Here is a 72,089-nt window from a genome sequence, read left to right on the forward strand (position 1 = left end):
TTTCCTATAACTTTGGGCTTGGACTTATTCCATGTTTTTGTAAGCAGTCAGTGACATTACTTGCTATCTTGCCAACTATGGCAATTTATTGCTCTAAAGGCTTCAGATCGCTCAAAGACGACAGTATCTTGATTAGTCTACGTGTGACACTTCAGCCGAATTTCAGTACTTTTTTTGTAGTATCATTTGCATCATTATTCCGTTTTATTATTTAGTGTGTAGTCAAATGTGATACTGCAAATCTTTGTCTTTTTGTTTTTGAAAAGGTTTTTGAAAAGACTGGGGCTTCAGCAGATCTGCTACCAGCTCTACCAATAGATTCTAGCAATAGATTTCACGGTATTGAAGTTATATAGACTGTACTCTATTGAAATAGAAAACACTGCTATTATTAATATTTAACAATAATTTTTACATTATTCTAGTATAAAATTATTTTAATATTTGAATATACACTAAAATCTTATCAAAATACTCTAGACAATTGCAGCCCATTGACTGCTATAAAAAATTTAGCATTTTTTTTAACTAATTTAATTTGTTTAAAAAATTGGTCTGACCCATGATAATTATTTAAAAATATTCCTGTAATTTAAAGTTAAAAAGCTTTTTATACAAGACTCCTATCTGATTTTTAAAATTAATTCCTATAATCAAATCCTCTTGTCAATGACTGTTTGATTTATGCAGGCAGAATAACTTCATTTAAGTATTAACTGAGTTTTCTCAGCATGCTAAAAATATCATGGGTCCTCTTGAAGTCAATTTTCAAAGTACTTTACCTCTCATGAAGGTAAGATTACTCCCTTACTTTTTGGATGATAAAAATAAATTAAATTTATTTGAGAAGGAGATTCTCTTTGTTATTATGGAAGATATTATAGAACCATTTTATACTTTTAAATGGATTCTACCCTCTTCATTTTCCCATCTCATTAGAAAAGCATAACAGCAGGAATAATACTGTTGAAGCATTTGGCATTTGTCTTGCAAACAATAGCAGGTGTTTAATTATGCATTTTAAAAAGACCATTGAAACTTTCCCAGCATAGGTGAATGGGTCACATCATTCGAAAGATGCTGTTAGAGAAACCTGCATATATTGGGGTTTTTTCCTGACTTACTGTATTATACTTATTGAAGAAAGCAAAGAAGGAAAATGAAAATATGAAGTCAACTATTTAAAAACTAAAAGCAAATAATTGAAAATATTTTCTTTCTGCAAAATGTTCAACAGGAAAATTTGTTATTCATAGAATTCTGAATTTTTCATTAGAAGTCATCTGATTGGAATAGAACTATATAAATGTAAATGAAATAGTTATTTTTAGATGAAATAGACCTTTCCTAGACAAAATGTAATGTACTAACCATAGAGAAACTTTCAGGAAGGCACAGAAGCAGTTGGTTTGGCTCAGAAGCAGCATAGAGTAGACATTAAGGAATTATTAAATGCAGATTTCATAAACTATCATAGTAACCTCAGCAAATGCAAAATATAATATTACCTTACACAGTCACCCATATTAGTGAAAAAGAAGACTATGAAATACCAAAAGTAACTATGCAATTTTGAATACGACATGGTAAAGACATTGTCTTTTCAAATGGAATAGAAACATCTTTAAGCCTTTGAGTACGCTGCCTGCATGTGTTGAAGTTTAATGCTGTGTCACATCTCAAGTGGTGCATCTCACAGCTAACTAGGTAAGTAATCTGACTATGCAACATACTTTTCCTCTCCAGAGACTTCAGATGAAAGATTGGAATCTTTTTGATGTTTGATGGCTGAAAGTGCATTTATAATATTGTTATATATGAGGTAGGTGCACATTCAGCAGAATCATGTTAGTACACTGATCATGCTTTCTTTTACCTGACATGTCAGGTAAAGAAAAAAGTTATGTTTCTTATTTGGAGAAACCCTTGTTCTGCCTTGGGTTTGGTCCTTAAAGTTAGAACTTAAGAATTTAAAAACCACATACACAGTGTCAAGTTCTATTTTCATAGAGTGGAGAAAACATTCATAATATCTGAAGTTCTCATTGAAAAAACAATAGCCTAGAGGAAGGCTTCATAACTGTGTGAGTGCTACTGGATTTTCAGTTATTGTAGGGGCGAGTCTCAAGCTGTAGTTTCAGGAAGCAGAGAAGTCTACAGGAAATTCAAAGCAGTGGGAACCAAGTAAAGGGATATCAATTTTTTTTCCCACAGGCTAACAGCAGGTAGCAAGCATCAGAATCAAAAGACAGAAAAAAAAACCACTACAACCTGAGAGGAAAAGACATTTTGCATAGCTAAGCGATACGATAATAGAGTATAGTTAATCTTTGCCTTTGATTGAATTCAATTTTAGTTTCTATTGTACTTTTAGCACCCAGACACTTTAAAGTTCAGGTAGAATTCAAATAAAATTATACTAAAGCATATATAAATCTGATTTAGTTCATTCATATGCTTGCATTTATGGTATTTGAAATTAAATATTGAGAAAAACTATGAACAAAGTAGGAAAAAAATAGAAATACAAATTATCTTATGAGGTACTTGTGAAAAGCTTATTTTTGGGTACTGCTTCTCTGGGTAAGATCATAAGAGTTATCTAACCAAAATCCACTACGTAATCTTAACTGGAAATTGCTTCTAGGTAATTTGAGGTATAACAATTTTACCACAGACTTGAAAAAAAAATCAAAATGAAGAATGAATGCTCCACAGATAGTACAATCTCCACTGGTTTTTTCATAGTTTTTCAGAATTAAACAATATTTCTGAGTAATATTATGTGCAGTATTTGGCAAGCATCTATTTGAAACTACTTCTGCTACAGAATTCATATAATTAAATGCACATTCATGGTTCACATAGGAAATATTAGTCAACAAGAGACATTAAAAAGCAATGTAACAAGTACTAATTATGGTTGCTCTGAAAACTATATTTGCATCACATCATAATAGATTTCTTCAAAGATTTTTTCCTCTCTTATTTAGAATTTATTCTCAAACTTCAGTTGGGAGTTTCTCCTAGTGCTGTGGATTTTTTTACCTCTTTTTGAATGATTTCCTTCAAAATTTTTTCCCTCCCTTGTGGTACAGCTTGCTACTTTCTAGATAGTTGCTTTCTTGATATATTTTCCTGTATTTGCAGATTCATCTACAGATTGAGTGTATTTCTGCTAAAGATGAATGGAGGATACTTTTATTAGCCTTTTGAGGTTATCTAAAGAGTATTCTGATGCAAAATGACAAAACTGCTTCTCCATTGGTTCAATTTTGTAAAAATCAGCCCAAATTTATTATAAATATGAACACCAGATACTGGATTAGCAAGTCAAGTATCAAAATTAAGCTATTAAAAATATTTTGAAGTATTTTCGAAACTGAGAAGTCCTGAAAAATTCTCCCCCAACTAACTGAAATCAGAAGAACTCTAACCAAGAATTCTGTATGAAATTGTGTTGATAGTCTCACTCACTAGAAGGAAGCATCAAAAGAATGGTTATATTTAAAATACTGAATATTTAACTGAGATTTTCTAACCCCAAAATCATATTCCTATTTATTGAGGCTACAACTAATGGCATGTGGAAAGAATTCATTTATGCACACAGAAAAGTCTGAATGAAAATCTATTAATCTTCTTATGGAATCACCTGCTTTGAAACAAATGAAAAGGTTAAATGGGAAAGACAGTGGTAATATCCTTGTTCCCCAAAAGACAGTTTTTTATGTTGCTGGTTTACATAACAACAACAACACATGCAACTTCTTTAAGACAGGAGGCTACTTTCTAGCAGCTGAATTTTTCAAGGCATTTTGTTTATGGGAGTATGAATACTTACGTAAAGTTCAGCACATGACGCTAAGAATTAGAACTATATTTTTTTCTTTGAATTCATGGTTGTGAATGTACCTCATTTCCTGTGTGTTGAGTTATGAAAAACAATGTTTATTGTTGTATTGTCAAAATGTCACTATTGGAAAATTAGCTTCACTGTATATGTAGACCCAAAAATTTACTGTAAGCCTAAATAAATTTTTTACAGTCTAGTAAAATACACATTTTTTATTATTGCAGCTTCAACAATATTTATGATCCAAATAAATAAATACTGGGTTGTTTAAATTGATAAAGACATTACCAAGTAACTTCTGTGCTGTAAGACTTCACAAAGATGTGGTCAGAGCTCTAAGTGGATAAGGAGTTGTTTTCAAGAACTGAGTTGAATAAAACTCAGCCACAGTTAACCCCATGAGAACTTTCTCTGGCGAAGGAATAGCTTTAATAATGCTTGCTCATAGTAAAAAAGAAGTTATCCGTGGTAGTACACAGAGTGCTGTTCTAAGGGAGAGATACTGTTTGCTACACTGGTTTTATCTCTACTATGGACAAACTATGAAGCTACAAAGAGTAACACAATAAAGATACTTAAAACTAAAACTGGTTTAGGTTGTGACAGACTTAATTTTCCTTGCAGTAGCTTGTATGGTAGTGTGTTTTGGATTTGTGACCAAAACAGAGCTGATAACACAGAGATGTTTTACCTGTTGCTGAGCAGTGTTTGCACAGAGCCATGGAGTTTCCTGTTTGTAAACCCACTCCTCCCAGGAGGTAGGCTGAGGGTGCACAAGGATTTGGAAGAGGACACAGCTGGGACAGCTGATCCCAACTCAACAGAAGGGTGTCCCACACCATATGATGTCATGCTCAGCATATAAAGCTGGGGGAAGGAGGAGAAATGGGACACATTCAGAATTATGGCATTTGTCTTCCTAAGGCACTGTTATATGGGATGGAGCCCTGATTTCATGGAGATGATTGAATACCTGCCTGCCTGCAGGAAGAGTTGAATTAATTCCTTGTTTTGTTTTACTTACATGTGTGGATTTTGCTTTACCTGTTAAGCTGTTTCAACTCATGAGATTTTTGACTTTCACCATTAAGATTCTCTTCCCCATTCTGCCCGGGAAGGGCATAAACAGGCAGCTGGGTGAGGCTGAGGTGTCAGCTGGGGTTAAACTATGCGGTTGACTATGAAAGTTTGGAGAAAGATCTTGTCATACTGAGTCATAAGTAAAAACATACAATATGAAAGTTAATTTTGAACTGCCAAGGAAATTATAAGGCGTCAGGTTTAAAAGAAATTAAACCTAATCCTTTTCACAAAGGCAACTTCCTCAGGCTTTTTGATAACTAATATTATAAAGAGGAGAGATGTAGTCATAGCTGCAGAATGGAGTGGTGTATTCTCACTGGTTCAGAAAGGCTTGTCTAGGGCAAAACTGTTGTACATGAACTTGTACTTAGTTTAATTTCTGGCAGCCAAATCCTGGCAAGTATTTCTTCATGGGAAGCCCTTTAACTGTTGTTTTGTGGTTTTTTTTTTCTTCTAATCAGTGCTACAAGCACCTATAGGCATCCTGTAAATGCTTTTGCTCTGAGAAAAAGAAAGGATGTGATTTCTTTCATATATACATCCAGTTTGTGAAGGAAAGCTTTGATTCTGGAAGCATAAGTTAGAGTTTTACTGCTTGACTTAGATAAAAGTTAGTTATTATATTAGACAGAGACTGCCAACCAAAGAGACTTCATCTTGAAGAAGGAATTCATGCAGATGAAAGAGTGACCAATGAACAGGTGGAATCTGGTCTTAAAACTTCCCATGAATGGCAAGGGTGGGAGTGTGGCACAGGTCATGTCTTTTTCCATTTTATGGCTTTGCATGTTTTATCTGGTATATATTCAAATTTGTTAATTTTGTTTTATAATCATCCATACACAGATCTGAATAAAAAAGTTGCACACAAGAACTTACCTACTGTTCAGAGCAAGAATTTTCCTTACTGTTGCAAACCCCAATATTTATACTTAAGTGCCACACATCACAGAGAAGCATATTTCTTAATACCATGTGATATTAGGTAAAATATCCTTTAGAAATATATCTCTAATAAGTAACCTTTTTTTTATGGAACATTCCTGCATCAGTGACAAATCAACAAAATACCCAGATTGCCTCCTTTTTTTTGGCTCAAAAAAAGTTGAAGTCATAGTAGGAAATATTCATATATGTTAATAATAACAACAATGATAGCAATCATAAATTCCTCTGAAAGCAAACCATGGCCTATGTAAATAATTTCCTATGGAGCAGCTATTATTGATACTGAAAGCAGATAATTCCTCTTCTCGATGCAACAGAACTGTAAAAATTTTATCAGCCTTGACTTATGAGGACCAACAGTGCACCCTAAATAGTAAAAAAGAGAACATATTTCTCTCTTCGTTTTACTATCCAAATCTGCAGACAGTTAGTATCTGTGAACATTTCATTTTGTTTAAAAAGCATAATATAATTTCCTCTCTGAACATTCAAACATCTCACAAGTCTTCTATTATTAATGACATGAAGATATTAAGACTATTGTAATGCTGGTGAACTTTCTTTAAGATAGAATGTCAAAAATGGCAGATTTTCTAATTTCTTCTCTGAAAAGTGGTGACTGACTCTCTTCAAATTACCCTGGGGTTTTTTTTCAATCTACTGAGAAGCTGAATTTCAAGGCATTTTCTTTTTTTAGTTCACTTTTTGCACTTGGACCCTAACATACTGTAACATATTTCTTTGCTTTTTTTTCTTTCTTTTACTTTAATTAATTTTAATAGAAAGGTAAATCAGTTGAAAAAAAAAAAAGAAAAAAGAAATAAAAATAATTCAGTAAGTACAAAACCATGTTCCTACTTTTACATAAAATCTATGCTATTACATCAGCCTGATTAAAGCATTCCTAGGTAACTCATATTTCATTTGTGTCACACTGTACTGGATGCTTGCTTTCTTATATTAATGGCCTATAGCTCTACCATCTCCCTTTATGAGCTTCTCAGCCTCTAAAAATACTCCTTTCATGGGTAGCCTGCATTACTCTCAGAGAAATCTATAAAAAAATACTTTTTCAATTGCATCATTTATCTACTGCTGTAAATTTACACAGTGCTTTCAAGGGAGACATACTCTTCCATCTTAGTTTCTAGAGGCAAGGGTTTGGTCTGCTCTTAGAAGATTTTATTTCTATAACTGTGTCGGAAAGTGCAATCTTTTTTTAACCATTACAACTGCAGTAGTAAAAATCCTTGCATGGTAACATTTATCCTAGTGAAGCCATACTTGAAAAAATATTTGTCTAAGCACACAAACTTGAACCCTTGGATGCCTATCTGTTAGCTAAATGGATGAACTAGGTGTCCATATACTTCATATGACCGTACTTATGTAGCAATACATTTTGCACTGACCAGTGGCCCTAAATGTCAGGGAATTTTCTGTTAAAGCTATACCTCTGGAAAGATATAAGATAAAGCATCTCAAAACAGAAATCTAAGATCATGAAGGCCAAATAGGAGAGGAAAATGTGCACTGCAAAATAAAAGAAAAAAGTTATAGGAAACCTCTGTTAGGTTATCAGTCTTCTGTGACACATTTCCATTCCCTTTTTCAACATACTCTTTCCAGTGCACTGAAAGTTGGTATTCCTTTGTCCCCCACCTCCATTTCCTCACTATACTTCAGATACTTTATCTGGTCTCCTGCTTATTCAGCTGTGGTTGCCTTATTCTGAAAACTCCTGAATGCTCAGTCACCATCATCTCCTTTTCATAACACTGGCTCTAAGATGCACACTAAAATATATCAAGATTGTGCTGAAACTCAACACTGTAAAAGCAGCATTTGAGTTGTTTGTCTACTTGCATTTATGACTAAAATGACTGGCCATTTACCTGCATCTCTACTGTTTGACATGTGTAGATTACTATCTTTTCCACTACCATTTGTGGACAGACTGCTGTCGTCATGGGAACTGGTAGAAACAAGTGTCAGTAAAGTGGATCAGGAGAGCAGTACCTGCCCTTTAGCCTTGTCTGAGTGTGCAGTACCACTGATTTCACAGCATGGACATGGCAGGCTCTGTAAACTGGCTGCATCCTCACTTCCACAGCTGTATAGGATTTGATCAGGAACATGGTAACTTTGACATCCTTATGACAGCCACTGTATCGACAAAAGTACATTGCAACAAATGGATATCTGTAGCAATTCAACTCCTTCTCTAGAGTGAAAGAAAGTTGGTGGAACATTATGCCTTTGAAAAATATACTTCTCCCTCAACATCTCTCCAAGTATAAATAGTAAAAAATCAAATTTTACCACATGTGCTAAATGATTGATTATTCAGATTATTGTCTTAATCTCTTATGTTTAAATATCCAAGAGAAGAACCACTTCTCCATTCAAATTTTGTGGGAAACCAACAATAATAAATTGCTTTCAACAGTTGGATAAGAATAAATTGTTATTTGTTATTCTGTGTTATCTGGTATTCAAACCACTACAAGTACTATGCCAATATGTAGCATTATTCATCATATATGCATTTGTTCTACCTCCTCTGAGAAAAGAAATGCAGTTGCCACATCTTAAATTTAAAAGTTTTATTTTATGAAAGATGTTATTTTGCACACAGACGTGCTCCAGGAGGCATATTATATTTTTCTTAATATATTTTTAAATAGGAGCTTAGACTCACTTGTAGAAGGATCTGGGCAAACTGTTCATGGTGTATGATACACTTGGCATATATAATCTTTTCCTTTTGTCTGCAAATTAGCTCTGAGCAGCACTTGATTTATTTCCATATTCAGAATTGCTCAACTATAGCTTGACTCACTGCCTGCTCCTGAATTATTCTCATAAAATCTGCATCATTTTCCTTTGCGTTTGATGTAATACCTACCCAGAGCAGATGGAATTGTTACTTTTCCCTTAGTGACTAACCACAGCCAATTTTAAAAAAACCAAAAAACAAAAAACAAAAACAAAACAAACAAACAAACAAACAAACAAAAAACAAAACAAAACAAAAAACCCAACAATAACAAAAAAAAACCCACAACCAAAAAGAAGTTTTATCTATATAAGGAAGAAGAGATTTAGATTCACCAGAACCACAGAATCACAGGATGGTTGAGGTTGGAAGAGATGTCTGGAGGTCATCTGGTCTAGTCCCTTTGTTCTTGCAGGACCCCCTAGAGCCATTTGCAAGGTTGCAAAATTCTTGTGAGTGGTAATTTTTTAGTTCATAGTCTAAGTTCAAACAATTTTTCTTTTCCCTTAGTAATAATTATTTGCAGTAGGGCTTTATGAATGAAAATGCTGACAAAATTGCTATCTTTTTTTCTCCTCTTATTCTATGCTTAAATTTTCTTTGCTTTATACTAACTAGTTAAAATTTTTTTATTACCCAAAAGTATATAATAGCAGAAAGGAAAAATGTATTTTATTTATTATTATATAAATTCAACTTACAAAATTTCCATTGTTATTTAATAAATGAATTTTGTATTTCTTTTTATATTCCCCAGTTGAGGTACTTAAAGATCAGAACACCATATTTTTTAAACAACATAAAAAACCCCCACTCTTTATTTCATGGGTGTTAGATTCAAAATTAAATAAATTCAAACCTTAAGTAAATATTTCTTCAATAAGCTTTGAGACTATTGATAAACTTTCTGTTATATGAAAAATAAACTCCAAGCTCTCAGTAAGAAAAATGGATTTATTTTCAATTTAAAAAATTCAAAAGACATATATTCAATAATTTCCTGAATTATATTGTAACAATCTGGTTATTATAAACTATTTTTATATGATTGTTTTCTCTATCTAAAGGGTTTTAATTAGATGGACATTTAACAGATACAGTATCCCAATAGGAAGTGTTGTCAATTGTACTGCAGAATCAAGAACAAGTCTCTTGGACAAAAAATTGCTGAATGTAGTTACACAGCTAAATAAAATAATATGTCCTATAGCTACACCATTACAACCTCTGGACTCGTAACTCTTCATTAATCATAGGAGGTTTTAACTTTTTATCTTACGTGGGTTGCTGCTGCTTCCTTTTTCTCCATGTTTAATGGAGAGATATAAGTAAACTGACATAAATTTTTTTCTTCAGATCTCAAAAATAGTATAATTTACAGGGGGGAAAAATAATTAATAATATCACACAGTTCTGCATTAATGAATGATACTTTCAAAATGTTAAGAAAAAAAAGAAGACAGAAGCTTTTTATTTTTTTTTAATGCTAATCTTTTCCAAGCCCTGAAAACATTCCATGCCTTAAATATTCAAGCAGTGAAGTTAAGATAGTTCTCAATCAAATAATCTTATGGTATTTTGGAGCCAAAAAAGTACAGTTCTTTGGAAGTGATGGGTTAGAAAGTCAGTTTGATTGATCTGGTAAGATTTCTGGGTATATTTTTAAATTAATAAAAATGCAATGTCTCTGACTTACTGTATATTTGCAATGAAGTTTTTCTGTAGCAGCAGCTGTCTTTGTGCCATTTACTCTGCTTTAATGGGCCTTCTTTTCATGTAGCTGACAGGTTGAGAAATGGAGGGTTTGTTTCTGCTGTTTTCTGTTTCTTCTTTCATCTGTGGTTTATATAATTCTGAAAGAAATAACATAGTATTTATATTGCTTCTATAATGATAAGAAGACATTCATTCATACTTTCCAAGTTTCGCAAGGGTGCCCATTACAGAAAAATCAAAGACGGTGGAAAAGGTCAGTCTCTCAAAATGTAAATGCAGGAGCAAACCTCATGCTGTTAGCCATCAGTCATATTGATTTCAAAAATTTGGTTCAGTTGCTGTTTTGTGCTTTAATAAATTTGACTTTGATGGACAGTTCAAATTGATTTAATGTAGTTATTCACCGCACACAGAAAACAGGCAGAAAACGAGCATGTTTATTTGCTCGTGATATAGCCGGTTTTTTATAGGAGCTGGTGCAATCATGCTGCCAACTCCAACTCTTCTGCTTGTTGCATTGGCAGCCAAAAAAAGATTGATAAGACACATATGGCTTCATCTTGCAAACATTACCAGCATAATCTCTAAGTCTGTAAGGTGGAAAAACTAATTAATTTCATGCGGTATTCCTTAATAAACAAAGCTTGCTAAGTGAGTACAAGCATGTCGAAAGAGAAATTGGGTATAAAGGGGAAACTCTCAAATGGAAAACACTAGGACAAAAACCCACTTATCCTCTATTAGAGTGCAATAAAATAGAGTAAAATATATAATTAATATCTCAACTTTTCACCCATACCCTTGGTAGTTCTCAGTTTTGTCCTTCCACCAAGTCATCATTCAGAAGATATACAAAACATATAAAATTTCTTTAGCATAGCCTTCTTATATCAGCCACAGTTTTGTCTGCATCTGCTTTGGTAAAAGAAACACTACATAGCTACCTGTTGTTAATTTTCCTTACAATCTACAGCACTTCTCTGAAATCCAAAATACTAAATTGGTCCTGAAAAATATGCTACCATCAACATTAGAAATGTTTAAGAATTTGGTTGTGAGAATTCAATAATTTTGAAGTGTATTTATTTTCTTCATTCTTTTGTCAGTTTATAGTTCTGTAAAATTAACATAAGAGGATTTTCCCACTTTGTGAGGTACAGGTGTCTAAATACCTTAACTTTAGTCTTTGACAATTTGTTTCAGTTAAGGTTAAGGACTTCTGAACTAGATACTTGGTTTTCAGTAAGTCACTCAGAGGCTCCTTTTATGGATAAGGACAGAAGCATGAGCTCTGACAGCACAATTAATCTGATTTATGTTAAACACTAACCATAAGATAAGATGGCTCTCAGGCACTTCCAAAATATAAGGTAGCCCATTTTCACCAGAGTTACCTTCCAGGGTGGCTTAATTCCCTGATCGGAAACTTTTAAATTGGACCAGACTGGTCCAATTGGTGATTGAAACAGAACCCTAAAAGGTTCTACAAAGGGATAAATATTCTGTGCCTTATGATACACATTTCTAACACCCAATATCAATACTTTTTGCTAGAAAACTGCACAGCTGTGCTCTTCATCTCTCTCAGTAGTCACTGGGGAGTCACAATAGTGTTGAAAAATTTTAATGCAACTAATATCTAGATTATAATCTAAACCTTTCGTCCCACACTCTCCATAAAACCTACTATGTAACTCAGGTATATCTATCATAAACTCAATCAACACAAATCAAAGTATGTGATAATTCTGGTTCATCAGCTTTTCTCAGCTCTTAAGCATAAACATATGACTGCTAATGCAATTCTATTATCATTAATGTTATTATATATAGGTAAAACATAAATGGAAAATAAAATTATAGTACTTTATTGTAGAATTTTGAAAGGTTTAATAAAGAAAAAAATACATTCAATATCCCATGATAGGAATGATGGAAAAATTGTATTTCCCTGGTTTAGACACATTAGGTTTCAGACATGTGTTTCCTCTTTTTCCTCTGAGTAGTCCATGATTCTAAACTTGCTGCTTGCAAGACTCTTATAAGGAGAGGTCTCCTAACATCTCGCTGTCTTCTTCCAATGAGGAGTAGCAATCTGTTCAGTGACTGTAGTGGAAAGAGATCCTTGCTGAAAAACAAATGACTACAAGGGAAATACACAACAGGAGGAAGCACTTAAAGAGTTCATTCTGCAAGAAAGTTCAGGTGAGAAATAGCATCTTGTCCTGCATTATTCATCCTAATTTTGGCATATTTTCTGGTGACAGAACTTGTTTTCAATATTACCTTTCATTCGAAAGTGGGAAAAAAAAAAAAAAAAGATGATAATTTCAGGGTAATTTAAATTCATTTGACATATTTTTTTACTCGGCATGATTTAATCCTTGTGATCAGCTCAGCATTACGCAGCCACCTATTCACTTTTCCCTGGTGGAATAGGGAAGAGAATTAGAAAAGTAAAAGTGCAAAAACTTAGGGCTTAAGACAAAGGTAGGTTAATAGGTAAACCAAAAGCTGCCAAATAAAGCATAACAAGGAATTAATTCACGCACAGACAGATGTTCAGCCATCTTCAGGAAAGCAGGGTTCTATTACACACAGCAGTTACGTAGCAAAACAAATGTTCCAAGTGTTTATCTCACCTTCCTATGCTTTTCCCAGTTTTAATGATGAATACAATGTTGTATGGTGTGGGAAATCCATTTGGTTAGTTGGGGTAAACTGTTCCTGTTGTGTGTGTGCCCACAGGGGGCAACATAAGAGGCAGGGCAGCATAAGAGGCAAGAAAGAATCATAGAATAGTTTGGGTTGGAAGGCACCCTAAAGATCACCTGGTTTCAACTCTGCTATCATGGGCAGGAACACCTTCCTCTGGACCAGGTTGCTCAGAGCTCCATCCACCTTGCCTTTGAACATTTCCAGGGATAGGGCATCCACAGCTTCTCTGGGCAATGTATTCCAGTGCCTCACGATCCTCACAGTAAAGAATTTCTTCCTAATCTCCAATCTAAATCTCTTTCAGTTTGAAGCCATTACCCCTCGTCCTATCACCACATACCCTTGTAAAAACTCGATCTTCAGCTTTCTTGTAGATCTTCTTTAGGTATTGTTAAAAGGTCTCCCTGGAGCCTTCTCTTCCCCAGGCTGAAAGACCTTGACACTACGCAAGAACTGTCCCGTAATAGCTAAATCATCCCGATATTATCAACAATGTTTTCATCACAAATCCAAAACAGCAACATCCTGGCTTCTATGAAGAAATTGAATTCTTCCCAGCAAAAACCAGTAAATTAGTTGTTGAGGGTTTTTTTTCTTTGATAAATTAGGTATTCTGATAAAATGGCACATGTACAGGTGTCTTAGATGTCACAGCACTATGTTAAGGAGTAGGAAATATACTTCTAGTAGTCAGAATATTCCCTTAAAAAACCCAACAAAATAAAACAAAGCAAAAAAATTTGAAAAATCCAATGCCTCTTTCCCCCTCACTCCCCAAAAGAAAAGGGGGGAAAATGCTATTTTCATTCCCAGTCATAGAGACCTACTGCAGGTACTTATGAATTTCTGGTATTTTATTGATTTCAACATGCTTTGGATAGTTTCCCTGCAATTAATTCTTGAAGCAATCTTCTAAAACTAAATAACAGTCTTTTGCATATCAAATCAATAGAATTATTCTCTTAAAGGTAAAAAGGAAGAAAAGATCATAACAGAAGTCCTGAAAATAGAGGGCTAAACACTGACACTTTCGTTCATGATAAGATGATGTTTTCCCCTCTTATTCCAATAACTTCTCTGTAGTTTTCAAAGCAAATAATGATGGAATGAACATAATGATGGAATGAACATAATGATGGAATGGAAATACCACTGTCATGTTAGCCCTACTGAAAAATATAGCTAGAGACACAAATGCCATAATTTTATCAATGGCATAATGGAATGCATCTATTTAGCTAGCCCCTAAGGGGAAAAAAAAACACCAAAAGCAAAAATTAATTATCTAGCATTCTATGCAAAGTGCTAGGCACTCACATACACATGGTTTGGTTTGATCATTCTTTCATGAGCCAGTCAAGTGCAAACTTTTTTTTTTTTAATTTGTGTCCAACTTCTAGCAGAAAATAAAAAGGCTTTGTCAAGTATTGTCCTGATTCAGCTACAACCGGTAGCTTTGATCCTTTTGGTTCCCCTTCGCACACTCACTTTAAGTGGAAGACAGTTTTTATTGTTTTATGGTAAAAACTATATTGATAAAAAAAAATAACATATGATTGTGTAGTAAAAAGAAGAATTCCCTGACAGTGCCTAAATCAAATCTAGTCAAAGTGTTCTGGCAGTAATTACAACAACATGAAAGCGGAAGTATTTTTTTAACAACAAGAAGCCAAAAGAAATATAGCTACAAATAATACAGAATTGCTACAGAAGTAATTTGTTGCCATGAAATACACTTTCATATGTTCAGTATCTATTGCAAAACCTAACTGCCTTACTCCATCAAATTTATCAATGTTGCAAACACATTTTACTATCAGGGAAGGGTGTATTTTTAAGACAAGTGTAGCCAGTCTACTTAACATGACTAGTTTAGGAAGAGACAAATTCAGACAAATTCAGCTTTGGAAATGTATTCTTCCTCTTCCTATCAAGAGAATGCAATTAACCAGGTATCTATAAGGTAGAAGAGTCTCTATTTGATCAGATAAATCTCTGGCTCTTTTTGAAGGTCACTAGTGCAAGACATGTTCCATATAGGAACAAGCGGAAATTGATATCAAAGAAGGATTTTGACTTGAAAACAGTACTTAATTAAATTTTAAAAAATCACACTTTCTTATTTTTTTAGAGTGATTCATACAAAATCTGATCTTTAAACTTGAAGGGAGAAGACTTAGTTGTGTCCTGGAATAAAGATGAAAACCACTCTTTCATGGCAGAGTTAATTCAGCATAAAGTAAACAAGTGACAGCATTAAACAGATAGATATCTGTAGCTAACCAGAGACAGAGAGAGGATCAAACTACAAAACTGTCTTTGTTTTGCTGGCATAAAGTGGTAAATTTAACCATAGAATGAATATACTACAACATACAGAGTCAAACTTCCATATTATTAGAATTACACTAGGCAGTAGTGAAACTGCGTCTGCAAATCTATGGCTATTTTTATTCCCACATATTCCAGAGAATCTGAAACTGCTACAGAGAAATCCAATAAAAGTAGTTAGGGAAAAAAAAAACAGAAAAAGAAACCCAAACGAACTTCATTTTTCATCTTAGAGAAGTGATAGTGAAGAGGTAATATGATATATATCATCTGAAATACCATGAATGGGCAAAAATAAATTAAGTTAAATTAAAATTTGGGCAGATGTGGAAGATTCATTCAAGATTGAGGAACAAATGGAAAAATATCTAGCAGGTGACAAATTTAAGTTTGCAATTAATCTTTTAATCTTCAGATTAGTAAATTTCTTTAACAATGCTTCATAGAGGCGAAGTAAAGCCAGAAAGCTGGAGTTTAAAATAAGTTTACAACAGGAATTTAATATTTTTTTTCTCTTCTAAAATATAAAATACTGAACATAGTATGAGAATTATTTATTTATTAGGTAAATAAATTGAATATTTAATAGACTCTCTAAGATTCCCTTATGAAAGCTCAGTTATTTTCTGTTGGCTTGCATTGGTAGTTGCACCCTAATTTTCTTTTTAAGTCAGCTCTAGTGATAAAAATTGTAGTTACAGAGTGGGACACCACAAGTGGTACAGAAGGTATGATCACATATGTACTTAGAAGACAGAGTAAGCCAATTCTTTGAGCGTATGGGTAATGGTTTTACAAAACTAATTTGAATATGTATGCTGATCTAGTATTCCAGAGGTTTAAAGCAGCTCTTATATAGAGCATTACCTTTAAGCTTAATATGGGTGCCTCCAATTTTATTAAATTAAATATTACTTTATTAGTTTTTCAAATCCTTCAACTATCTAGTTAATTTTGGGTCTGCTTTCATCTAATAGTAACTTAGCTTTCAATGTCTAAAACTTGTCCAATTACATTCATATATACACAAGTTCACATTCATCATTATCAGATTAAGAGCTTGCTCACATCCTATAACCTAAAAGCTTTTTTTCAGAATTGTCTAGCAGCTTCTAGTAAAGAATATTTTTTCCAGCAAGTAATATTTTTTCCTCTTAGTGCCATAAAAATTAGGCAACATTCTAGAGGTACTAGGATCCTCAGTTTCCCTTTATACTCCATGTAAGAATTTGTGAGTCATTTATTCTAATAGTTTAGACAGAATATTTGGTTGAGTCATTCCACTGAGATCATGAGAATTGTTTACAAAAGAAGAGACTATTCAGCTTACCTAATGATGGCAAAACCCTGAAGCCTATGGGAACTGAATTTTATAAAATAAGTGACACATCACTCAATTTTTATTTGGTGGAAAGCATGAGGTAGAACATCACGAGAAGTATGCAAAGGTTTTTCTTGAGTCATCAGTTTTGTGATTTCAAATGAACTGATATAAAGAACTAAACTAGCATATAAAAAATTATGTGCATTATAAGTAATACACATATTATTTTTGCTATTTCTTATTTCAGTTAATAAACCAGAAGTAAATTATCAATAGTTCATAAACGAAAAGTGCTTTTTGTCTCAGATCATGCCCACATTGCTCAGTGCAGCTCTGGTGAAAGTTATGTCGGTGGAAAGTGAAGAGCAGTGGGTATGTAGACATTTTACATGCAGAGCGAGTAGCTAAAGGTAAGCCAGGCAGCTAATCAAACATCTTTAAAGCCTGCATTTTATCTGATCGAGTCAACATTCATAGAAAAGAGTTTGGCAGGTGAAAATTAGGGAGAATAGCTAGCTGTCCAAAGAAAATTGCTTTTTCAATTCTCTGTAAATTGTTGTGCTCTAGAACAGTATTAGAAACAGACATTCAAGCTGAATATAAAAGAGGTTTGTGTGTTTAAAAAAGGGCAAGAAATGAGTGGAAAAAAAGAAGAGTCTTCACATACTCTTATTGTATACTACTGAATCTCAAGAAAACCACTACAGAAATAAGATATATAATATACATGATTATACCAATTTTTCAAGTGTGAGTAGTACAAAATGTAGGTCTTTTCTTTAAAATAAATGTCCTCTCGTTACACATTACCATATGCCTACTCGTACCCTTATTTGTGCAATCCAGGTAGTTAAGTGTTCATTGACAACTTTTACTGCAAAAAGAAATTTCTATAAAATTTGTAAGAAAATACATACCTGTCCAAATTATTATACCTTGTCTTCAGCTGTATAAAGCCCTAAAGATTCAGTTAGTAAATGGAGATGTAAGGGTATCAACTGGCTATCTAACTTCATCATATACGCAGACTGAGAATACTCTCAGGTAAGGACTTAAGACATTGTTTTTTTCTTTTCTTAGTTCTGGAATACCAGATAAATGTTAAAGACAAAATAAGGAATTGAACTAACATGAAAGTGCTATGCCATAACTGTAATCAATCAGTAGTTCAGAAGTCAGTGATGTACCTAACTGTGAATTTGGCAGTCTTTTTGAATTTCCAGCTGAAATGACTGTTTACCTATTTACAGCTTGGCAGTTCTGGGGAGAATTTCTGTTGGGAAAGAAAGTCATTCCAATTACTCTTTCATCTACCAAATCCCTTTAGAAACTCTTAAAGAGGTCTGGCTATACATTTGGCTGCATCAAAATTGAAATGAAAGACAAGAAAGAGAAGAAAATTTTAAGTGATTGGCTCCTATGAATAAAACATATATCAGGTCCGTACACTGACATAAATAAATAAATTTGCACCAATCTTGTTGAAGATGGTCATCTGATTAATAAAAAAGAAGAAAAGTGGAGGCATTCAGTGGGTTTTTTTGCTGGACTCTTTAATTTTACTAATAGACTTTGAGCTTCCCTGTTCCCTGATTTGGAATCATGAGCATGGGAACAGTGTGTATTTCCTTTTGTGGACACTGAAATTGTAAAGGAGTGGTTGTATCAACTGAATGTTCATGAGTCCATGGGGCCTGATGAGATTCATCACGGAGTACCTAAGGAGCTAGCGAGTGCTACAGTAGAACCCCTCTTGATCATCTACCAGAGGTCCTGGGAGTCTGGGGAGGTCCCTGCTGACTGGAACACAGTCAGCATTACTCCAATACACAAAAAAGGCATCAGGGAAGACCCAAGGAATGACAGACCTGTTAGCCTAACCACAGTTTCTGGAAAAATTATGGGAACAGATTACACTGGGTGCTATTGAAAGGTATTAAAAGAATAATGCAATCATCAGGCACAATCAATGTAGCTTCCAGAGGGAAAGTCCTGTTTAAATAATTTGATATTCTTCTGTGTTAGATTCACCCATCTCTTGGACAGAGGGAATGCAGTGGGTGTAGTTTTTCTGGATTTTAGTAAGGTTTTTGATACTGATCTTCATAGCATCCTTCTGGAGAAGTTGTCCAACTGTAGGATGAGTGGTTTCACAGTGCACTGAGTGAAGAACTGGCTGAAGGGCGGGGCTCCAAGCGTTGTAGTGAATGGGGCTACATCTGTCTGGTGACTTACCATCACTGGTGTTCCTCAGTATTCAATTATACAGCCAGTTCTGTTCAATGTATTCATCAATGCTCTGGATGCAGCAGTTGAACTCAAAATTAGCAAATTTGCTCCTGATACCAAATTGGGAGGTGCTGTGATTGTTGAGAGACAAGAGGCCTTGTAGAGGGATCCAGATAGATAGGATGGAGCAAAGTTTAATGGGATTAAATTTAACAAATTGAAAAACTTGATTCTGTACCTAGAACAGAGTAATACCAGGTACAAATGTGGAGATGAATGACTGGAGAGCAGCCCTGCAGAAAGGGATCTGGGATTGCTGGTCAGCAGCAGGCTCAGTAGGAGCCAGCCCAGTGTCCAGGCAGCTGAGAGGGCAAATCACATCCTGGGGTGCACCAAACACAACATCACCAGCTACTCAAAATTGGTGATTATCTCATCGTATTCAGTGTTGGTGCTGTCTCACCTCGAGTACTGTGGGCAGTTCTGGGCCCTACAATTTAAGAAATATGTAAAGGTCCTTGAAAGTTGGTTAAAAGGACTGGCAGGTGCCATGGTTTGCTCAGAAAGAATGAGACTTGCACACTTCTGACATCCAGGTGAAAAGGCTTTATTGAACTACTCATACAAAATGGCTCCCACCTTATATATGGTAAGGGAAGAACCCTCTGGAAGAAGGGTGGAGTTAGGGAGGAGCATGTAAATTAATGGGATGGTAAAACCATATAGGGAAAAGTGCTACACTGCAGCTAAAACCAACCAATAGGAGGGCAGGGTTCAGGACCATGAGGGATGAGGGAAAGTACTGGAAAAATGGGGTACAATAATGAGGGGAACATTACAATAAATAAAGAAAACACAACATTAAACCCAAAACGCATTCTAAAACAGTCCATAAAAGTCCATGTTTGCTTCCAAAGTGTATCCTTTCTTGGGAGGTTATGCTTTCTTCATTTTCCACCTCCAACAGGCAGAAATGTTTTATGAGAAGTGGTTGAGGATTCTGGGTTTGTCTAATTTGCAGAATAGGAGGCTGAGGGCTGAGCTCTACAGCTTCCTGAGGAGAGGAAGTAGAGAGGGAGCTACTGATCACTTCCGCCCAGAATCCAGTGACAGGACAAGTCAGTGGTTCAAAGTCGCACCAGGGAAGATTTAGACAGGACATTAGGAACCATTTCTTTATAGAAAGGAAGGTCAAAACCTGGAACAGGCTTCCTAGGAAGGTTGATGCCCCAAGACTGTCAGTGTTTGAGAAGTTTTTGGACAATGGCCTTAAGAAAATGCTTTAAGTTTTGATCAGCCTTGAATTGGTCATACTGTTGGACTACAGGATCACTATATGACCACTTCCAACTGAAATATTCTATTCTATTTTGTTGTATTGTAGTCTATGCTAAATAGATAGATAAATAAATAAATACATTAAATTAATTTGTTGTGAAACATGTTATGTGCAGTAATGACAGAAACAGTGATTATTTGGATTGTTACAGGTGTATCTTTTGGATAATTTTGTCAAATGCAAACTGCTTTGAATTACATAAATAAAATTTCTACAATACAGATCACAAAGAAACAGACAAGGAAGGTGTTTAGTGGAGGTTTTTCTCACTCAATATAGAATCAAATCATTTTGGATTACACAAAAGACTAGTTATTGTTCATGCTCAATATATTAATGACCACAATAATTTTCATAAGTTGCAATTAAAGTATTGTCCCTCATCCCTTTCACTTATAACAAGGCATACCTTCCCAAAAAAATATTTTCAGTGATAAAATTTTCCTTTGATTTTTACTCAAGCATTTATTTTTTGGGGAATTTTTTTGTTGGGTTTGTTTTTTTTTCACAGGTTGTAAGTGTCACTGGCTTCTGACTTCATCTAGTCCTTCTCCATTTTTATTTTTCTGATAATTTTTACAGAGTTCTTTGTTTCTTTGATGATGTCATTAAACTACCTTTGAGTTTGAATTCTATTTGGATAAATGGTGCATTGAAAAGGCTTCTCTAGCATGGAGGCTGCTAGAGAAGATTTCTTTTGTTCTTATCTGTTTTTTGTCTTACTGAGAAGAACTACTCATGATCTGTATATTTTTCTTCTTTAAGGGCTATATCTCTTTCCACTATCTGAAAATAGAAGCTGATGCACTCTAGGATTCTCGACCAATAGCTCTGGGAGTGAATCAAAATAGTGCTGTCTCAAGAGAAACATCCTTCATTCATAGCAGAATTTAGTGTGTCATGATAAGAAAACTGGGGTCTAAAGGAGATTTAGGACCAGTATTGAATATGTATTGAGAGTAGTACTGTTTAGTGTCTTGAGTGCACCTTCTACAGATTTGCAGATGACAGGAAGCTGAACAGCGCCCTTGACATACCAGAAGGAAGGAATGCCATCCAGGGGGACCTGGACAAGCTTGAGAAATGGGCTCATGAGAACCTTATGATTGTCAACAAGTCCGTGTACAAGGTTCTGCACCTGGGTTCAGGCAATCCCAGACAGGAGTACACACTGGGAGAAGAACTCATGGAGAGCAACCCTGCCAAGAAGGACTTAGGAGTTCTGAAGAACAAAAAGCTCAACATGAGGCACAGAAGATCAACCACATTGTGAGCTACATCAAAAGCAGTGTGGTCAGCAGATTAAGGGAGGTGATTCTTTCCATTTACTCTGACCTTGTCAGATTTCACCGGGAGTATTGTGTCCAGCTCCAGGGATCTCAACACAAGAAAGACATTGAACTGTTAGAGGGGGTCCAGAAGAGGGCTATGTATATGACTGGAGAGCTGAAGCACCTTCGCTATGAAGACATTCTGAGAGATCTGGGAATGTTCAGCATGGAGAAAAGAAGGTGAGAAGACCTTATTGTGTTCTTTCAGTATATAAAGAGGCTTTATAAAAAGGAGGAAGACTGACTTTTTTTACATGGGCAGATGGTGATAGGGCCAGGGGTCATAGCTTTAAAGTGAAAGACGACAGGTTTAGATAGATATTAGGAAGAAATTCTTTGCTGTGAGGATGATGAGGCACTGGAGCAGGTTGCTCAGAGACTGTGGATGTCCTGTTCCTAGGAGTGTTCAAGACCAGGTTGGATGGGAGTTTGAGCAACCTGGTCTAGCTAAATGTGTCCCTGCCCATGGCAGGGGGGTTAGAATCAGATGATCTTTAAAGTCCCTTCCAACACAAGACATCCTATGATTCTATGGCTATTCTCCTTTCACTATATCCTGCTAATAAGATGGGATGTGAAAGGTTTATTTCTGGAACACAGTGTTCCTTTGCATGGAGGCAAGAGGAGACAGGATTTTTGAGCAGTTCTGCATGTCTTGATCTGAATCTAAATTTTAAAATTAATTTAATCTTCAGTTATTTTCTCTTATACTCACTTACGGACTTCTATGAGGTTTGGTTTGATTTGGTTTGGGTTTTTTCTCTTTGTTTGTTTGTGACACTTTGATGCCTACTTACTTTGCTTTACATCCTATATATTAACACACATTAACCTTCTGCAGTCTTTTTTGTCTGTATTGTAATTTCCTCTTTTCACAGTGGATTTTTTTTTTTTTACTCTGTTGGTTTTCAGCAAAAAGGAAATTTAAAAGCCATTTTTCCTTGTTTTTCTCTGCCTGTCTGTTACCAATTTCAGTATCTTATAGCCAATATATATAAAAAAAAGGCATGTCTGCACATATACAAACCAGATCAAATATCTTACTGAAGCACTTAGTTGAATACCAGCTAACTGGAAAAGTTGCTCAACTGGAGTACAGTGTGGGAAAAATAAATAATGAATGTATGCATTTTATTTTTTCATGAAAACTCAGTACAGCTCAGCACATGTATTAGAGTCCCTGCACCTTCTGTACCTCAGAGACAAAGACTGTCAAAGGACTTCCTACTTAATCCCATAAATTCACAATCATCTTGTGAATTCCTTATATTGAACGGTAGTGAATGAAGACTAAGATCTTTTTCCAGATATCTCTATCAAAAGACTTAAAATTTATCCTCTATCTGCTCAAAAAGTAGCATTCTGCTCAAGATAAAAGATAATTAATGCGGTGAATGACACCTTGAAACAGCCATATGGAAAAGTGAATTCATCCTAGTTGAAAACAGCAAATAGGAAAAAAATTATAAAGAAAGGCAGTGCTGAAATTATTTAACCTTACAAACACCTGACAGTTTTTTCTCTTATTATGTTTGTAAAACACTACTGTTATAATACATCATATGAGGATCAAGGCTGTTAGATCAGCACTTACTACTTACTACTAAACATGGAATTTCAGAATTTTTGATTTATTTATGATTTTCTAGAAATTCAAGGAACATTTTCCAAATGTAGTAAAAGGTTTAGATGATTGGACTATCAAATGAAAGCAGGACTGAAGAAAGTTTTGATGTATTATTCTAATACCATAAGGATTTCTAGAGCTGAGACAGAAGGCACCATGTATATATGTAAGTACATTTATAACATGTATACTGTGTTCAAACTCCCAAACACTTCCTGTCTTGAAAATATCCTAAGGCTATTGTTCAGGTTAAGATTAATTTTAAGGTTCAGGCATGGTACAGAGACCTGATAATTACTCTATCATAATGTACCCAATAATTTTATGCCAATTTTAATATCAACTACTGATATATTTTTAGGCTAGTCTTATTCTTAAAATTGGGTGATCATACCTCAAACTATTTCACTATCTGACACAATGTTTCAAAGTTTCCATACTCTCCAGAATGACCATTTGTAGGCCCAGATATTTTACATCAGTTAGGACACAGAAGTTGAACTACACTGTATTAATATTACATTTATAATTCCAAGATAAGAGACTATTGATGCACCTGAAGTTCTACAGAGATGTCTGAGACTTTCTTAAGCCTCATTTTAATTTGAGCTTTCCAAGGTCTCACTTGCTATGCTGAAGGAATTGTCCTCACCACAGGGCAACAGTCCTTGTTCTTCCAGGTTTATTGGTAAGAGGAAAACAAACAAACAAATCTTCACCTGCCTTGACTATATACTTGTTTTCTAACACACTTGCAGACAGTTTAAACCCCCTATCTGATTAAATAAAAAACTCCTGACATTTAGAAGAATTTTAAAAATCCATTTAGTCTTCCAAAAAGAATGAGATGCCAATTCACAAATTAAGAATATCAACAATTCTTTATATCAGGAGTATAACCTTCTTTCTTCTTGAATATAGTAGTGACTCTTTGCAAAGAAAATAGTTTTTTTCTCCTATGTTCAACATTTTACTGTTGATGAAAATAAAATCAGGAAAAATCCCTTTTTACTAGATTTGTCCGAAGTTCTGAAATCTGCTAACTGAAATGATGTCTTCTTAACCTGTTTGTCTACGAAGACTAGATGCCTTTTGAGATCTTTGAGTGCCCAAAGTACTAGACTGAGAAGCTTTTCTGGGATACTGAAAGAGCAGTTATTCTTGTGTTTATTGAAATTGGTTTGGGGCCAGTTTATTGTAGTAGTCTAACTATCCACACTACATTTTCGATTCTGACTGTTTTTTAATACAGAGTGAATTAAATAAAATGGCTTTTCATGAATGTTTGTGTTTTGAGATTCTTATCCTGAACTTTTGTATCTCCAGATAAGACCATCTTAACGGGGGTTGGGGGTGGGGGGGGTTGGGGGTAATACAAAAACCCAAAACACCCAAAAGGAAAATGAAAAGGAAAAGAAAAAGGGGATAAGGAGAAAAACAGTGGTGGTGGAGAAGCAGTTGTTCTTAATTGCTTGAGAAAGGGTAGTTAATTGAAATAAGTAGGATGATCCAGCAACAATCCAGTTTTGGGAAAACAGTAAAATTTCATTACAATTTTTCTGATAAAACAAAATATTTCACCTTTGGTACACACCCTCAAAAAAGGAAAAAAAAAAAAGGCACAAAAGCACTTCCTTTTTTTTTTTTTTTTTGTTTAGTCTAAACTTTGTTGCACAAAATATTTTAGAACGTAAGCCACAGTTCTCAAGAAACACTGAGTTTAGTTCTGAGGTAATAAGATCGGTAAGTCTATACTTTTGTGTTCATGAGGGGAAGCGAGAAAAACATAAAGAGGAAGGCTTGATGAAGACTTGCTTACAAAGAACTAGAATTATTATCTAGTAGTGGCATAAAATTTGAGAGTAACATTACACCTCACAGATAACCCTGTTCACTGAATAAATTCTGTTTTCTCAAGCAGTATAATGCATCATGCATAAAAAAGAAGTAGGGATGCAGGGATGACTGGTTTGTTTATTTGTATAGAATTCCTTTAGGTATTTTCCTGCAATAGGTGTAATTCTTTCAGAATCTACAGCTAAAGCAGTGTACTCTAATAAATAAAATCCTCAGGGAATCTCAGATAATTACTCTAGTTCATAAAAACAGCTCCAATTCTCAATAAAATATATGCCTCAAACCCATTTAACAATAACAAATTGACCTAGAAAACAACTTTGAGAACAATAAAATTAATGTGGTTATTTGTTAATTTTGAAACAAACTAGTTCCTGACTAAGAAAATAATAAATAAATTTCTCTCTAAAATCCATTACTGGGAATATGTTATACAAAAATAGATCACCAGATAGTTTCTGCTTGTGGAAGCCAGAGTTATTTTAAGCTTAAGGACTCTGGTTATAGCTTTTCAAGCAATTTGCTATCACAATTTCCCCATAAGGATTAAATCCTGGGTTTGCTGCCTAGAGAGATGACAGAGCTGTTCTGGATAGCATGTAGCCAACATGTAGAAGATGAGCTCATTAACTGCATCTCTGGGATACCTTGCATTGGCAAAGTTCCTGCATGCTCCTCCTTGGCAAAGACTTGCATTTTCCAAAATCTGTAGGGATTGGTAATGCTACTTGTCCTTGCCAGTAGATCAGTACCCCTGAGGCATAACTAATGTTCTGCCTACAAAGCAGCAAAAGACAGAGTTTTTTAATATTTTTTTTGTATCATAAGAAAGTACATAAACCAGGATGTAGTGTTGAAAAATACAACTAAAAAATTGCAAAGTCTGTTTCACAAAAAATTTTATTAGTTTGCTACAAGTTCTTCCATGCTGGACTTTGTGGACATCTGTTGTAGTTTTGCCTGTGACAGAGTTCATTTGCTTCTTAGCAGCTGGTACAGTGCTGTGTTTTGGGATTTAGTCTGAGAATAATGTTGATGACCCTTGACATTTTGACTGTTGCTGAGCAGTGCTTACCCTAAGTCAAGGACTTTTCAGTTTCCTGTGATCTGCGGAGCTTCTGTGAGACACCAGATTACTACATTAAATATTGTCTCAGACCAACTCCAGTGTGTGTGTGGGGGGGAAGGGACAGGTCAAATTTCATGAAGGTGAGCTAGTGCCCTGGCCTTTGGAGCCTCCTTAGGCAGTTCCGGAGCACCTATCAGTCACTGGACATTGGGACCACTGCCCAAACACACAACCTGGAGCCCCCAGACCGCCCCCAGATTGGTTGACACACTGGAAGACCTGTCCGGGTGTGGTGGCGGGGTTGGTCACAGGGGGAGTAGAGCAAATGAAAGCAGCGACATGTAGTGGTCTCCATGCATTCAGAACCTGCCATCTTCTGCACTCCTGGTATTCGGATCTATACTGGCTCCAGGGGTGGTAGCTATAATTATCTCTTTTTCTATTTCTTTCTTTACTTGTTCTTCTCCTAATCTCCTTTCTTGATATTTTGGGTCACCTAAAACCAGATAGGTTGGATTTTTTCAAGTTCATATGTTAGCATGTGCTAAGTCAGTACTTTGTGGAGTGCTTTATTTTAGTTGAATGTTGCCCTTTAACTTTTGACAAGTTCTATTATTTTCTAAAGTTTGCCAATAAAAGTATTTTACTTTCTGAGAAAACATATGCAGAGTTTTCTTCCATATGCCATCTCAAGGTATAAAAGAATGGAAGGCCCTTTTAATAAATTGGGCTGGTGAATTTTTGGAGCCGTGTATATTTTTAAAGTAAAACCCCATTGATGAGCTCGTAGCTCAGAGCCCGGATCTTACAGCTGCTCAAAAAGCCACAAGGGAGTGAGGGTAGGACAGATGACCTGAACTGATCAAAGAGGTATTGCATACCATAGAACACCGTGCCCGGTATATAAATGGGGGAGTTAACCAGAAGGGGACCAATCACTGACAGGAGACTGGCTGGGCACCAAGCAGCAACTGTATTGGGCATCACTTGTCTTTCTTGAATTCTCGTAATTACCATTATTATTATTAACATTATTTTCACATTTACTATTTATATTAATTTCACCTTTGCTATTATTATATTTTGTTTTAATTATTAAATTGTTCTTATCTCAACCCATTGGGTTTACTTTTTCTTTCTAATTCTGCTCCCCCCTGGGCTGGGAGTGGGGACTGTGAGAGAGATGTTGCCATATGGGGTCAAACCATGACAAGATCTTATAGAAAGTTAGGTGTTCTTGGCAGAGTACTCCAGTATGTCGAGTAAAATTTACCTCATGTAAGCAGTATACAGGGAACCTAAACTGGTAGGAGTCTGACCTGTGGGAATTCTTCCACTATAAAGTCACACAAAGTTGTGGAATGTATGTTATAATCATGTCATTAAAATTATTGGAGAGATACATTTGCCCGAATTAAGGTGCAAATGAGACCATATACCAAAGCCAATAGTATGTATTTTCATTTGATAGTGAATGTGAGGCTGAGAGATATAGAAAGAAATAGGAAAAAGAGAGAAGAAGCAGTGTTTGTTTGTTTGTTTTTGATTTTGTTTTTACTATTATTTTATTTGTAATTTTCTATTAATAACTCATTTATTTCCAGGGTTGATCATCCTAAAACTGATATTGTTTTGGAAATACCTTTAGATATCATAGTATAGTTGCTAAATCCTGAGCTAGAATTCTAGTTCCAGGAGAAAAACAGACAACTTTTATTGAAGATTTTTCAGTTTCTAAACCTAATGGTTGAAACAGTTCTTATGAATGTGTTCTTGGGGTGTATGTACATTGTCTCTATTGACTATAAAGAGAACACAGGGTTACTGCCTCAGATAAAAAACATCTAAAAAAATTTTAGAATTTAAGAAGAATTGCTTAGCAGTTGGTAAAATATTTGGTGAAGCTATCTAAAAGATAATTGATCGCTTTAAGATATTTAAGAAAGTAGATGTCCATTGCATCTGCTTTGAGAATACATAGGTTGGGTTTTAGGAATTGCTCTTCTGTTGCCGACTTTTTTCTAACTGGGAAAAAACTTATCTGATCAGAAGTAGGTAACGACTATACATTACTGTTAGGAATCTAAGACCTGAGTTGACTTTAAATCTTCCAAAAATGCAACTTTTATAGTAACTTGACACATAGGGAAACATTGAAGAATGAATCTAGAGAGAAAGCACTATTGATCATGGAGCCAGGACAAATTTTAGGTATAGATTGGGTATAAAGTATCCTGTTCCTTTAAGAACAAAATCAGACCTATTTTACTTATCTAATTTTATTTATATACTTTTTTGTGTATGTTATGTATTATGTGTGTTATTTATTAAAAGATACAAAAAGTTTATGCTGTTACTAGGACCATCAAATTTTGTTTTACACTATCTTCAAAAAAGAATGACTTCTATGAGAATGAAAATATATTAGTAATGAAACTTTTCAAATGTGCAATTCATTTAAGAACATATAAGAGATGAAAATTAGCTCTTATTTCTTTATTTTTTTCAGTAATGTAACTTGCATGAACCTGAAATATAAATTTCATGGAAGTTCAAATACACATTTCAGGGAACTATAGTTTTTTAGAGGGTTTTTTTTGGGGGGGTTGTATGGTTTCGTTGGGTTTTTTTTACAATATAGATTATATATTCATGATTTTATTGCTCAATAATATTCTTGTTTGAGTCTTTCTTTGGTTTTCATAAATTATTTAAATACAGAAGAAAGTCTTCACACAGAACAAACTGCAGCTATCATAATATGAGTTCTACCTAGAATATACAGCATAAATATAGAATGTTCGTTGTTTTGTTTGGACATTTTAATTTTTTTTTAAGAACCGGTCATTGAATTTACACTATTGGCAAGGTATGACTACATGATCATTCCAGTTACATTGACTCAATAGATTAATTCAATTCTAAGCAATGAATATTTCTTAGGTGAGATAACACAGTGAGGGAAAGAAAGTATTTTCTTTGTCCTTCTTTTTGATTAAATTAACCTACTGTAAAAGAAGACCCTTTAGTCCAATGAAAAAAGCACAAAGTTAAAGTCATGCAGCTCACAATACAAAAAGTAACTTTGGGATTTTCATACAATTAGGAGTGACAGGAACACAGTATTAAGCAGGGAAAAAAAATTATGCTCACAATTATAAATAGGTTAGAATTCTTAGAAAGAGAAGTCTTAGACTGAAGTAATACTCTGACATTAAGCATTTGTTTTATTTTTTAAAGCAGTTATTTTCATTTAATCTAAGCTCACAATCACAGAAGTAAAGTTTATATTTTAGCATAATTCAGTACCAGATGGGAAATCACACAAGTAAAACAAGGAAACACTAAAAGAGAGAACTCTTGTATTTACCATTTCTACTGAAACTGACATTTCTTTTTTGACAGATCCAGATTGTCTTTGAAATAACCCCAGTCTATCTTTTCTTATATTGTTTTAATTTTTATTCTGTTTTTCAGAAAGAGATTAATTGACCTCCTCATTTAATGAAAAGGGATTTTTCTTCTTTTTTTCTTTGCTTCTTCTCAAAGTTATCAGTTTTCAGGGATAAACAGCATTAATTAATTAACTTTAAAAAACTTATTTTCCATAACTGTCTTGGGTTTTGACCAGGACACAGTTAATTTTTATTGTAGTAGCCATGAGGGGGCAGACCTTGAAGCTATGTGGGCATGTCTAGGTTGTTATTCTACACCACCTCACATCACTGCTGGAGGACAGAAGTAAGGGAATTTCACTTCCAAGAAAGAGGGAGGCATGGCTTGCAATCAGGAAGAAAAGCATGGGTGTGGAGGGTCTGTTTGCCATTTGTACCACATCAGCTTGATCCTGGTGAGAAATTTTTGCATCTAAATCACCCTCTTTTTGTATTTGTTAGTGATGTTTTTGCTGTTACTGTTTGTTTTCTTATGTCATTGTTGTTTTCAGTAAGTTGTTCTTAACCTGTAATCTCTGCCTTTTGTCTCTCTCACTGGAGGGGGTGGGGAAGGGGAGCAGGAGTGCTGTTCCTAAACCATGGTAATAACTGTGGGGATTTTCCCATCTATGTATCTTGGATATTTTTATCAGTTTCCTGGAACACTGTTGGAGGCTAGCTACCCAAGTTCTTTTCCTCTCACTGCCTTCTTGCAACAAAGACAGTTTGGCTGCAGGATCAAGGGAGAGCCATGGTTTCTTGGAATACCAGAGAGAAAGAGACTAAAACTGACAAGAGACTCCATAATAGGAAAGTGTAATATCAATTTTTTGAACTAAAATGTCAGAAATTCTGAACAGACATTCTGTTTATTTTTTCCAAAGAAATGGATATCTCACAAAATTAAAAAAAAAAAAAAACTTCTCACAAAAATTCCAAGTTTTTTTAGTTTTTGAAGTAAAATATTCCATTTTTCTTTTTTTTTTTTTTTAAAGTGAATTGTTATATCCATGTATTATGGATGAAATTTCTTTTAAAACTATTAAATTGTAAAAAGATCAAAATAGAACTTACAGTAACGTTACTTTCATACATTTAAACAAAATATAGCAGTATTGTAATAAAAAATGCTTTCCAGGATCAACATACTAAAGCTTTATATGCATCATGGGTTATACCTAGAAAGTTCTGTTTCAGACTCCTTCTGTATTGATGTCACTGCTGGACCTGTATTTTATGAGGACATCTATGAGCTGGATCTAAACTACCTAGCTGGGGTTTAGAAAAAAATATAGCACAAGCTAAAAAGCTCTCTTGAGAAGCTGGAATTATGTCAGTGGTTTGTCTGCACTGAGTTTTGCTCTCTTATTGCTGTATCAATTGCGTCACTGCAGTGACTTTGGTATCTGTTGTAACACACACAAAAGTATATCAGTAGTAGTGTTGCACAGGTGGTTTTCCCTTTAGTAAATTGTTTTTATGTGAATTAGTAAGTGTTCAAAATACAAATTTTGATGATTTTACTCTCTAAAATTAATATGTACTTGTACACAGAGTAGATACACTTGAATAGTCTGATGTCAGAGAAAACAGTTGTGACTGTTACAAGATTAAGTGTAATTTTCAGAAAACAGTCATCAAGAAAAACTAATAAAAGTGTTACTAGAGTAAAGAAAGGAGAATCTTTATGAAACAATCATGTAAATGACTAACTGAAGTAAGTTTTAGAATGTTACCGAACCTACTCTCGGGATTTCTGTAAAAAGAAATGGTTCAGGTTCTCATCTATACTGACTTGTTGGAATGTGCTGTAGGTAATTAGATATTGATTCTAGTTGTCAATGCATATACCACCTATTATCCATTTCCATACAATATGAAATGTATAAAGTTTGAATTAATCTTGGAACTACCTTTGAATAGTTACATTATAATTACATATTCCTTACCACTAAGGAAATAAATACCATTAGAAATTGAAGAGTGCAAGACATTTTAACAGTTAAGTGACTCAAATATTATGAGCAGTAACTGAATTTTGCTTACTGCTTTTTTTTCAGACATACATATATTTATAATTCTTTCTGATCTGATCATGTTTGATCTCATTTGTTAACAAACATCTGTAGAAAAAAAATTATAATACTGATCAGCAAAATCAATTTAATCTTAGTGGTTTTTCTTGAAAAGTTATTACGAGATCAATGTCTAGTTCCATTTACAGTAACTATTGTTTTTAGGGTGGTTCATGTAACTTTATAATTCTTTCATTATGTTCCTCTGTGCTCTAATTCATGACGTTATTCTTCTTTGTCTTCCTTAAATACATTTTTTCTCTAATTTGATCCAAGTGAATAAAGTAAAATAACAAAGCCAACCAGAGTTTTAGAAGAAAAATATAAAGTTGTGAAGAACTAGCTAAATATGCTAGTTTAGCTATAATCAGTTGCTGAATATTTTGCTGGTATTACCATAGGCTGATTTTTGGGCCTTAACTGAGTTTCTATCTGAATGTGTTTCTGTGCAGATGAAGAGATGAGTATAGAGAGTAGAAGGTTATTGCCTACATGTATTTTTTCCCAAAGATATATATCATATTGAGTATAAAGCTAGAGATAATCAGTTTTCTTTGAAGAAACAGGTGTTTTTTGTTTATATGGTTCTGAAAGGACCAATACATTCTAAAGGTGTTTCCTTGTTTATGATCACAGTGTTTCACTATCCTAATGAATTAAAATGAATTAAAAGTTTTATTTTCCCTTTCTTAGGAACCTAGAATTCTTAAATGTACTTAAAGCTTTATAGAAGCAATGGTATTATATGGATGAACTCCTTTGTCTGTGAATCTAGTACCTAATTTATATTACAAAAAGGAAAAGTTGTGTATCATAAAACTTCTTTTCTAAATTACTTTTGTTGCATTTCTGAGTATAAGAAGCCTGCTGATGTGAATTTTGAGTATTAACATAACTGTGTTATTCCCTGCAAAATTTATGCCTCAAGTTTTGCTTAGAGTACTTAGTTGGGAACTCATAGAGGAGTAAATCACATAAATTACTTTGATGTATCACCTAAATGTCAGTTGATCAAATTATCTGAGCCATGAGTAATCTTCTGAAGACAGATACCTTCTCTCTTATTACCATAGAACATGTACAGTATCTTAGTTTTCTTCCTGTCTTTCTGGAAGAAACAGTAGCATGAAACCAGAGCACCCAGAAAAGAAAACGGTGTGCGATACCAGAAACCTGTGTTCTAATGAATGGATCTCAAGGAAAAAACAAACAAAAAACACCCCCTCCCCTAAGAGCAAACAAATGGTAAAGAAAATAGAAGCAAACAAATTATGACAACATTTAAATACTAGTGATTTGCACAGTCCTGCATGAAGTAATTTACCTCTTGCTGTCTCCATTCAGAGAAAACCAATTGATGTTATAGTCTGCTCGAGAAAAACTAGCTGGTTTCTCCTCATGACAGCTGGTGAAGCCAAATAAATAAGGGGTCTCAACTTTATATAAGCTGGGAACACTCTTTAGACAATAACAGCAGATGATGATCTTCTCATTTCAAAAATTCTCTTTTAGTGATGCTCAAATTAATAGAAAAATTCAGACTTTAATAAGAATTACAGTGCCATGAAAAAAATTTTTTTCTTCATTCAAGTTGAAAGATTGGAGTCTCAACAGTTATTACAATCAGGAGCTTAAAAAATTCCATTAGGCTTGTCTCTGGAGGAATTGAATAATGTTCGATTGATGATGTATCAAACAATGAGATCTTAGTTTATAGTAATCTTCCTAACATTGGAGCCCTGCAGGAAAGACCTATTTTATTGTATATGATAAATATGGAAGATTCCCAGATGTCAAGCAAGTATTTTGTTACCGGCTTGCTAGTAGTACAATAAGTCCTGGTGACAAATGCACAATTTTACGGACACCCTTTCATTTTCCCTTAAGGTTTGTCAGACTGCTGCCAATAACTGAGAAAAAGAGGGTTGGGTTGAGCTGTTCAGAGGAAAATATAATAGGATGTTGCCACAGTCTTTGGTACATTAAATATTTGATTAAACATCCCAGCTTGAGGTCAGATGGGGGAAAAAATAATCAAAGAAAATTAATTATCATCTGCTTGTCATCAGAAATTCATACAGAGATAGTAAAAGTATGTTACAATATTGTCTAGAAGAAATGGTGTCATGGATGGGAGTAGAGGCTTTTAGGCAAAGTTTATTAAAGAAGCCCTTCTGTTGAGTCATGAGGTGCAGAAAGGATCCCCTTGCTTTCTAAACTCCTTCTCACAGAGGAGTCTAGCTATGGCTGGATCCAGTCTTGGCCCTAAGATTTGTCATTGGTTTAAGCACAACTTTGTCCTACAGGATTAAAGATTGCAAACTGAGAATATTTATATAAAATAAATCATTTATTATTACAAATGATCAGACAATTGATCTTAATGAGAATTATTTACTGCACAATACAAATGCTAAAACTACTAGTAGTATAGTATAAGACAGGGTAGTTGTCATGGGGGGAAACAGTTTTTCCCCCTGCAGTTATAAAATAGTAAAACCCTTGAAGTTTTGAAGTTTTACCCAATGAACGCTTCTGCAAAATATAAACATATCACAACCAGAATGGAAGAGAAAGTTGTTGTAGTTTGGTGTTAGTAGAAGGGTAGCCATGTTCTGAGGCCACGAGGAAGAAGGGGCAAGAGCCCCTCTGGGGGACCATGGCCCCCCAGCCCCCAGCTGGGGTCATAGAAACTCGGAAACAGTGTTAAACTGAACCAAGCTCTGTGACTGAGAGGTTGGAAGTTTTTTCTCTCCACCGTGAGCAGCAGAGGCGGCGGCAAAACAACACCGGCCGGAGAAGGTGGCAGAGAGCCAGGAAAGATAAGACGGAGCAGCAACAAAGGCATGCAGCACAGCAGGAGAGAACTCCTGGAAGGAGAGCTGAGAGAGAGACAGCAGCAGAGAGACAGGGTTGGGGGAAGAACTGAATGAAGACCCCAGACTCCTTTGAGACCCCTCCTAGAAAGGAGGAAGATGATGGACTCTTACTTGAAAGACCTTTGGAGTGTTGCAGCACTTGCAGAAAGGAGTTAGAGAGCTCTGAGTGTGGAGAGGGTGACCTTGGCCGCCCCCCCTCACCACTGCTGCCAAGGTGGCAGCCTGAGGCAGAGCACAGGAGCTCTGCAAAGGGGAATTTGAATCCCCTGAAGATAAGGACCATTACAAAGACCCCTGAGCTTCGTGATATGATGTGGTGATAGGGCCCCTTTGTCCTGGGTAACGCAGCCTATGGGAGACCCCTCACTCGGAGGCGATGGGGCCGAGGGGACTTGGATACCCCCCTCATGTGTTCTGGCAGAAATCCAGTCATGGCTGCTGCTGCATGAGAAGAGGATAGATGACTGCTACCCTAGAGAAACTGTTGCTCTGAGACTGGAAAGGATCTTTCCTTCTTCCCTCTTGGACTTTTATTTGGGGGGGAGAAGAGATTTGATGCATTGTAAATACTTATGTCATGGTAGAGATAATTAAGATTGTATATAGTGTATTGTAGTATTTATTTGTACAGTCATTGTAGTGGTAATATATTCCCTTTCCCCCATTTTGAGTCTGGTGTGTTTGTCTGGAAAAAAACATTTCCCATTTGGTTGAGATGTGGGAGGGGTCTTGGACCAGGGAATTAGATTTTGGGGCTCTCAAACCATGGCAGTAGTGCACTGTACTAAAGCAATTATTGAAGCAATTATATTAAAGCTAGCAAAAATAAATAAGTATTAATTAGATTTGGTGAGTGTAACTCACCATACCATACCAATGCTCATGGGCAGATCTCTTTCTAAGCCTTGATGAGTATCCTTGAGGGATGTTCCCACCCAAGAGAGAAATCTCCACACATACACCCCAAGACAGGTTATGTTAAAAGAACCTGACTGGATGAAAGCGGACTGGACTTTTACAGTATAAAGGGATTGACTGACAGCCACCTGACTGCTTGTGATCTCACCATCAGGGTGTTAATTCAGAGTTGAAGTCAGACTGGCTTCAACTTCACCTGGTGGCCCTCTCAGCCCACCACTGATAGACTTGCAAATAAGACATTGTCCTATTGAGTTTCTTAGTCTGTATTCCAGGGGGAATGTCCTACTACCAATGGTCAACAGTGAATATAAAGAAAAAAAATGGTCAACATTGAATATAACGGAAAACTGCAACTCCTGAATACATTTTCAGCCAACGGATGCATCTGGCAAGTGAGAAGAATGATATGAATCTGGTATGTGTACTTCAGGAATACAAAATCAACAGAGGAGTAAAGTGAAAGAAAAAATTAGATGTAGCATACAAAAAAGCCATTGAAACCTATCAAGTCAAATTCATAAACGCCATTTATGAACATGATATTCTTCTATGAAAAGATGAGGGAAAATCTGTGCATGCTGTGTACCTGAACATTGGTAAAGCATTTGACACCATCTCCCACAGTATTCTCCTGGAGAAACCAGTTGCTCGTGGCTTGGGTGAGTGCACTCTTCTCTGGGTAAAAATGGCTGGATGGCTGGACCCAGAGAATGGTGCTGAATGAAGTGAATGGTGATGAATGGACCAGCTGGTAGCCAGTCATGAGAGTTGTTCTCCACGATTCAGGACTGAGATCAGTCCTGTTTAACATCTTTATGGATTATGTGGATGAGTGTATCCAGTTGCCCCTCAGTAACTTTGCTGCCAAAACCAAGTGGGATGAGGTGTTGATCTTCAGGAGGGAAGGAAGTCTCTGCAGAGAAATCTGGACAGGCTGGATTTATGGGCTGAGGCCAGTTGTATGAGTTTCAGTAAGGCGCAGTGTCAGGTCCTGCACTTGGGTCACAACAACCGCCATGCAACACTCCAGGTTGAGGGAAGACTAGCTGGAAAGAGACGCAGAGGAAAAGGATCTGCGGTGCTGGTTGGCAGCCAGCTGAACACGAGCCAACAGTGTGCCCAGGTGACCAAGAAGGCCAGTGGCATCCTGGCTTGTGTTAGGAATAATGTGGCCAGCAGGATGAGGGCAGTGATTGTCCCTCTGTACTTGGCACTGGTGAGGTCGCACCTGGAGTGCTGTGTCCAGTTCTGGACCCCTCACTACTAGAAATACGTTGAGATCTTGGAGTGTGTCCAGAGGAGGGCAATAAAGCTGTGCCTCTTTAGAGAAAATTACCAAGCTACTACAAAGTATCGGAGTAGTAAATGGTGTCATGGAGCTGATTTTCTTGGGTATTTTAGAGATGTTTATGGTTACTAAATATGTTTTTGGTCCAACTGTGTAATATGTCATGTACTTAAAAACACTTGGATGTAAATTCATTAATTTTAAACAGGTTGCTATATCCAGCAGTTTGGCACTTTGAAGCAGTTTCCTTCAGATTCAGATGACTAAATAAATAAATTAAAAGTGAAAAATAGCTGGAAAACTTAAAACATTGCTAACTATAGTTGACTATTTTGTTTTCTTTCTCATTTACATTGATGATCTTGTGATTTGAATGCTGATTTACCTTCAGCATATTACTTTGTAGGAAATGGTATATAATTGGTATTCAAATCATTCTCTGTATACTGCTAGTAGTGGGTTGCTTCCAGAAGGGACAAATGTCTTAAGATTCATTAAAAAAATCCAATGTTTCCTTATATGTCATGGGGTTTTTTTCTGAAATAATTTAAATTTAAAGGAGTAAAATAAATTCCACATCTAATCAATATCAAGATTGTGATTAGAAAATAAATGATACTGTGTTAAACTAAAAACAATGTACTCCATCACAATAATTTGCATATATTATCGATCATTTCAGTACACTTCATTTGGTATTCTGTGAGATAGCTTTGAATAGAACAGAGCAGAACAGAACAGAACAGAATGTCCTCTGCACTGTCGTAATATGTTTTTTTTAACAATGTAATAGCATAGAAATCTTCAATATTAAAATCAGAATTGTTTTTCCTTCTATTCCAATGAGATGATTTAATATATAAAAATTTAAAATGCTGTGTAACACTATCTTGAACTGCAATACATAAATGATGGGATTTGGAATTATGTGTCTCATGCATTTTCAGAGAGGTGTAGCGTTAGGACTGCAAGCAACCACTCTATCGAGGAAGTTTGGCATGAAGTTTAAAAACTGAACAAGATGTTGAAACAGATTGATGAGAACAGGAAAAAATACTGATCTTAGTTATGCTGAATAACAACTGAATAACAAACTGATGAAAGTTGTAGATAATATCATGAGCGAGGGTTGGATCTCATAGGTCCAAAGGCAAGTTATGGGAAACAGCCAGACCCCATAGATAAATGGAGGGGAGCACAGGAGAACCTTTGCAGAGTATGACCTTGCAAGAAAGGCTGTGCCTAGGCAACTATATCAGTAACATTGTGCAAGGCTGAGATTACCTACATAATGATATGAGAATTGGTTGTACCACCATTGGGAGGTATATTTCCAGCTTGGAGAAATGGGTAAGCTGGCACCTCAGAAAGTTTATCAGAAGGGATGTGCATCCCATACACGCTGGAGTCTTACTGGCTGTAAAACAGCTTTGCAGAAGAGGACCTGGTAGTCCTGCTGAACACCAAGCTGAATATGAGCCAGTAGCGCATCCTTACAGCAAAAAAAACCCCACTCAAACAGCCTCCTGGATGGCATAAGGAAGACAGCTACTACCAGGTTGAAGGAGGTGATCCTTCCCCTCTACTCTACCCTCATGAGAATCATCTGGAGTGTTAGGTCACAGACATGAAGACATAGTCATGAAGACGCAGAATTGAGTCCAGCAAAAAGCCACAAAGATGGCCAGCACCTCTCATAGGAAGAGAGACTAAGAAAGGTAGGACTGTTCAATTTGGAGTGGAGAAGACTAAGAGGAGATCTTACCAACGTGTTTAAATGCCTTTTGTGAGGGTCTAGAGAAGGTGATGTCAGACTGCTCAGTGGTGCTCGGTAACAAATCAGCAAATGCAAATGGAAGTGCAGGAAATTCCATTCAAACACAGGAAAACACTTCTACTGCAAGGGTGCTCAAACATTGGAAGAGGTTGCACAAGCAGGCTGTGCTTTCTCCATCCTTGGAGATATTCACAACATGATTGGATCAGCTGTGAGCAATCTACTCTACCTGACTAGGTGGGAATAGAAATCAAATTTCCATATAGATGTAGCAAACTCCATGACAAATAGGGAGTAAATCAATTTGGACTGGAAGTACAGTAGGATGGAGAAAAGGATGTAAGCAAGTAGGGAGGGCTCTTGGGGGGTGCAAGGGCTGCACTTTGTGTTTCCAGGCTCCCTGAAGTCACTGTCAAGGCCTTGCCTGGGTCACCGTGGCTGGTGCCACACAATAAACTAGACTTCTCACTGTTGGTGCCTCACAGGAGAGAGACTGGCTTGAAAACATGTGGAAGACTTCAGAAAAAGAGACGAGGAGAGAACTATTTATTTTCTAACATGGAGGAAATGATATCCTTTTTTGTATTTCAAAGCAGCACAGGAAGGTATTTCAAGAAAGCTTTCTTTTATTTTTGGATTTTGTTTTAGGATTATATGCAAAAACACACAAAAAAAAGAAAAGTAGATCAGAGCAGTAGAAGAAACAGTGTGCTGTGTGGTTCTGCTTCTGGGGAGAGAGAATCCACCCGTATCAAAAGCACAGTACAGGAGAGTGGTGGTAACAGCAGCTGAACATGAAGAAAACTTCCTACTGTGGTACCCTGGGTATGAGAACATCTGGGTTGTGGCTTTTTTTTTTTTTTTAATTTCTCTCTCTAAGAAACATCAAAGCTAAGATGACTAGTGAATCCTTCCTGAAAATGTGTTAATTAGGACTTCAGGCTTTTTCTTTCTCTTTTAGCGGAGCTCCAGTCGACACTAAGAATGCGACACAGAGTCAGTTGTAGACCAGTTAGAAGAGAAAATGGATGTATATGAGATGCCTGGACAGTCAGGAAGCCTTGCAAGGTTAGATTACCCAATTAAGAGTTGAATAGTTTTTGATCTCACTACTCTTTTATGAAGGAGCAAAATCAAAAAACATAGATGTTTTCCTAGAATTTGTGAACTTTGTAAAACTCCATTGCTTCAAGGACAACTGGTCTTAGATGAGTTGATAGTTTAAGATTTAGGAAGCTTCTGTCTGTTGTGCTCATCCCTGAACTGTAATTTTTGAGTCATGGGATACATTAGGATGAGCTCTGGGGCTCTCTGGGTTGGTTGCACATGTCAATTTGGTTTTTGTACCTTTCTATATTCCTGGAGTCAGGAGAAATTATTCACCTAAGCAGAAGATTATTACTAAGACACTGAATGAAGTCCTCAATTATTCAGATTCAGTTTAGATGACCAAAAGCTTTATTTAGAATATTCATTTGTGGAACTGAGATGGATGTATTTGAAGCAGCCTTTTGTGTGTGCCTGTGTCTACCTACACGGTTTATTGAAGATAAATGAAAGGAATTAAAAGAGTGGCTCGAAGTGCTTATTGGTGTTGTCAGATGTGAATTTTAAGCAAGGAGAAATGTTCTTGAAAATTAAGATACTAAAATAGATCAAACTGGGGAAAAAGCCACAGGAAAGCCAAGTAAATTTTTATGCAAATGGTAGGCCCAATTAAAGCCACCAGACTTCATTATAATGTGCAGGCATAGATTACAGCTTCTCTCTCTATACAGGGATACTAGCTATATGACTCAATTCTTTGCTATGTAGATGGAAACAGCAATTCTATAGAGGAAATCAACGAATTCTGCAAAACATTAGCATTCAGGGCTACTTAGGCATCAGAGGGCTTTGAGTACCAAAATCTGAATATATTTAAGTTATATATACATATACACACATACAAATGTATGCAATAGCATATGCATACATAATAAGTATGAATAAAACTTTATCTTTATTAGACAGTTTTAATCTGAAATTTTTAGAATAGAAAGAGGTTTTTAGCTAAAGAGCAGAGAAGGAAAAGGATTATAGCTTTCCTGGACTGTGTTTTGCAGAGCAAATTATGGCTTTTATAGAAAGATACCTGTAGTTTCAGACTTTCCAAACTGGTCACCTGGTAGTAGAAGACTACCAAATCAGAAAGAGGGTCAGCTTTAAATTTCCATCTTGACACTACTAAATTTCAATTTTATAAGAGAAAAGTCTTTTCAAAAAGTCTTGAAAAGCCTGCCGATGTCAATGCCTTTGCTCCTTGCTCAGCTAAGGCACACGGACCTCAGGGCCTCCACTGGGTTGTGTACACCTTCAGCTATTGGTCAGAAACTGTAACTGAGCCACATGCATCTAAGGGATGACACAGGAACTGGCATTTACTTAAAGTTTTTAGTTTAGATCTTGCATATGATTGATATGACTAGATCCCAGAGATCAATGAAGACCTGAACAACACCTACTTTATAACCATTCTCCTGGAAAAGATCAAACAATTCATCTATTTGAGGTTATATATACTAAGACCTTGTAAAAAATCCCAGTGTACTTCAGTCATGTATATTAGAATAAGTAATTAGTAGATAGCAATCATAGCAAAACTCAGTTATGCATGATCAGTCATATCAGGCTATTTTTGAACTTCAGTACTTTGCAGAATTTTTCTTTCAATAATGTTTCATGTTCCCTAAATACAGCCACTAATTCTTATGACTTTCAAATGCCTCGGTGAGGCTTTATAGAGCAACATGATAAGTTTTGCACTTTATTAGCTTCAAAGAAACAGTGACTATATACAGCACCAGTGGGTGTTTTTCCACATAGTTGCAGTATAAAGAATTTGGCTGTACCTGTTTGCTTTAATGGATACATCTGTTCCTTTTTGGACTATAAATTTCAAAGTCATCCTAATGTTGAATTCAGATGCAAGCTGTGTTTTAAAAAGATAGTGCATGACAAGTTTATGCAATTTAACAGAAGATTTCATTCTTTCTAACTGTTTTTAAGAAAATTGTATCTGTCATGATGACATGACATATACTGTTTAGTTCTTCTGTTTTTAACACCGTTAAAACCTTATAATTACAATTTTAAAGATGTTTCTATTTTGTCTTTCAGCACATTGAAAATGTTTCATCAAAGAGATCATTCTCCCATCATTTAGTAAAATCTTTTGAAGATGTCTGCTAAGAAGCATTATTCAACAACAAGGAATAAATTTTATTTTACTTATAAATGTTAAGCAAAAGTTGAGGATTTTATGTCATAGTCACCCAACTGATTTTGTCGCACATGTTTAGATTCTGTTGATAAAACAATTCATTTATATTCTTGACACCCTTCTACAGTTAGAGCTGTAATTTATATCAGTCAATGAGAAGCAATTTTGCACCGTAAGAGGAAAATCTTTTCCCATTTCCAAGCTCAAACAGGCTCATCTTTCACCAGATCAGGTCATAGCCTCATAGCCCAGACTTGGAATTAGCAGTCTGGAAAAGAATACTGCATGTTTGCTTTCATAATTTCACTCCTTATACATATACCAGGATTACCAGTGAACGTATCTAAAGCCTCATACAATTTCAATTTTCTTTTAGATAGATGAGAACTCAGTTGATTAATTTTTAAATGTTTTTCAAGTTCTGTAGTTATAGAAGGGATTAATATAGCTATAGGAATAAAAGGAATCAAGTATTCATAAAAAATAATTAAAGAAACCCATCAGGGTTTATATAACACTGCTCAGTAAAAAGTTTGAAGAGTCAGAAAGTTGTGTAAGTTACAGGAATTTGATGCTTCAGCAATATTGAGATAATTATAATCAAATCTTTCAGTGCTGTGTTCAGCAGTGGAGTGGCAGTCACCAAAAGAGTTGGACCATCTATATATTTATAGGAATGGGATTATCAAGAAGAAAAAAAAAGGAAATATCTTTATGAAGACAGTCGAATTATTATTTATACCATTAGATAAAATCTTTGCATCTGGTATGAAATTCTCATTAGATGGTAGACAATTCAGTTAAACCAGAAATTTTACAGATAGCCATTAGTTGCATTTTTCTCACTTTTAGGGTGCCTGAGTTGAAGCTTAAAACCATGATTTCTGGTCAAATTTGCAGCCATGAGAAAAAAAGTTTTTCTGGAATATATAAGTGAATACACACACTAAATTGTGTGGAAAATTAGCTGATAGTAGTCAAGTTCAGAATACCTAGAATTAATGGAAATATTTGGCTGAAATCACTCTATGCATCAGTTCTTCACTTACAAAAAAACAATGGTAAATTCTCTTTATTACTCAGGATTCAAATTTTCATTTCAGGATATCAGGAAACATTTCAATAACACACTTTTGTACACTGAGACTGTACAAAATATTGTGACATCCTTCAACAAATAAAACTCCCTGGAAGTCCTACATTTCATTTTAAGTTAAACTTGAAATATCTGAAATTAAATGCCTTTTAGAAATGGACTACCATAATCTGAAAATGTTGAAAATTTTTTTAGTATTTTACCTTTTTCCATTTGTTTTCAGGGAAAACAGTTCAGTTAATTTGAAACATATTACAATAAAATTTCATTGAATGACATATGAAACCAAATTTTTTTCACTGATAATAGAGTCTCAGATGAAATCAGCATTCTTCTATTTAAGTAAAGATTTAAGAAGACAATAATAAATATTACTTTCAGTAACATTCTGAAACTCAGAATAAAATAAAAAAATATGAATGGCATCTCTACTTGGAATTTGTCAGATTTGTTCTCTGTATAAGTGAAGAAACTTGAAACCAGTTTTAGCCTTCCTTAATAAGCTTTCAGACATACAGTGTGATTCTTAGGATAGTCCTGTGCAGGACCAGGAGTTGGACTTTGATGATTCTTGTGGTCTCTTCAAACTCAGGATAATCTATGTTTTCATTATATTTTTAATATAGTATGTAAGTGTGCTTGTGCCTTTACATTCATAAGAAAATATTAAGTGACAAAAAATAAAAGTTTTACAAGAGGTCATCTGAATCATCCATTAATTAAATGACACAAAAGCAATGTTTTATTCCTCTTATATGCTTGAGAATTCTTCTAGTCCCTATGTTAGGTTTAATGCATTTTGCTAGGACCATATGTTTCTTACAGTGTCTTTCCTTCTATGAATTTATATAAAATCCACTTGCATTTAAAGAAAACCTTCTTAGTTAATTTTTTTTATTTATAAATAAATTTTTATTGACCAGTTCCTGGCATTTCAATTGTTTCTGTGCATACACGCAAATAAGGCATCATTGTCTTTTGGATGTGTAAGGGGGGTACTTTTAAATTGGATGATCAATGGAGCGTAGAGGCGTGAGAAAGGAATCATATTAGGATGTGAAACCAGCTAGAGTATGGTACAATGTAACTTCATGGCGCAGGCTAATTGTAAGGTCCATTGTGCTTTTTAGCAAGTCAGCCTATCCCCTATTATCAGAGTTGAGTTCTTCCTTAGTTTTGCTACATACTGCAAGATGGATACATCTACCCTTGAAACACAGTGGTAGAGGTCATACATAGGGGTGAGAAAGATGATGATGGGAGGAAGATTATGTGGGCAGGGGTCGCTCGCCCCTTGCCCCACAAGTAGGACATGCGCAGACTGTTGCCATTAGGTAATGATTAGGCGGTGTTTGGCTGCCATTCAGGCATCACCTTATACTGCGTACTGGCCCTACGTAGTGTAATGTGGAACTGATAAAAATGGGGTGTCGGGACTGCTGAGTTGAGCGATACTCATCCTACCACCGAGACTGTGTTGCTCCGCGGGGACGCCCGCTAAGTATGGGTACCGACCAGCTGCTGCAGATCCTGACAGCCCTGACCTGTCTGTGTGGGTAAGCACAGTTTATTGATAGGGAGTAACTGAGAGAACAAACTCTTTCTTTTTCTTTTCTTTTTTAATATCCTTTTAGTGTTCCTTTAATTCCCCCTTTTTATTATTGAATATTGTTACATAAATAAGTTGTTCATAATATTTCCCTTTAATTTCCCTTTTTACTAACCAATATTGTGTTAATAGTTATCCATAATATTGTGTTAAGATTCCTTTTTTTGGTATCCCTTTAGCCCTCCCTCTTTTCACTAGTAAATACTGTATTAAAAGCTGTTCGTAGTATTTGTTTTAATGTCACCCAATAAGGTAGTTATTTTGTATTCTTTTTTTTTAGTTTTTTTTGATTCCTCTTGTTAAGTTTATTACTATTATTATTATCCTCACTGTAATAAAAGATAGTTTGTGTGTTTGAATATTTCTGGCACTTGTCTTTATTCCGGACATGTATCCAAACGAACTGTTACAGGATGCTTGCTGCAAGTGAAATAGATATAATAAATGTATAAGAAATTAAAATAAGTGTTTTTACAGATGAAGGATAGAGTTTTCCACAAAGAGTGGATTTCTTTTGAAAGCAACCAAATCATTCATTCAGCGTGTTAATTTTAGGAAGAAGTGTTTTCCTGGTAAATCTGAGATTGCAAGGTAAGGAAAAAATTTTTTTCTTCCCTACGTCTTGCAAGGGTAAATAAACAATGAAGCAATTAATATTTTACACTGTCATATAAAACTAGGTTAACTTGATATGGAACTCATTATGCTAGGATGAAGGGATTCTATTTAGTTACTTTCCTGGTAAATTTTGTTTCAGGTGTTTATTTTTAAGCTAACTGGGTCCAAGGATTTCTGTAAATTAAAAATAGTTCTCTGCAGGGTAGCCTTCAGATTTATAGCTTCTAAATCCAGTTCTGCTGTCTTTGTTTGTGCTGAAAGACACAATTAGGATTCTTGTGCAGTAAAATGCTTCTCAGTATTCCTGATAAAGACAGACCCATCTATTTCAGTCACAAAAACATAAATAAATAACTAGGCCCTGTATTTGCATATGTTTGTAGCGATTCAATTTGACTTTTAGATACCCTGGTTGAGATGTTCAATATTAATAGGTACTCGATTCAAAGATTAAGCTTTGAGCTCCAGAGAACACCGGGGGGTGGAGGTGGGAGTGAGCGGCTGGGTAGCACTAGTTGCCACCTGGGGTTACACCATGACATTATGAAAAGTAATTTCTTGCAGCATTTTCCAAACAAGGTGTCAAATAAACTTATAGACTACCTCATAGTTGGAATTTACTTCCTTCCAATCCTGAAAAACACATTTATACCTATTCAAAAGGAAATAGCCTGTAGTTTATTTCACTAGGATAGGTGCTTGCAAATGCAATGAAATGAACAGAATCACAGTTTCAACTCTAGTTAAACCTCTTGTTTTGGTTTGTTTTTTTTCTGTTTGGTGGTAGTGGTGGTGTTTTGTATGTGTTTTGTTGATTTCTTGCTTGTTTTCAATTTGTGGGTTTGTGTTATTTGTTGTTGTTTTGGGGGTTTTTGTTTGTTTGTTTGTTTTCCCCAGACTGTTCATGCAAAAGAAATGTATACTTCCCTTGTCATTCCCTGGTTTCCACTGGGAATTGATGGCCAGATAGTGCAAACCCAGTAGGCTCCTTTTCTTTATTTTGTAAAGAAATTCCCTTCTGGGGCTTAAGATACTGAAAACAGCAGCATGGGAGACTACTATCTATTTCCCACTGTAAACCCATTAGGGAAAATTCAAACCACACAATAAAGTTGCAAGTCTCCTTCTTTCACAACCTTCGAAAAAAGACATTTCAGAATACCTTATTTTATTTTTTTTCTTTACAGTGAAAAGATGCAGCTCTACCTACAGAGAAGTAATATATTCCTTTGTTATTTAAGCCACAGGCTTTTTAGTTACCCACTCAGTGTATAAGCAGTCAACAGAATTATCTCCCAAGCAATTCAGAAGGTGAGTTAATAGCTTCTTTTTTTCTTCAAGGTATTTTTTGTACTGCAGAGCTACAAGGATAAATTATAAAGTTTTCTGGAAGCCTATCTATCCTCAAAAGTGATAATAAATAACTCTGTATTCCACTTAAGGTGTTATTAATGTTGTAATGAGAAGTGATGCCACACTTATTTCAGCAAATCTTGATTTTTTTTTAAAACAGAGTAATTTTCTTTCCCTTCCTCCTCCCCAAAATATATATTAAAGTGTTTAGCAAAAATAATACATACTTTCATATAAGAAACTTCATGGGATTTGCACTTTCCTAGCTCAATTTCATGTCCTTGAATACCTTGGAAAATGAAATTATGAATATACTTAAATGCCAAACTCTTCACTAGGCCCATCAGTTCCTGAAAGAAGCATCTACAGTGTGTAAACTGGCATGACTACAGAGATTTTCCAATTCACCTTGGATATATCCTCTTATGTTGATAGTTATGTGAATAGCCAACAGCACTTTTATGTGGGTGATATATGACTTACATGTAAAACTGTGCCAGCTATGTGTCTTCTACCTACTATAAATGAAACATTAGGCAAGTCTTCAAGATGTTACTTTTTTTTCCATTTCAACTTTCATAAAACTATTTTACTGACAACTGAAAGTAGAGCTGCACTATAAATGCAAACTTGCATTTATCACAGAAACAGAGGTTTTATCAGCTCAAGGTCATATTAACAGTTACTCATTTTTTTTTTATCGTATTTCAGAGTACATGAAGGCTTATATGATTAAATGTTAATGAAGAATTTTATTTGGAACTAAAACAGTAGAAGTCATTACATAACACAGTTTATATCCAAAATTGTGCTGTTTTTCAGCTCTGTATATATATGAGGATATGGTAAGGAAATTTTTCCCTACTGTCAAAATTTGATTTTTTACCAGAATTGGGCTTCTTTTCGAAATATTCTCAGTATGAATAAGATACAATTCAATACATCCCTATTTAGTCTTTCAAACAAAGTACTAATTAATCTAAAATTTCATAGATCTGTGGCCCCTCAGGTGTGGAAACTAAATTCCAACATTTCCCAAAACTTCTTCATAACTCTAGGCTCTAGTTTTCATTTAACTCCATGAGTTTAGGTAGTTATCTCAAAAATCTTTTTTGAACCATTTCTAAAACCATGGAAGTATTGCATGTTATCATGTGAGACTTTTTTTAAGATAAAACCCTCAAACCTCCTACAGTTTTAAGCCTGGCTCAGTAGAAGTTCCATGTGTTGGACTAGACAGCAAAGACAGCATTAGGAAGGCAAATAGACAAAGTCACTCTCATGAGAAGAAACAGCATGCACCATGAAGTAGGGCGTCAATGTGAAGGCTTTTGGAATATGAACCAGTGGGGTACCATAGGTTTCAGTAAAGGATCCTACTCTTTTCAAGTCAGACTCTTAGACTGAACTATGAATGCTTAAGTGGGTTTCCTTTTCACTCAGAGCTGATGAAGCAAGTTCATTTCCTTTTCTTTTCCTCTTCTACTGTTTTGATTTGAGGAACATAATAAACTAAAAAATACAGCCTTTAATTCTAAATACATATCTGGAAAATTACCTGATTTTTTTATCTGATTTAATTATCTGAAGATTATCTGATTTTTTTTACATAAAACTCAGAGTCTTTTATCCTGTGTTTTACCAGGCGACTTCGTATTACTTGAACTTATTTCTACATTATGTCTTTTCATCATAGATTAAAAGAAGAAAATGGCAAGGCAGAAAATATGCTTCTGTCACAAAAAGAGAAACTCATTGTAATTTAAAGGCTACCTAAACTTTCAATTGGTAATTACAGAAAAAAGATTAACATATCTGAACACCATTAAAGCAATCCCAACAACACAACAACAATAAGGGCCAGGGTTTAATTTTTGCACTGGATGTGAAATAACCTTTAAAGTTAGCTGAGTTTTGAAAAGAAGTGATTATCACCAAAAAAAGAAAAACCCTCTAGAGTAAAGTCAGGTGCTGAAGGTGCATGAGAAGGTCAATGATGCAGCTCTTTATAATTTACAAGGACAGTCATGCACATTGGGACAAACTCTCCCGCTCGATTTACATGGACTTTGTCAAAATCAGCAAGATACAAACACAATTTTGAGCTGTCAGTGGAGGTAACTGATAAGATCTCAGGCAATTAAAGTGAAAGGCTCTAGTGTGTCCCCGATGACTCTTTTGCAAATTATTGACAACATTCAAATGTTTTCTTGTGTTGAAACTTCTAATTGTTTCATTGATACAAGGTAGATCACTGAGACAAAAAAACCTCCCATAAACCACATTTCAGTTTCTTTTTCTTTTTTTAAAAAACCTCAACAAGCATAAATTTATATTTGAATGTCTTTTTATTATTTTACCCTTTTTTTCCCATTTAGCTGTATTTCTTTTGCTAAAAGTGATAAAGAATAATTCTTTTGTTATACAAAGTCTGACATCTTTTGACATGCTTAATTTTGCAATGAATATTAATGCATGTCTTCCTGAGAAACACATATATATCTTCTGGTAATTTTGCATCCCTGTAATGGAGAGTTTGAGAGATGACTTTTTTTTTTTTTTTTTTTGCGATATATTCTCTTCTGTATCTTTCCCAAAATTTGAGTAAGAAGAACACCAATTTCATCTTCCAAGTCCTTTAGCATCAGATGTTTATCTTGAAATAGCCTTTGACTATGCTCAAGCTCAGTCACATCCAATCATCAGCTTTTATCATCAGGGCTTCAACACATCTGACACAGACCTTGATTTCCCAGGTGATGCTCAAGACACTACAAGATTTCAAATAAACAGAAAACAAGCTGCAACAGCATGTGAATGAGAAAGCTAGCTCCCTGGACAAAGACTCCTGAATACTTCAGAGAACAGAATGTGCACGTTGTTATTATATTTTTCTTAGAGAATCTCAAGCATAATTCTTTTAATAAAATGACAGTTTGGAAAAGACTTTTTTTCTCCATTCCACAATGGAATAGGGAAATATAAACTGAATTTCTGCAGGGGCACATAAGCCAGTTGCAATTCACTGGGCTATAATGAAGAAGCTTCATTTTCAATTCAGCAGATACCTTCATCCTAGCAAATCTTCTTTTAGCAAATTCAGTAAATATACTGATTCATATTCAGTGCAGGAGTAATTCATATTTTAATATTAATTCATACAGTTTGTACTCATCAGAAATGTTGGAATACATTTACCAGAGATGCCCCTGAAAAGATAAGCTTGTTGTACAACTTTTCAGGCACAGAGGTTACCTTTCTGGAGAGTGAGTCCTCTATGTCAGCTATATGTTTTCTGAGAGGAGAAGGAGAAAGGGGGATATGTTTTCCATGGTTTGACTTATGTAAAGATTGTTTTGAATGTTGTTCAATTAATATCATCAGAATTTTCCTTTGTGAGATTTATTTGGCTTCATAATCTAGCCTGTGTAAGTAAGGGATGACTTTCCCATAAGAATTAGCTATTCTGCACTTGTAAACACATACAAGTAGGCAGCTTGCAAAGCAAGGTATAACAAGCACTTGTATTATTAATGTCTCAGTTAAAAAGTCCATACTGGAATATTTTATTTTGAATGAAAAATGAGTGACAGAAGTCTATCCTGAACTCAAAACATTAGCGAAGAATTTTAATCCTTCAGGTTTTTGAGTAATCTAACATTATATGAGATTATTTTGCTGTCTGTTATTATTTCTTTTTTTAAATATAAGAAAAATGCACTGAATTAAAAATTTGACTTCATGTAAATGTTTGAAGTTAAAAAAAAATTTAAGAAAATTAAAGTATTAACAAAATTCCATGAAATACTTAAAGCTGATTTTAAACTTCAAACTGCAGTTTTATGGACTAGATTCAGAGAACAAAGCTCAACCAGAGAATATTCCCATAGTCTGAAATTTTGTGCTCCACTTAATTTTCAGTTTTCACCTGCAGAACTCTTACTCTGACAAAGAGTTTCATATAGAAAATACGTAGGGTTTTTTCCTTATCTATGAGAGTGTTGTTAAATAGTTATTCATATTTTATCTACAGACACTGCTTGATGAAAATATCATAAGTATGAATCCAAGTAGACCATGAAGGAATGATAACAGTCCTTGCAGTTGTGGAAGAGCTAGGCAATACAATGCAGATGAAATTAAACAAAAAAAAGTAAAAATAATGTACAGAAGATACAATAATCTAAATTTTATGCATCTCATAATGTTTTTAACCAGGCAGTTACTATTCATGAATGATATCCTGAAGTTATCAGAGAGTATTCTATGAAAACACATCCATTTGTCATATAATGTTCAAAAAAAGAGGTAGAGGGAAGAAATGAATGACAAAATCTGTTTGTAAACTCACAGAACTATTGAAATAAGATTGAGAAACTATATTGAATGGCCTCAGATTGGATACTTTAGTCCCTCTCTACCCTGGATGAGGTACAGAGAGGAAGAGCTAGAATAATTAAAGGTAGAGCCACTGTAAGAGAATAACTAAATTGAAAAGCATTCTCCAGCATTCAGATAGAGAGAAGATATGGCAACCATAAGACCATGTGTGTAAACTGAGAACTTAAGATCAATTACGTTCTTCTCAAATACAGAAACGAAGAATTTCTCAAAGACATTTGCAGGCTGCAGATTCAAAACAGAAAGCCTTTCACAAAACACAGAGTAAAACTCTAAGTAGCACAATGAAGTCATTACAGAATTCTGGAATGTATGGTCTTGGTGTTGAAAAAAACTGTTAACTGCACAATATAGAATATCAATCAACCCAGGGACATTACATGGAAGTATCAATGCAAATACTACTGGCTCTAGAGGTTTCAGAGCAGGACCTTGCTGTGGACTTGTTTATATCTTGATAAAAACATATTTTGTTTTTGCCTTCCCCTCCCCCATATTCCTTCCTAGGCCTTAAATATTGGACAATATTTTTGGAATTACATTGTTGGGCTGGATTAATCTTCTATCTGATCCACTACATCCATTCTTACTTGTTATGGAAATAAAAATCAAGATTACTTGATTTTTTTTTTTTGCTTTGCATTTGAGAGAAAAAAGAAAAAACCTGTACCTCTGTGTTCTGCCTAATTTTATAAGAGGGTTTTCTTCAGAGATTGCTTAAGGGGAAAAATATGAATAAAAGATAAATAATACAATTTTTCTGATGGCCTTCCGCTCAAATTTTATGCTATAAACTCTAGAAAGCAATTTATGAAATGTGCTCAATATATATGTTAACCTTTGGTTTGGCCTGTCTGCATAGAGAACCTGGACAAGTATAGAAGCGACAAAGAGTAGTGGGTTGATCCTGCCTGTATGCCAGGTACTCATTAAAGCTGTTCTCTCACTCCCCTCTGCAACTGGACAGAGGAGAGAAAATAGAATGAAAGGTTAATGAATTGAGATGGGGACCATGAGAGATCACTTACTGATCACCATCACAGGCAAAAGAGACTCAAAATGGGGATATTAACTAAATTTATTACTAACAGGATCGGAGCAGGATAATGAGAAGTAATATAAATCTTAAAAACACCTTCTCCCACCCTTCCTTCCTTCCGACGTTCTACCTCCTCCCCCCAAGCGGCGCAGGGACACAGGGAATGGAGGTTGTTCCGCTGCTACTCAGAGGTGAGTCCTTCCCCTACTCCCTGTGGCTTCCTTCCTACAGGAGACGTTCCTTCACAAATTTCTCCACCATGAGTCCATCTCATTGGCAAGCTCCTCACAAACTGCTGCAACGTGCGTCACTTTACCATGGGGTACAGTCCTATACAGGCTGCTCCAGCATGGGTCCCCCACAGGGACACAAGTCCTACCAGGAAAACCTGCTCCAGCATGGGTCCCCCACAGGGACACAAGTCCTACCAGGAAAACCTGCTCCAGCATGGGCTCCTGTCTCCACGGGTCAACAGGTCCCTACCAGGATCCTACTCCAGGTTGGGGCCTCCCCCAGTGTCACAGCCTGCTTTGGGCATCCACTCACTCTGGTGTGGGCTCCTTCACAGGGTGCAGGTGGATCCTCCATGGGCTACCTCACAATGGTTTGCACCACAGGTTGCAGGGAAATCTCAGCTCTGCTGCCTGGAGTACCTCTTCCCCCTCCTTCTGCATTAATCTTACTCATTAACATCCAAACGCAGCTGCATCCAATGCAGTCCCTCAGGCTACAAGATCACAAGAGGAAAGCTTTCCATCCAAGCCAGTTAATGGTAGTCTATGCCATGTCTCTGCCAAGAAAAATGCCATGTTCATTTTCAAATGGCAATTTTGTGTTTCAGGAAGTTTAATTCTTGGTCTTCTTAGTATTGTTTTACCTATCAATCTTTTCAAAGGTGTTTTTACCAGAATCAAAATCTACATGCAGAAAACTGTTTCTCATTCACCATAAGATTTTCTCAACAGGAGTCATATGGTTTTGAAAAAATCAAGTGGTGTAAAATTTATGGCCTCATATCAGAAATTTGGCCTGTAAAAGCCATAAAATAATAAAGTTTAATAGCTGACCAAAGTAAATTTTACTGTTATGATTTTTTTTTAATTAACAAAAATCTGTTAGGATACAATATCACCTTAACTAGAAGCATAGTGACTGATTTTCTTAATGTTTTATATTATTAGCTTGAAGTATCGCTGATTGAATTGAAAATTATTCAGCCAAAATTCATTTAGAATCATGTGAAAACATGGTTTATATGGCCCGTTGTAATACCAAGAGAAACACAAGCATTTATTAATTCAAAAGATAAAGCTGAATATTACTGATTGCTGTTGTCAGAGGACAATCAACCTAATGGAAAATTCTAGTTGAAATAACAGATTGCTGTATGACTGAAATATTTACAAAGATTAGTGAAATTCTCACAGCTGAATCATAGTGTAGATTTCACTGTTTAATTTTAGAAAAGCACTTGTAAAAACAGCCATTCAGGTTCATGGAGTAAATAAATTATACATCACTTCTAAAATTACTCCTTTCAAGCCTTTTGCAAGCCATATTTTAGGGGAGGATTTCTTATTCCTAATTAGTGTATAGAAAACTAAAAACATTGTGCACAGCATTTATCAGCTCATTTAGTGCCTGATGAATTATCAATTCAAAAGCATTAAAACAACAAAATATCATACTTATGCTTTCCAAGTGGAGTACTTGCAATTAAATTGATATATTGATATATTATCAATTAAATTGATATAACATATGATATCATATTTCATTAAATTGATATATGAAAGTGGAGAGTTGCATTTTTCATTAAAGTACTGAGGAAGAGTTTGAATTAAAATTTATGGGAACATTATTTGTGAAGTGCTAACCTACCTATAATTCCTATAACTCACATATAAAAGAATTTGTTTTGGGTTAAATTTTCATTTGTATTTACCACATTCTTTTAAATTGTCCAAGTAATCTAGCATGGTATGCTAAACCAGAATTCCTGAAATTATTAAAAGAACCAAAAAACCCCAACAACCAAAAAGGGAAGATCTAGTGTTTTGCTCTGCTTAATGTTGTGCATGAGTGGAACATTTGTATGTCACATTTATACTTAGCAATCTCTGTTTTTGTAATCTTTGATTCATTTGTATCTTAATGATTAGGCTTCTCTCACATATATACTTAGACAATGCATATCAAAAGTAGTGTTATCATGCCATCATTTGGGATATTAGGTTAAGGACAATATCCTGTATCAATCTAAAGCCTGGGTGATTTTTCAGCTTAAGAAAATTTCTTATTTTTCGGCTGCTTGTCAACACAGTTATAAAGAAAATTATTTATGATGTTTTTGAAAGGCATTAATTATTAATGACAAAAATAACAAGAACCATGCTACCATATTATCAGATTTATTATGACAGTATCACACAGTTATTGTGTTGCATGAACTGGTAAACTGCATTCTTGAATTTAATCTTTAAAGGATTTTAGTTTTACCTCATAATTTTGAAAATCTTTGTGCATTTGATTAAGAAATTAAATAAATTCAATTAAATATGGTTCAGTTTCATATTTAAATGATTAAGTTATTGTTCTTTCACAAAGCCTGTATAATTTTAAAACTTATGTTTATAAATTGCATTCATTGTTATTTTTATGAGAGACATTAGAAAAAATGAATAATTTTATACAGCTGTTTGCTGGTTTTGGAACAGATACATTTTTCAAGTATCACCTATAAATATCTTTCTGGAAGATTAGATTAAATCTAAATATAAGAAGTCTAAAATATTTTGTTTGGTGATCTCATAAAACAATTCAAAATTAAATTTAGAAATATTTATTTCAAAGGTACTGTTTAGACAAACATAGTGTACAAAAGATATATATGCATCTATATGAAAGAAATATATAGTCTAGATGAATTAGATTCAAAATCCACCTAAATTCCAAGAATAAAAATGTGTGGTTAAAATGAGAATTATTTAATTGATTTAAAATATTCACTTATTTATCAATGTATATTGCTTGTTCTAAGTAAACTTGAACACAAATTTTCTATTTTACTTTACAACAGTAAATGTTGTGAAGGAGCAAGATTCAGGATGGGAGTGGTTTCAGGAGTGGAAAAAGTCATACAGCAATTGACAGGACTTTATTATATGGATTTTACAGTTATTATGTGGTTTTAAATATGCACACTGTATGTTGCCCCTATATTTGTATTTCCCGGGCATGCCCAGGCATGCCTGCTTCCCTGCTTCCCTCTCTGATAGGCTGAAGAAGCTGCAGACGAGACAGCTGCCACTTGCCCTTTCCTTCCCCAGTTCCTCCCACGTTCCTCCCCCTTTGCCTGTGTCTCTACCCCGATTTGTTCCCCTGGTTGTCTGTCTCATGCTCCATCCCATGTTCTAGCCGTTTCCCTGCCTGAACTCATGAAACCCCTCAATAAAGCATTCCATCTGCACCTCTACCTTGACTCTGGACCTGTCTGTGCTGTGTCACAGCCCCATCCCCCCTCAGACCGTGGGAAAACATCACAAACAGGGATAGCTTGTTAGACTTTATTTCCATGAGAGAATAGTTTCACAGCATCTAACTTTACAGAATAGATTAAAATAATAGATCAGACAAGGTTAGTCCCTGCTCTGTTTCAGGAAAATAATAGAAATGCTAGAAACCGTTGTGATACACAGTGAGAAAACTAGTGTGGCATTTTTGGACTTATTAAACACCTTCCAGCAGACAGAATTTCCACTAAAACAGTCACCATGTTGCAGGATTAAGGACTAAATCCTGATATTTCCTTTTTTTTTTTTATATAATAGAGACAACATTGAACCCTGCTCTGTGAGTTTAGTACCTGGTATGACTTTGGGAAAGTTTTGACAGCATTAAAAAAGATGATTGGAAATCTCAGGCTCTGCTCTTGAAGTAATTTCCATGGAGTAATCATTGATTTTGATTTATATTTAAAGCTTAGACTAACTTGCAGAGAGAAAACAGATTTCATAATTTTGTTCAATACTGTCTTCTGAAGATTTGTTTATTTGTTTGTTCTTGCTGGAATTAAAAAATAGTTTATCATAATAACCAGAGTGTTGAAAGCAATATTTAGTTAAGTTTCATAATCCTGTTTCTTCTTTATTCCTTATTTCTTTCTTGCAGAGTAACTCTTTAATTTAATTTGGATATGAAGATGATGACTAGTTATATTTTGTAAACTGTATCGTATCAGATCAGATTTATAAGACGCACAGCTCCAAAGAGATAATTAGAAAAGAAAAATAACTCTAATAGTGCATAATTGAGCTATAGAATGACAATGTTTTCATTAACTCTGTGTGCTGGATTTGGCTAGAATATGGTTAATTTTTTTCACAGTGGCTGTTATGGGCCTAAGTTTTGTATTTGTGCCAAACACAATGATGAGAATAGACATACTTTTGTTATTGCTGAGAAGGGCTTATGCAGAGCCAAGGCCTTTTCTGCTTTTCGTACTGCCACACTGGCAAAGATTTTGGGGGTGCATGGGAGCTGTCTCCAGGAGCTACTCCAGACCTACAGTCTCCTCAGAAGCTGAGACTCAGGATTGCAATTCCTCAAGTAGCAGCTCTGTTCTATGGTCTCTGTAGAATCTGACTTGCATAGCCTTGGTCTCCACATCCTTTGTCTCCAGACTTCTGGTCTCCCGTTTAGCTGTAACTCTTGTGCTGGCTACTCCTGCTTGAAGTTTGTTTATGCATGACATGTGCACATGCACACACACACAGACTGAAAATTAAGGTAACCCAAGGAAAAACACACACTCCTAGTGTCAGCACTCAGCCCCTGGCCTGTGGACTCAGCTCTGTGGAAGAGTGGGTGCTCAGCCCTCTCTCACAGGCACGGAGAAGGAAAACCATCAAAGATGGAGTTTAATTAGAAGAGACCAGAGAGGTTACACTGGCTGGCATAGACATGGCTGGGCACAAGGATTGACCATCCCAACTCACACCCCACCAACCACTTTAATCCTTTCCCCTTACCTTTCCCATTCTTATCCCTCCTTTTACTACCTTTGGTTCTCCACTGAAATATTCCATGGTATTCCTGCAATATTCCTAGAAACATCTCATTAGAAGTTTTACACAGTTCCAAAATACTTTTCCCCAACCTCCCCTTGCATGCTCTTTACCCTGTTAAGCAATAATCTGAAGGCTGAAAGAGATTTTGGGGAGAATTTATTTGTCTGACTTCTGCAGGTAGGTTTCAAAGGTGGACATGGGGCTAGTAGTTCCGCTTTAACAACTGTAGGAGTAGCCAAGTTTGCACAGCTCACACAAGTTTGCGCTGAGGTTCCTCTTCCTGCTTTGGCTTCTCCATACCTTTATGGTTATGGAGAATACATTTTAAATATATAACCTAAGAGCAGCCACTTAATGCAGTTTTTTAATCACAGTTCCAGACTTGAGCACTTCAAAATTACTTAAACAGATTTTATTTCTTTCAGCACCTGTCTGGTGTGTTGGAACGGGGTTCTTTCTCGGTGTGGTGGAGGAGCATCTACATGGATAGATCCTGGTGTTCCTGTATCGATGCCAGTTTCAGTCCCAACAGTGTTGGCATCTGCCTACCACTTCCTAGAAAAGACCACAGACTGCTCAGTGTACCAGAATAGACTCTTATCTACCTAATCTAAGCACTCCATGTCAGCTAAATTGTCAGTGCTTTTGAAAGAAGTCCTGTACAGCAAGTGCCCAGGTTCCCAGTAGGACAGAATGGGACAGGGACACACCTTTCATGGTACTGAGGGAAGGCTTTTCTGCCTTAGGTAGTTTCCAGTCACTGCAAGCAGCTTAATATTCTAATACACAGCATGAAGGTAATGAAATGTTGCACATTACTTACTTATTCAAACAATAATTATGAATAAATACTTTGCTACCAGTAGATGAAAAACTATATATTACCCACATTTTGTAGACCTTGATCATATATCTTTCCTGTGTGCTTGCATTTGGGTTTTTTGTTTCTTTTTTCTTAATTTTTTTCTTTTTTAGTTAAATATTTCATTTATTTTATATAAAATACCTTTCTGTCATAAATAGTTTACTGTGTTCTTAAAGCTTGGAGGAATACAACGACTCTGAATAAATATATTTCCTAAAATACCCTAACTGTTTCAAGCATTATAGTAGGCTTATTCATCAGCAAGGCAGAAAATATGAAATTGAAAAATAAATGCAGTATAGAGTGTCATTTTTTTCAGACTTAAAGAATTAGTAATGAGCGTTTGCAAAATTCCATGGAGAGTATATAAGTAATTGCAGGTCTTAAAATGTATGGTGTAAGTCATGATGAAAAAGAGTCATCATCATGTCTAGGCTTTGCAAACGAAGATTTAGGAAGGCTCTATCCACATTTGTTACAAGCACTCTGGTGGCTAATAAAGCCAATACGAGATAGACATGTCCGATTGCAAAAGGCACAGCAGAAAGACTCCTTAGATGGTATATTCTGCAAGACACGATTCTTTCTACATTGTCCTTTCTCCTCAAGAGTGATCCTGCGTGCTTTCTCAAAGGAAGCAGCAGTGTTATAGATGGTGTGTCTCCAGGCCTCCCGATTAGAGGCCAGAGTAGACCAGTTATGTTAATCAATCTGGCCGAGGCTGAGATGTTGTTTCAGGGAGTCCTTGTATCTTTTCTTCGGGGCTCCTCTCTTGGGGCAGCCAGTGGCAAGTTCACCATAAAGCAAGATCTTAGGGAGGTGGTGGTCCTTCATCCTTGAGACGTGCCCTGCCCAACGCAGCTGTGTTCTCAGCAACATGACCTCGATACTAGTGATTGCTGCTTGTTCTAGAACAGATATATTAGTCACATAATCTGACCGGTGGATGTTTAGGATTGTATGGAGACAGCGTTGATGGAAGTGTTCTATGATGAAAAAGAGTATGACTCTATAGAAACATATGTCCCACAAACTGAAAAAAAAGTATTTTTGAGATTTACACTGAGCCATTTCTGACTGGACAGTAAATTCTGTGCAATAACATTTCAAAATATGGTGGGTTTTTGATCAGTCAGGAATTGATATGATATCGTGCAGGTGGAGTGTGAACATGGGCCTAGATCCACAATGGGACATCACTATCCTGTTGCGTGATTGTACTGAGGAAAGTCAGCTTAATACAAATAACGTCAGACAGCAGAACAAGAGTAATAAGCTGATTTGTCTTCTAGGAAACAGAGAGAAAAACCAGCAAATAATATTTTCTGTAATATCGTAAGAAAATACTGCAAGTGTAAAATGCAGTTATAAAACAACTGAAAAAAATAAAGAAAATCATCCTGTTCCACTTTCATTATTCAAACGTGTGAATAATGAGAAGAAGAATATACTAGTTTCTTGAAATAAGCAGAAATAGAGAAAAGAAGTACAAAGGAAATACGAAAACAAATTCTGTGGTCAGTAACAAAGGTGTAAATGTGCAATAGAGGATTTATATAAATGGGCTAATGACAAAATGGACATGAAAACTTTGCAAAATCAATAAGCTTCACCTTCAGACTTAAACAAATTTAAACCTCATGGAAAACTGAACAGTTGAAATATTAAGATCTACCTGAAAATTGGAAAAAAATAATTTAAATTTTCAAAATAATAAAAAAACCCACAATAAACAATAAAAAAATTATTTTCCTCTCTTTATCTTTTTCCCCACTGCCCTTCTTTTCACATCTTCTAAATGCAATATAGACCTATTTTAATAAAATGCCAAGGCTTCCTGATCTGTTGTACTAGTTACCTCACAGCCAGTTTTGTCAAGCTGTGTTAAAGGTCACAGTGTTATCGGCACTTTGGCTGAACGCCCAGTGTCCACCGAGACTCTGTCCAACCCCCCCAGAGGGAGAAAGAGGAGGGAAGGGAGGGGGAAAAGAAAAAATCTTGCAAAACCAAGGCTGCTGAGAAAGGCGGTTTAATATTTACGCAAAGAAAGAAAACTATAAGCACTATGCACACAGGGAAAACTAACAATGAAGACTACTTCCCTGTGAAAGGTGTTTTCCTCCTCCGAAAACAGCTGTCTGTCCTGTCCAACTATCCCGGAAGAGAAGAAGGAAGTTGTTTCCTTATCGTCTCTTTATATCTGAGCTGACGTAACACGGTATGGAACAGCTTATTGGTAAAATAGACATACATAACTGTGGTGGTTTGGGCTAGGCCTTCCTTGGTGACCAGTTTGTAACCAAGGAAGGGGCCAGATTTACCCAGTATTCCCTACGATTTTTACGTAAGCTAGATTATAAGAAGAAAGGACGAGAGGCCTTCGTTCTCTTTCCTTCTGGCGGCTTGGAGGTGCAGGTTCCCTCCTGTTGAGTCTGCCGTGTTGGGGAGCGAGGCCTGGTAAGGCCTTGTCGACCTTGGGAGGTGGAGGTTGCCGGTGATCGTCCCGGAGCAACTCTCGGTTGTCCCAAGGAGAGTGGTGGGATATTTCCTTTGCTAACTCTTTAGTTACTAGATCTCGGGCTACTGATTTGATATATATATATATATTTTATTTTGGTTTTGTTCCCTTCCCCTTTCCCCTTCCCCTTCCCTTGTGAAAATTGTATATATTTTAAATTGTATATATAAGTGTAAATATATTTATATATATCACTTTAGCTGTCTCTCTCGTTTCGGGTTTTCTTAGCTGGTTTTGTTTTTCTCCCTCTTCTCCCTGAGGTTTGGGGGGGGGGGGGACTTCTGGTGGTAAGGTTTGGAGACTTGGCAGGGAGCCAGCTTCAAACCATATCAATAACCTATCCTAGTTCCATTTCCCTTCCAGGGAAGGTTACAAACCCACTACACACAGACAAGAGAGTCTGTTATAGGTTAGAAATTCAGGAGAATTTTTCTTTCCCCTGCCCCCCCACTGTAGGAAAGACGGAGTTTGAATGGAAAGGAGGAAGGGAGTTAATTAGCCTTACAAAAGAACTAGCTAGCCAGGTTGCATTCCTCTCTGATGGCCCATCAGAGGCTGGGGGGAGAGAGGAGGAGTTTTGGAAGGGGGTGGCTGGCTCTGTTGAGAGGGGAGAGATTCAGACTGCTGGGTTCTCTTTCAGGGACGGAGACAGGGTCTGTGTTCTGTGCATTTGGAGAGAAGGCCTGGAGGTCTTTTTTTCTGGCTTCCCATCCTGGTCAGCCCTGACTGCTGGCCTCAACTTGCCTGCGAGCTGTCTTTTGTCTCCAACCTGGACCTGCTGAGTTTTCATTGGAAAGTCTCTGTACTCGCTGGAAGAAAAGAAGGAGCTTTTGGGGTACCATCAAATGAGAACAACGGTGAGTCCTGTTGGGGTGAACTGCTTTCCTTTCCCCTTCCTTCCATTGGGGAAGGGTCCCCCATCTTCTTTTTGGCTTCTCCGACGACCCTAGACCAACCACCCCCCAGAACTCTCTCTCCGTGTGGTGACCACCAGAGCCCAACAGTTCCCCCTGCAGGCCACGACAGAGAACTGTAGGTTCCACACCTCCAGCGACCCAGCAGCACCCCCTACCAACCGTGATTAGAACTGCACTAGAAGACAGAGAAGTGTTCAGACTTTTTCTTTTGTTTGAAGGGAACTTCTGGGTACAGGACTATTTTTATGTTCTGTTTTTATGTTCTGTTACTGTTCTTGCCAACATACATATATCTTTTAATAAAGGCTTGTTATTTCTTCTTTTCTTCCACACTTCCTCAATTAAAACCCCTTAATTTTTGAATTTACAATTGCTGAGAGAGAGGAGTTTGGTCTGTCTCATAACTCATCCTCTTTAACAAACATTCCAGTCTCTTCAAACTGAGACAGAGTCACATTAGATTGCAATCACAAAATGAAGATAAATGGCTTGGTGCATTTGAGAAGGAAGCTCCTGTGGGATGTGAACGTGAAATGCACTGGTGATAAGCATAGCTATGGCCCATGGTCAATATAAAAAAATGATGGAAAATAAATCTTCATCCTAGGTTTCTTACGGATACTTAATATAAGCTGTGTGATATCAGACCAACTGAAAATGAAGAATGCTATGGAAAGTGAATTGTCTAAATCTGTTCCTTTGAGACGAGACCAAAAATCGTAATGCTATACCTGTGCATAAGTCAAAACTAAATCAAGCACGACTCTACAATAGATATAACTGGGAAAAATGCACTATTATTTTGTTTTTTCTATTGATTAGCATCAGATGCTAATATAACAGATTCTGCCATAGCTACCACGTGCTGAAACACAGATCCTTTATTACAGTCAGGGAACATGCCTTTTTAATACTGTCTTTATACCTATGTCTGTTGCACATCGTTGTGTGAAAGTAGGAAAATAGAGTGAATTTGCCTTTCTAACAGAATCTTCACACAGTTTTTGTTTTGTTACTGTGATATGCTCTGGCGTTTTTTAAGAATATGTATTGGAATTAAAGATCCTGTAAAGAAATGCTATGCAACATGAATTATGATTATGAATATAAAACCACACTATGCAGAATGACTTTAAAGATGTCAAAGCTGTTGAAAATATTTTTTTGGAAGTTAATACTCTTAATTTCTACCCGTGAGTCATGGACAACCTCCTGCAATTTCTAAATTATGCCTCCTTAATTAATAAAAGTGATTTTATTTTGCATTAGTTTAACCCATGACAGACTACATGTAGCACTGCTCAGTAAGATCTTGTGCTTATATTACAATTAATTTACTATTTAAATAGATTATTTATAATAATTACTTGCTTGAAAAAATGATGAATAAATAGGGGAATAACCTCTTTTTCCTACACAGGAGCAAATAACTTGAGTAGAGCTTTGGAAAGAATTAATCTAATTATGGTTTTCCTTGAAGGCAATTTTCAATTGGGTGCCTACAAATATATATCTTCAGTACATGTTGCAGAGTTTCACAGACAATATAATTTTCTACAACAGGTAAATGCATGCAAATTCTGTTTTTTTTCCCCCCGTAAAGTCTTTCATTGTTTTTCAATTCCACTAGTTCTTTTATGTGTTTTTTTATTATTATTTTTTTAATTATTTACTTTTAAAACTTGGATTTTTTTTTTTTTTTTTGGACTGTGTCACCTGGAAAGAGTCGTCAGATAAACCTACAGCTATTTCTTTTTCTGATATATCCAATGTTCTGCAAATGGAATGTGTTGGTACAACTTGCAGAATAGCTATTGCAGGTCATGGTTCAGAAACTTTGTCACTGCCAGAGAAAGATTTGGATTAGATTTGGATTCTAAAGTAGTATTTTAGAAGCCATTTAGATGAGGTGAACCTCACAGAGATCTACAGAATATGAGTGAGCAATTTCGTCATAGATACATGTGATATTATATCTATGAAACTGTTCCCGCTTTTTTCTCATTCATAACTATTATTTTCTGTTTCCAGTTTATTTCCTACATGTATATTTTTTGACAAATGTATTTAATTTCTGTTTTCTTTTCTAAAACACTCAGTAGAAGAAAAGTAAAACAGAACATGCCTTAACCCTGAGGAAGTGTACAGGAATGTTCTCAAAACCAGAAATGTTATCTGCTATAACTTTTTTCTAAACTCTTTGGCCAATACATTAATAGTAGAAAAACTGTCACTGGAGTGACTTTTATCAGAAAGATAGAAAGTGATGTACCAGCACTCATCTGAGGAAAAAGGATGAAATTTAACCTTCATTCCAATCAGCTGTTCTTTAACTGCTTTATTTCTACTCCTGTGTTCCTCTGCAATATGTGTCCCTTTTGACCTTCTGCCATGAGATTTCTGTGTGTGACTGTAAGTTTTCATAGATAAAGAACTATGTCTTAAAATCTTCACTCTAATTTGTGTTTGTTTAAGCCAGTTTAAGCTAGGATCACCCTCACATAACTAGATTTTGAATACTTGGCATGCCTCTTATAAATAACATTTCCACGTCCCAGTATTGGCAGACATCTGAAATTTCAGTTTACATACTGTTAACTCCATACTCTGACTTTAATCTTAAGCCACTATTATTTTACATCATGTTTACCTAAAATCTGCCAGTAAACTGGTGTGCCAAGTTTAGCAACTGACCAAACATTTCCAGTTTTTTGATATTGAAATTACTGTCTCTAGCAGATTAGTAACTGCAGTTAAGCATGACAGTATTATTCTGTAATCTGCAACTGACATACTGTATCAAAAATGGTATTTTCTTTAATCTTTGGAAGTGTCCAGAGAATAAGACTCCTCACTTTTCAAATATATGTTCTTCTGGATATCATCCACCCCAGTTTGGCGTTGGTTTAAAGTTGCTGTCAAGGAAATGCTTTTACTAACTCCTGTAATAGTTATATTTATTTTGCAGAAAGCATATTGTCAGGTCTAAAAAAGAACGAAAATTTTTAAAGGTAGATTTAGATCTCCCTAACTTCTCTTTAATTTTGAATTATGAACTTCTGTCCCCCTGCCTTTTCAGATTCTGATACTAAAGTTTTCGTGGTCTTGGATCTGAAGAGCTGTTTCATAATATATTTCTTATTTCCATCATTCTGTTGCTTTTCAACTGAATTTAAGATTTACATATCTAATGTACTATATTGCAATTTTCACTGTATATTCTTAATAATAGCATGCATTTAGTATACATTTAAAAGGTTGACAAGCACATACAATATTTAACTTTGAAAAATCTGCTTCTAACCTCTTGTCATAGCTTCATTTTCTATGCATTGGGGTTTTTTTTGTTTTGTCAGAAGTTATCTAAACTTCTGGGGTGGTCTTTCTTGACCTTCTCCCTCTCTTACAAGAAGCATAGGCAGCACAGATTCCACCACCAAGGCCAGGACCAAAGCACAACAGAACTAGAAGTGCACATGGTGACAGAAAGCTTACTCGTCTCCCGCTTAAGAACTCCACTCTAATGAAACCAAAAGCTACCGCTTACAATCACAGAATCATAGAATCAGCTGGGTTGGAAAAGATCTCCAAGACTGTCAAGTCCAACCCTTGATCCAACACTGCTGTGGTTACTAGACCATGGCACTAATTGCTGCATCCAGTCTCATCTGAAAAATCTCCAGGGACGGAGAATCCCTCACCTTCCTGGGTAGCCCATTCCAATGCCTGATTACTCTCTCTGTAAAGAATTTCTTCCCAATATCTAACCTAAACCGCCCCTGACACAGTTTAAGACCATGCCCTCTTGTCCTACTGCTGGTTGCCTGGGAGAAGAGACCAACCCCCATCTGGCTACACACTCCTTTCAGGGAGTTGTAGAGAGTGATGAGATCTCCCCTGAGACTCTTCCAGGCTGAACAACCCCAGCTCCCTCAGCCTCTCCTCATAGGACTTGTGCTTGAGTCCCTTCACCAGCCTCATTGCTCTTCTCTGGATCTTGTCATCGATGTATAACGAGGTCACTTTCTCAAACATTATAATCATGCAAAAATTAATTAAAATTTCTTGTGTCTGACAATAATGAAGGAAGTTCAAGTAGACTAGAAAGGATGGAGTTTTCATTTCTGCTCCCAGTGTTATTCTGAAATGTATAAGTAGTTTGGGGCTAATCCTTGGTGTCTCCACTGTGGCTTCCTATCATGTAGGCACTGATATTAAATTTGCACAGAAACAATATAAAGAATAAATTGTGAATAATCCTTAAAAAACTTCAACCACCTGTTTCTAGGTATAGTAAAGGAGAAGGATCTTATGCTAGGAAGTATTAGGAAAGAAAAAACATAAAAAGAAGAAAGTATCATATTACTATGTGAATTCTTTATGTGCTTACTTCTTTTAAAATATGTCTGTTTTAGTTATCCTATCTCAAAAAGGATCCAACAGAATAATAAAAATTGAAAATAAAAGAGAAACAAAGATGAGTGATATAGAATGACTTCTGTATGTAGAAAGACTAAAGCTCTTCAGATAGGAAGAAAAATAGCTGAGGGACATTAATAAATATGAGAAGGTGGAGAGAGAATGAAATTCACTATTGCTCAAAATCAAATATCAGGAAGTACTAAATGACATTTGCCTTAAATCTAAATTCAGCATAACTTATAGTATTATATAAGAATTTTATAACGTGGCGTCATAGCCAGACACAATTTTACAGAAGTGAACATTGTCTTCACCAAAGATGAATGTAGTTGCATGTGAAAGTCATCCAAGTAGAAAAGCTACCAGACAGACAAGTAGATAAAGACAAACCTGATCACCTTGACCTCAGCAACTAACATGCTCCGAGGACCACAGTCATCAGTGCTAACTGTAGCCACCAGACTATGATTCGACTCAAGTTTTCTCAATTTGACCCTTTCAATTGTCTATCCCATTCCATCATTGAGTGAGTCAGTGGCTGGGGCCAAGCTGCCCACTGGGGTTAGAACAAGAGTCATTCATTTTACTATCTATCAGTTTTTTGATATTTCCCAGTGACACAATTTAAAATACAAAACTTACTTTCAAAACTTACATTCTACAATGTTTGAATATGCAAGTATTTAAGGACATGCAGCAATGAGATAACAGACATTCTATAACCTGTTAAATCAAATGAAGCTATGTTTTTATAGCATATAAATAATTGAAAAAGGGTTTAGAAAGAGTATGTTAAAACCCTTATATTTTTGTTTCCTGACTCTTTCCAACTGAAATACTTTTCTGTGTACATATTCAAGAAAGTGCACAATAGTATTGCTTATATCAATCTTTGAGATTCAGCTGAGAGAATGGTGTTGCAAAACAGTTTCTTTAACTGGCTTACAAAATTCCATTCCCTTTTCCCCTAAGGTACAACCTGTAACTGTTTTACAAATTCGACTTTTGCTCTTTGGGGAAATTTCAGAAGGATGACAATATAAACAATCTAAAAACAGATTTAACTTGTTGCTAAAGAATGAAAAATGGACACCCCCCACATCCCTTAAATACCTGGGAAATATAAGGAGTGATGAAAGAACAGAACTTATATTTCAGCTGTAGATCTCTTACCAGAGACACACACAGCATATAACAGGGAAGAGTAAAATCATTATTTTCTTCTGCAAGGTAGTGACAGATCATCTCCTAAGAAGAACAATGGTATCTAGTAGTCCAAATGTATGAGAATGTTGTCTTTTTAATATTTTCCTCTATGTATTTGCAATACAGATCAAGATCTAGCTTTCATTGTCAAATTTTGACAATGTGGTGGAGGGCACTCTTCACTGACTTCAGGCTAGGGAAAAAGAAAAGCTAGTAAAATTAAACCACAGGAAAAATTTGTAAATTTTATTTCTTAAATTATTTAATACAATTTTTATTATTATTATTATTATTATTATTATTATTATTATTATTATTATTATTATTAATTATTTAGGCTGAAAATTCAGTGTAAAGAGAAGGAAAAAATATCTTTATGTGATAACCTTGAAATTTCAGGTTACAATAAAGTCTCTCTTTTTTTTCCTGTATGAAAAGAATGGAAAGATATAAAATCACTAGTGGGTTTTTATATTTGGGGTAATAACCAGGGAGATTTTTTCTCTACTGTTATGATATGATACTGCAACATATAAGTCTCCTTGGTCAAATTCCATCATAGGAAAGAAGGACAACCATTATATACTTAAGAAAACACAAATCTGTGCCAATTATTATTCTATGATGTAGGATAGGTAACAATTAAAATCTCTATTAATCACATCCAACTTAAAAATTGCTTTTCAAAGCAAGAGTTGTAAGATAAATATGACTTTGAAAATCTCTTTAAAATACTTCAATGATGAATTTTAACTTTCTGTATTTAATCATCCAAGTGAACAACTGTTTGGCTTTAAATTACTGAGAAACCAAAATATTTTATTTGCGAAGGATGCTTAAGAGAAACATGACTGAATAACTCAGTTTTAGGAAAATGAATTATGAAGTTTAATTTCTTATACAGAATTCATGTATTTAAAATATATAGTTGAAATTAATGTTAAAAAAAGAGAAAATTACACCATGATAGGTTAGAAATATCAGACGGTTTAAATAACACATGAAAGAAATGTGTAAAGATATTTTAATTTATTTTTTCAATACTAATTTTAAATTATTATGGAAAAGTACTTAATAAGTTATTCTAAGTCACTATCTGAACTTCTAGGATTCACATCAATACATTAGGCTCAGATCTAGTGTGACAAGCATGTGGCTGGAGTCAAGAAAGAGGCTGAGTGAATTATTTTCCTCTCTATTATACTATTGTTTCTACACCCATAAAACTGCGTAATGTGATCTGCTTTGTTCTGCAGAGTCCTTAGAGACTGCTGGATTAAATTTCTAGAGTGCACCTACTAGATACTGCAATCATTTCTGATAATGTCTTTATCCAAAAGTGTCAGGTGAAAATGAGATCTGGTTTGCAAACTGTACAGTTGGAATTACCTGCTACCAATACTACACTGCAACTTTCAAATAAAAAATAAAAAAATGAACTTTAATAAGGTTCATTTTTATTTTTGATATCTGAGTTGTATAAATATATAGCTATATGTGCATGTTAATTTATACATCCATATATGCGAGATATACTTAGAATTTGTATTTTACCAGTATGATCAGAATTCTGACATGCACAAAGGAAGGAAAAAAATTCCTTTATAAAGTCCTTTATAATTTTTATTTCGCTCACTTTTTCCTAAATAAGATTTATGACAAATAAATTTTTTCAGTCACATCCTCTTCTGTGGTTATGTATTCAATTAAAGAGTAAACCTACGAAAACAAACGTGTCAAATCCAAACTCAACAGTGGACACAATTTTGTTTCTCCTATAAATTGTATTTCCTGAGGGTTTTTTGTCTATTGTTTTTTTTTTTTTCGTTTTCAATTGATTCAACCCTATGTTTATGGTAGTAGTAGAAAGTTTTCCTTAATCACTAAATAAATTCCCAAATCAGTGAGAGTGCTATTACAAAAATAATTCAACTTCCATACGCAGATTCCTTGAAGGTAGAAGCATTATTTAGTAAAGAGCTCCAGAGTTTATAACCTCTTCTTCTACTAATACCTTGTCCAGTATATGTGACAGTCTACCCATCTGTTTCCAATATTACCGCATTGCAAATACGTATATTTTTAATTTTACCAAGTGAATCAAATGATATTCCAAATAGGTACACACAGTGCTTATATTTTTTTTTTCAAATTATTCCAGTAAGTTGTGTAAAACCATATTTATAATTGAATAAAATACTTATGGTCAACAAGTTTACATGTATATATATATATATATAATATATGAATACAAATAGTTTCAGGTTGGGAACATTTTCATTCAGATTGGAAAAAATTTTTGTGCTTGCATTGTTTTAGAGATAAAGAAATTTAGGTAATCAAATTTATTCTAAAAAAAAGTACTTTAAATATAAGGAAAAATTTATTTCATCATTCAGATATATAAATGCATGTTTTGATTTCCCATTTTATTTCCATTTAGTTGTTAAAATATATCCAAAATATAGTTTACCTCTGATTTAATTTTTGGGAAGGTGTATTTGCCAAAATAATAATATCAAGTCCATTTAGCATTATTTGTCTTATACATTTCATAATTCCACTGATCACTTGTAAATTTTTAGTAAAGTGTCCATTTTTTATATTAGTGACAATATTTTTTATTATATAAATTGCTTTGGACTTCAAAATTTAGCTGGCATTGTGTTCTCTGTCTTTGATTTAGTCTCGTAAATGAGTGATTACAGGGCAAAATAAAAGATTATTCCCAAGTTTTTTTAAACCTCAGGGATATACTGGGAAAATACTGACCTGAGTAATGTTTTCTTCATATCTCTTCATTATTTTAGATAGGAATCTGTGGACTGGCCAGAACCATTTCAGAAGTGACAGAAGCCGTATTTTAAAGTGACAAGTCTAATTTGTATACAAACTCTTAGGATTCTCCTTCACATGCTCTTCTGGTTTCATCTGTGATAGAATTAGTTTTCTTCTTAGTATCTGATACAGTGCTGTGTTTTGGATGTAATATGAGAATAATATTGATAATACACTGATGTTATAGTTGCTGCTGAGCAATGCTTACTTTAAATCAAGCACCTCTCATTTTCCCATGCTATGCCAATGAGAAGCTGCACAAGAAGCTGTGAGACTGACCTGAACTGGCAGAAAAAATATTCTATACTCCTAGATGCCATGCCCAGTGTATAAACTGGGGGAGTTGGCTCGGAGGGTCTGATGGCTGGTCAGGAACAGGCTGGGCATCAGTCACTGGGTGGTGAGAAATGGTATTCTACATCACTTGTCTTTTCTGTGTTTTATTTATCTTTCTCTTTTTGTGATGTCTCTTTTCATTACAATTATTATTACTATATTATTATAATTATATATTGTTTCAGTTATTAATCTGTTTTTATCTCAACCCATGGGTTTACTGGTTTTTTTTATTCTTCTCCCCGTCCCTTTGTGGGTTGGTTGGGGTGAGTGTCTATATGGTACTTAGTTGCCAGCTGGGGGTAAACCATCAGTCATTCTTATATTTTGAGGACTCAATCTACTGTACAGATATCCTATAATCAAATATTTCTCAACATTTTCCCTTGTATTGAAAGCTATTCTCAGAAATAAGATGAACACTTGAGGGGAACTGTAGAGGGTGCCTTGACTAAATGAAGTTTGAAGTGGAAGCAGGTGTAAAAGGAAGTAATTTTAGTGAAAGCTTCAACTTGGATAGATTTTTCAACCACTGAGTGTTGTTAATCTTGAAGATTTATAGAGTACTTAACCTCTAAACCAGGCCTGCCTTGTGTTTACCTTGTTGACTTTGAAAATATTATTACTTGACATACTTGGAGCTACGAAGGCTGCTGTAGCTTTTAAACTCACTTTTTCTGCTGTAGCCACAAAGGATTTTTTTTTCATGTTCAGAATAGTTTACACTCATCATGTTTGGGCTGTAAACATAATTCCAGATTGATGGTCTCATCATCTTTATTCAACTCCCACTGGTCAGGGGGAAAAAAAGAGGTATACTTAGACAGCATTGAGTTATCCCAAAAGTTCAGACTAAATAGCTTATATTCCATTAATTTTGAAACTTCCAAGTTCTCCTAGAGTTTTGTTCTTTCTTTACTTTTAAGCTCATTAACTAGAAGTTGTTGGTTCTACATTGTGTGGGCTATTTTAATGCTCTTTCATTTGAATTCCTCTATACAGCACGACTTTTTGCTGTTAGAACCTGAACGTCATGATTACTTCTAATTGAGTTTTTTTATGTGAATTAAAGACATATTTCAGATGACTGGTTTTTCCATGGTTTTGACTAACCCATAAGGTCTTAAAATTCTTCCCCTGTGCTGTCCCTCTAGCAAAAGATTTATACCTTTTACCTACAGGAGTTCTTTTTGCAGAAATAGATCTACTTGTTCTGTCTTCCTCCAGAAATAGGCCATATGTTTGAGATGAAAACCTCTCTTGGAAAGTGAAAAGTATTATTTTAAGTCCCTGCAGCCTGAGAGCACCCTGGGCACAAAACCCTGAGGGTCCTTGTTATTGTTTGTGATCACTTTTTGTAGTCAGGCATCTGATGTTTACTATGTCTACATTTAAAGATCTGATAATGAATTTCATGTCACAAGCTTTCATAATTTATGTGTTCTTTATATATCAGCTCAAAAGAAGATAATTCTGGAAAGACACATTTTAGATAAACTACTTTATTATATTTTACAATTAATACCAGAAGACTCATAAGTAAGAGCAAATTGTGCATTGTAAATATAGTCTTCATATTTTTGCCAATATATAGATCAAATAAAAGTGTATTTTTCAAATAGGAATTCTAACCTAATTTATGTATGATACGTTAAAAATGTTATCATTTGGTGTTCTATTTAACAGGATTTATTTTATAAATCCAAAGTAGTAAATTACTAAAGCGTATTTACTACCATGGAGAAAGATAATGAAAACACAGGATAAAATGAAAAGCATTGCCATTTCCAAAAGTATTTGCCAAAGTTTTTGCAGAATCTATTGTAAATCATTTTATTACAACTGGAAATACATTGCCATCTACAGACTGACTTTTTCTTATTTTTATTTATGTAATGAAGAATTTCATATGCTTATATTAAAGATGTATGTTTTTTAATTATTAATAATATCAAGATC

The sequence above is a fragment of the Corapipo altera genome, unplaced genomic scaffold (genome assembly GCF_003945725.1).
Source record: "Corapipo altera isolate COAL_440 unplaced genomic scaffold, ASM394572v1 0, whole genome shotgun sequence".
NCBI lineage: Eukaryota > Metazoa > Chordata > Aves > Passeriformes > Pipridae > Corapipo > Corapipo altera.